Raw genomic sequence first — 72089 nt, 5'->3', positions numbered from 1 at the left:
CTCGTCTGTATATCCGAACCTGCACGCATTAAATGCAGCGCCCCAAGATAGGGACGTCAGTACAAAATAATGTACCGAGTATGTAAGGCAACATACTGAAGCTGAAACTGAAATGATAATATAATAACTGAAAACAACTGGGAGTCAAAGAAAATCTGAAGATATGCTCATCTGCTGATACTGACTCAATTCTCCCAATATAGTGAGTAAAATAGTTGTCCCGTCTATATATATATATATATATATATATATATATATATATATATATATATATATATATATATATATATATATATATATATATATATATATATATATATATATATATATATATATATATATATATATATATATATATATATATATATCTCGGCCATACTAGTCTCTTTATCTCGACCAGCAGGGCTCGCTCATAGGCGCTCGGCTACAGTAGGCTCAGTATATAACTTACCATCTGATCAGAGGTTGTCCAATAGAGGCTTGCCCACCGATTATAGCTCGATGGTAATGAAAATACTTTTAATACTCTATATATGTAAACTCTTTGCTCTTTTGACCAGAAGAAGGAAATACTCAACTGAATATGCAGTCTCGATAAGAAGAATATGGTAACTTACAAAACTAGAAATATATAAGTAATTTGCTAGACTAGCAAAATATAGGTAAATTTCGGGATACGAATTTTTCTTTATGCCTCGATCGCAAACTTGTGTAATTACGATATCATGCTAAAATGAAGGAAATGCATAGCCTTAACATACTTGGAGTAGGGAAAACTCCGTATAATATTTCGTTGGAAAACCTTCGTTGATTAAACGAAATTTGCCTCTGCTTCTTAAGGATTCACGGACGAAATTTGTTTCTGGTTCTTAAAATTTTGGAACAAAATCAGTGTTCCCTTGAAATTTTTGAGAGAAAACGTTTCTGTTCTAGCAATTTGGAAAGAACTTGTTCCAGCTTAAAATCAACGATTTCTTTTGGTTGGAAATTTTAAAAAGGAAAATGTTCTGATTCTTGAAGTCTTGAATGAAACTTTTGAAAATGTTTGCAGATGCCTAACGTTCTTGAAACCTTTTTAATTGATAAAGCTCACAAAAAAAGTCTTGATAAGACTTTGAAATTTAAACTTTTAACACATGTAAAGCTCAATCAATGACTCACCTTATACCAAAGGGGGGCTGCCACGTTACTCATTGGGGGTGATTTTGTTAATTTATCCACTTATTAGTTAACTGGGTAATATTTCGTTGCCTGATAATTAATCGATTACCCGCATAATTTAAAAATTATCACAAATTAATTAAAATTCTATTTATTTTCAAAATATTTCATATATACTTTATATATTATACCACCGTGGTTATATGGTACCTTACATGGTACTAGTTTATAATTATCAGGTATTATTACTTGATCCGTATTTTATCCCAAATTGGCCATTTTCAACGAAACTCGTTTTCTCTAATTCGTGCATCCTTTATCCTTCATGACACTTACTTATCGCTTGTTCTAAATAGCATAGAAACATTAACGTCAAGATGATCTTATCCCCGAGTCTACGCCAATTAACTGGAGACGAAATTTATAACGTACGAAAAATGCGAGATATAACACCGTTAGTGCCAATGAATTGAAAAGATGTGAAAGATGTACGAAATGAGATGATTGATAGAAAGGGATAATGTCTCGGGTGAGACGGCCTAGCCGGTCGGGTCGTGATCAGATGCCATGATGCACACATGGTGGTGACTGTGCTGGAAATTATAATTGAAATTTTGATTGTGGTTGATGTCTCTGTTTACCGCGAAAATGGTAATAACTATTAATTTTGATTTAGTGGTTCTAAAAATACGTGATCTATTTTTATGCTAGTTGTTAGGCAGTTGATGCTGTGTGAAAGACTTAGAATCAAGAAAAGAACTTAGAAACGAGATGTTAACCAAACCGAATCGGTGTCAATTGGGGCCTCGAGCTTGCCTACTCGAGGGCCTCGGGGTCGAGTCTGAAGCTCGGCTGGGAGCTATCGAGGGTGGTCGATGGAGACTAACAGTTATAAATAAATCAATGACGGCTCTTTATGGCCAATAATATGTAATATATGAGGAACTTTAAGCAGAAACAATAAATACGAGCAATAAATGAAGTAATGAGATCAAGAGAATATGTTAGAGAGCAAAGAGAATGTTCTTGTGTCTTTAGTATAGAGCAACAGGTATTTACATAATGACAAGGATCCCCTTTATATTAGAGAGGGAATCCTAACATAGTACAAGTGCATTTATTACAAAGATGTGGAGATGGGATAGCTAGTTAATGCCATGATACGGGCTCAGACTAGCCTGACAGACTTTGTCGGCTCTAGCTTCACGCCTTGGGAACTCCCCGCTTTCTTTCCATAACCGTCGGTCTCATACTGCACCGAGGTCGAGCGTTGATGGCCCCCGAGGGATGAAACTCAATCGTGGTCTCGAGCCTTCGAGACGTGCCTACGAGGCATCGTAACGATGGAAAATCGGACCCTCCGATTTTACCGTATAAAGATAGTCCATGCGTTTCTTAGAGTAGAATGATAAGAAATGACCTTGATAACCATCTTTCCGAATTTCCTGCGATAATGTTACATTGATGATGTCATACTTATGACATAGGCCTTTATGGAAACCGAGGCATCCTGCTGACTCATCTTTTCAATGACTTTCAATGCACTGCCGATTCTCATCCTCCTAAGTAATAATATCGCCACCGATTCAATTCTAAAAATGCATTAATTGCGTTGCCGATATGTCTTTCAAGGACATTGATGGCGTCGTCGGTTGCATTTTTCAAAGAGTATTAATTGTGCCAGCCGGTTACTTTGCCCTTTCTGTCACGACCCCGGTTCGCCCTCCGTGAACCATCGTGATGGAACCTAGTCTCTACAAATAGGTAAGCCTAATAATGCGGAAAGTAAACCAAATTTGTGGAAGAAATAATAAAAACAAAATAGCGAAACAAAATAGTGTTTAAAAGTGCCGCTCGACATACACAATAACAACTCTCGAAATCTGAATACATTTCCCAAAACCCGAAATCTCATGATCACAAGCCTTTGAATGTCTACAAGTATCTAACTCCAGAGTATCTAACAAGGAAAGGAAAAATACAGAATGGCTAATTCTAAAAAGGGGGAGTAGAAAGGGACTCTTCGGTCTGCGGACACGGCAGATATACCTCTGAGTCTCTACAAGCGCCTCGTCTCAAGCGTGATGAGTCTGAGTGGAGGTACCTTGATCTGCATATGAAAAACATGCACAGAAAGGGCATGAGTACACCACAGCGGTACTCAGTAAGTGCCAAGCCTAACCTCGATCAGGTAGTGACGAGGAAGGTGAGGGCCCTACTGAGATTAAATGAAATATAAGGTGCGACAGTATAAGATAAAGTAGTACAGTTGGAAGATAACAATAAGAATCAATACAGGATAATAAGGATAACTACAACTGGAAAAAAAACAGAAACAATCACAATGAATACCACTCTTCTCAAAGATAATAACTGGGGATCTCTCAGTATCCCGAGGATCTCTTAGTACCTTCAATACATACTAGGGATCTCTTGGTATCCTCAATATATGTTAGGGATCTCTTAGTATCCTGAGGATCTCTTGGTATCCTCAATATACGTGCTAGGGATCTCTCGGTATCCCACACCTCAACTCAAATCATAAATATGTACAGGGGATCTCCCGGGATGTCGTCCCGTAGTTACAAAGTAAAACACAGGGCAACAACACAAGGAATAATCAAGATAAATTTCGTACCAATTAAAACAGGTAATTCTAACCTAACATGATTCACATAATACAATTACGGTAGTATAAACAATAAAGTGATTAAGTAAACTAAACATGCTTTTCTAAGCTAACAGCAGGTTTAAATTTCAAGTAGAGTAAGCATGAAAGGAAAACACAATTAAAGCTACTTTAGTGAAAATAGGATTTTCAACAATTATCACAAGTACGCACTCGTCACCTCACGTACAAGGCATTTCAATTACCACAATACCAAATCCTAAGGGGAATATCCCCCACACAAGGTTAGGCAAGCCACTTACCTCGAACCGGCTCAAAAGTCAACCCGAAACCACGTTCTTGCCATGAGTACTCGACTCCAAATGACCCAAATCTATTCAATTCAATTGCATAATATAAATAACAATTCAAGCAACTAATTCTATAAAGAAATTCTAAGCTAATACACGAAATTAGGTAAAATAACCAAAACGCCCCTCGAGCCCACGTCTCGAAATTGGGTGAAATTTACATTTTCAAATATCTCGTACTCTCACAAGTCTATACATAATAAGAACACTGAAATCGGAGTTCAATTGACCCCTCAAATACCCATGTTAAGGTCTCTTAATCTCAAGCCCTAATTACCAATTTTTCACCACTAATTAGGTCTTTAATCGCATATAAACGAGTTATGAAGTCAAAAATATTACCTCTAAGTGATTCCCCTTTGGTTTCCTCAAAAATCACCCTCAAAAGCTTCAATCCCGTTCAAAAATGGTGGGAAATGAAGAAGAGTCGCGGATAGGCTATTTAAATACTTCCCAAAACTCCCTTCTTCACGAACGTGGAAGGCCCCTCGCGTTCGCGAAGCACAAATTCGCTTGGGTCCAGATTGCTTCATCGCGAATGCGATGACCAGGTCGTGAACGCGATGCAAAACTTCCTCCTCCTACGCGAACGCGGGAACACCATCGCGAACACGTAGGTATAAAACCTCTCAGCTTCGCAAACGCGGGAAACTCTTCGCGAACGCGAAGCACAAAGACTCTCCCAGCTCCAGCTCCTCTTCGCGATCGCGAGACCCTTCTCGGGAACGCTAAGAAGGAAACCAGAACTGGGCTGCTGCAGTTTTTCTGCAATTCCAACAAGTTCCAAAATACCCCTTTGAGCATCTGAAACACACCCGAGGCCCACGGGACCTCAACCAAACATGCCAACCAATCCTAAAACATCATTCAAACTTGTTACAATCTTTGAAATGCTCAAAACAATATCAAACACCAATTTAGCATCACATTCAAGCTTAAGAACTTCAAAAACTCTTAAAATATGCTTTCGATCAAAACGTCTATCAAACCTCGTCCGAATGACCTGAAATTTTGCACACACGTCACATTCAACACTATGGAGCTACTCCAACTTCCAGAATTCCATTCCGACCCTCGGATCAAAATGTCACTATCGAACTGGAAACTTTAAAAATTTAACTTTTGGCATTTCAATCCTAAATTAGCTACAAACCTCTAAAACACCATCCGAACACACTCCTAAACCCGAAATCACCCAACGGAGCTAACGGAACCATCGGAATTCCATTTCGAGGCTGTCTTCACACTGTTCTGACTACGGTCAAATTTCCAAAACTTATTTAGGGACTGAGTATCCCAAAAATCTCTGAAACTCCCAATAATTCCCCCGACAACTCACAACAGCAGAAACAAACACGAGAAAAGCAGTTAATAGGGGATCGGGGCATAAATTCTTAAAACGACCGACCGGGTCGTTACATCCTCCCACACTTAAACATTCATTCGTCCTCGAACAAGCATAGAGACATACCTGAAGTAGTGAAAAGATGAGGGTAACGGCCATGTATATCTTGCTCGGTCTCCCAGGTCGCCTCCTCGACCGGCTAACCTCGCCATTGAACCTTCACTAATGCAATATTTTTTGATCTCAACTTTTTAACTTGCCTATCCAATATTGCCACTGGCTCCTCAACATAAGATAGATCCTTTTCCAAATGGACCGAACTGAAATATAACACGTGCGACGGATCCCTGTGATACCTCCGGAGCATAGAAACATGAAATACCGGAGGAACACCTGCCAAGCTAGGAGGTAAGGCAAGATCATAAGCAACATCCCCAACATGCCTCAATAGCTCAAAAGGGCCAATAAACCTCAGACTCAACTTCCCCTTATTTCTAAATCTCATAACACCCTTCATAGGCGAAACTCGAAGCAGAACCCGCTCTCCAACCATATAGGAAACATCACAAACCTTCCAAACCGCGTAGCTCTTCTATCTAGACTGAGCTGTACGGAGTCTATCCTAAATTACCTCAACCTTCTCCAAAGCATCCTGAACCAAGTCTATGCCCAATAATCTGGCTTCACCTGGCTCAAACCAACCCATCGGGGATGTACACTGCCTACCATATAAAGCCTCATATGGTGCCATCTGAATGATGGACTGATAGTTGTTGTTGTAGGCAAACTCTGCCAATGGCAAGAACTGATCCCAAGACCCTCCAAACTCAATCACATATGCACGGAGCATATCCTCAAGAATCTGAATAGCGCGCTCGAACTGTCCGTCCGGCTGAGGGTGAAATGCTGTATTCAACTCCACTCGAGTATCCAACTCATGCTGAACGGCCCTCCAGAATCGTGATGTGAACTGAGTACCCCTATCGGAAATGATGGAAACTGGAATACCATGCAGACGAACAATCTCTCGGATATAAATCTCTGCCAATCACTCTGAAGAATTAGTAGTACACATATGGACTTGGTCAGCCGATCCACAATCACCCAAATAACATCGAACTTTCTCAAAGTCCGTGGGAGCCCAACTACAAAGTCCATGGTGATCCGCTCCGACTTCCACTCTGGAATCTCTATCTGCTGAAGCAACCCTCTCGGTCTTTGGTGCTCATACTTCACCTGCTGACAATTGAGGCACCGAGCTACAAATCCAACTATGTCTTTCTTCATCTGCCTCCACCAATAGTTCTGCCTCAAATCCTGATACATCTTCGCGACACCCAGATGAATGGAATACCGCAAACTATTGGCCTCCTTTAGAATCAACTCATGAAGCCCATCACATTGGGTACACAAATCCGACCATGCATCGCCAATACCCCGTCATCACCAATGGTCACATCTCTCGCATCACCATACTGAACCTTATCCTTGAGGACAAGCAAATGAGGGTCATCATACTAACGCTCCCTGATACGATAAAATAAGGAAGACCGAGAAACCACGCAAGCTAGAACCCGACTAGGCTCCGAAAGATCCAATCTCACAAACTGGCTAGCTAAGGCCTGAACATCCATCGCCATAGGCCTCTCCGATGTTGGTAAATAAGCCAAACTTCCCAAACTCTCTACCCGGCGACTCAAGGCATCGGCCACCACATTGGCCTTGCCTGGGTGGTACAAAATAATGATATCATAGTCCTTCAGCAACTCTAACCACCTTCTTTGGCGCAAATTAAAGATCCTTTTGCTTAAATAGGTGATGCAAGCTCAGATGATCAGTATAAATATCACAAGGCACACCGTACAAATAATGACGCCAGATCTTCAGTGCGTGAACAATGGCAGCTAACTCAAGGTCGTGGACCGGATAATTCTTCTCATGAACCTTCAACTATCTAGACGCGTAGGCAATCACCCTACCGCCCTACATCAAAACCGCTCCAAGGCCAATCCTCGAGGCATCACAATAAATAGTGTAAGACCCCAAACCTATAGGTAATATCAAAATCTGGGCTATAGTCAAAGCTGTCTTAAGCTTGTGAAAGCTCGCCTCACACTCTTTCGTCCACTGGAATGGAGCACCCTTCTGGGTCAACCTGGTCATAAGGGTTGTGATCGATGAAAACCTCTTAACAAAATGATAGTAACAACCCGCCAAGCCAAGAAAACTGCTGATCTTTGTAGCTGAGGACTGTATGGGCCAACTCTGCACTGTCTCTACTTTCCTCGGATCCACCTGAATACCTCACTCGACACTACGTGGCCTAAGAATACCACGGAATCCAACCAAAACTCACATTTCGAGAACTTAGCATATAACTTCTTTTCTATCAAGGTCTGAAGCACTGTCCTCAGGTGTTGCTCATGATCTTCCTGACTCCGTGTCACAACCCAAACTGATAGGCCGCGACGGGCACCCGGTATCTTACTCAACTGAGTACCAACATAATGTATCTTTCTTACTACATCATCATATACATGTGACATACGGGCCTAATAGGCCAACATAATCATTTATAAACTCAAAATATAGGCCGACAAGTCCGTACAATCTTTCACGTACATGACATATGTCTACAAGCCTCTAAGAGTACATAAATATCATGAAGGTCAGGACCGAGTGTTATACCCCATTTTAACACGGGTCAAATCAGAGTATAACATATTGGTAATTTTGAGGTTTAATTAATTAAAGAGAGTCTCCACCTAATTATTTTAACGGTGAATTAGGACACCAATTTTAGCTAAATAGTGTTTAAAGTTAACTCTGTTCTATGGTCTACTTAACCTTCAAGACTACGGGTAAGGGTTCTAATTGATCTTATAGAGAAGGTATTAAGCACTCTATATGACCCATTAAATATGGTTAACCGGCCAAAATTAGGTTAATTGATAAAAAATATTACGCCAAAATATCAATGTATAGCTAACTATATAACTCGATAGAAAACAAGAAAGTATTCGATTTCAGCATTGGCTAACTTCTATGGAACTTAACTATTTATATCTTAAGGAAAATGTTTAAGTCCCTTAAGAAAGCTGACGATTTGAGGAAAATATTTTATAGATCAGTTTTAACATGATGAAAGCAATAATTTAAAATAATTCTCAAAGGAAGAACGCTTGGAGACAAGTCCTCCTACTTGCTAAAGAAAAGCAATTTTCATTAGAACTTTTAGAAAACACTCAGCATATTAATTATATAAAATCTCAACTTGATGATGTTAGAAAGGATGTTAATGAGATCTTTTGAAAAACTTCATTTTAATAACTTGTGAAAGTGTCAAATTACTATTTTTGAAGTTTAGAAGTCTAGGTAAACACTATATGATAAAATAGGTACCCTGTTTGCTAGCTAAAGAAGAGATAATTAAATAGACTCAATCTTCAAACCCATGTTAAGCGTGAGATAAATACAAATACAAAATAAACCAGGTTACATCAAGAAATTAAATAAAACAATCGTAAAATAAAGAGAAGATAAGAAAGACGACATAGGCGCCCCCAAGCATTTCGCTTGTTTTCTTGCTATCGGGTGCACTCTAAGGAAGATGCCATGTGATGACTCCATGATCGAGAATGGGGGAGTCTTGCATTAAGACTCCATATTTTACTCCAAATACATATGCAAAAGAAATAAACAAGCCAAGAATTAGGAAGAAGAAAAAATCTGTTTTTTCTTTAGTGCTAAAGAGCAGAGGTTAATAATAAGTAGAATCACTTCAAGTAATATTGATATTCAAATTATCTAAATAAGTTATTAGCACACTCATAGCTTATCATCTCATATTACTACCGTCATTCATGCTATCATGAAACTAATATTACCCATATATAATAGATAATACTAAAATGCATGGGCAACTATGTGACTCAAAAATTATTTTAAAGTTTCAAGTATAAACCCTTTTAATTCTTAAGTTAAGCAACGGCGTCAGTAATTATAAAAGGATCTATAATCGTATACCAACATTTCACAATAACATGCGTTTCCGTTAGCTAAAGTCTATATCATTGTGAGAAATTCTAAATTCTATGGACATAGCTTCTAATTAACCAATTTATACAGTAAGATTAAGCTAATATCCATAAATTCCCAAATGGTAATATAAACACTTATTTCACAAAAGAAATACTCTACGGAAGCAAACACTATCCAGATCATATAGTATCAATTATTAACGTAAATATAACTCATACTTACTAGAAGACAACCATGAAGAGGGCAACTAATGCACTAATATATTCATATGACCATCGACACTTTATTTTACTTAATTAAGAGATAATTAAAAATAATAGTCTTGCATGATTTCATACATGAACGAATTTACGATGGAAAATAAACTGGAGACAAGATTTTTAAAACAAATAAACAAATATTTCAGATCTTCGAATACAGGAAAGCCGAGAAGAAAGATTTCGAAGTTACTTACCTTTTTGTGGGCAGTGAATGGGGCATCGTCAAGAGGATCTCCGGCTTTGGCTCAACTCTTTCGTAAGATCATCAAATGCGTACACAAAAAAAAATAAAAGCTTTGACAATGCTATGGACTAAATAGAGGTCAAAAAGCAGAGAAAACTTAAAGCTGGATTTTAAGAGAGCAAGGAAGAAGATAAGCTTTGAATAGTTAGCCACTGAGGGTGAAGGGAGATAGAAGGGGGGGTGGCCAACCATTAGTTTTTCTAGTAAAATGGTGGCTGAAGCTTAAACTTATAGGGGATAGAGGAACGGCCAGAGCTTAAAGGTTAAAGGAGGGGGTTCAAGCTTGTGGGTTTAAAGAGAGGTGTAACTGCTCTCAAAAGCTCTGCCCCAATATATTCCAAATGCAAGTATTTATAGGTGAAGAAGTAGGGTTCATGTTCCTGATTTTGAAATTCAAAATCCCATGGCAGAAAAGGATCACGGGTATTTTGATTCAAAAGAGCCGTTTGAGGCAGCTGATTTTCAACGGGCAAAGTGTAGGTGTGGCAGCAGAGATTTTACAAAAAATTTCTAATCTCCTTCTGGCATTGGAAAAATATAGAAGAAAATGTATATAGAATGGAAAGACTTTTTGAAGAGAGAGAGAGAGATATTTTAGGAAAAAAGAGAAAAGTTGGGGGGAAATCAAACATTCTGAAAAGAAAAGATTTTATGGGGGAAAGGAGATTATTCACGTGAAGAGAGGACAAAATTGGTGAAACTTTTTAGATTTGGTCAAAGTTTAGTGTTGGAATTTGAAGAGAAAATTCATTATAATAGAATTCTTGAAATCCAAAAAGAGAGATATTTTGGTGGAAGAATCTTGAAAAGAATTGAGACATGAACTAATATTTTTTGGGCTGATTTATGGATTTACTTGGGCTGTCTTGTTTGGAGTGATTTGGGCCGCTAGAATTAGTAGAAAAGTATTGGGCTACTAACTATCTGAATTTCCTTTCTTCTTTCCAAATTCTTTGAGCTTCTAATAATATACAATAATAATATTACCATTAAAACAATCAAGTAACTAACTTATTTATTATACCTAATTATAATTACTAACTTTTAAATAAAATACTAATCGTAAGATGTTGCGAGATTTATTAAATATAATTTCGTAATATTTAAAAGTTATTGCGAAAGAATATTTTCACTTAGTAACAACAAATACGATTAAGGTATGAATGAGAAAGGGGATAGCAATAGCATTAATAATAATAGTAGTAGTAGTAATAGTAGTAGTAGTAATAACAACATTAATAATACTAGTAATAGTGATATTAAGTAAATAATAATAATAATTAGGTCTAGTATGTGCTAAAAATGGTAAAATAACTTTTCTTACATTATTAGTGATATTAGAAGCTTAAAGAAATAGTTTGGAAGAAAGGAGGAACAAAATTGGATGTCAACAGCTGCCTCTCTTTGACCGGAGACGATGAAAGAGTTTTCGGGCAAAGAAATTGACATAGTAGCCAATTTTGTCCTGACCATCAAGGTTGAAATGGGACAAAGGGGACGAAAAAAATGATTGCGGCCAAACTCCATTTTCGAGTTGCCTACATATCTCGGGTTTCACTAGAATTAGGTCATATGTAGTTCAAGATTTATGGTACCCTGGAGTAGGACTCACTTATTGATGCAGATCCTAAAATGCCGAATAATAGAGGCACTGGGTACCATGATTGAAAGAAAGGTGTTGGAAATAAGAATTTGATTATAAATTTTGAGTGTCGAGCTAAGCGGAGTTCGAAGTAGACCCTTGACCTTTATTGGAGAGTTTGGTATTCCTCCCCAACAAACTGCCCCAGTTCACTGCTAAGATATAGTTCCACGTTGCGCTATATTTCCTGCAAAGCTTAATGCTAAAAATATTCATTAGGAAATAAGATGCAATATGGCGTAAAAGTAATCTTATGAAATCAATAAATAATATTTAGGCGTCAATTCATAAGAAAGGATAATTTAAAACATATAAAAAATATAATTTTATGGTGGCATATTTCATGGTCGGCGATGCCATAAGAAAATTTAGATTATGAAAATAAATGCATTTGGAAATGATTTATGAACGATATATTTTGGTAATGCTTATGCAAGCGAGACCACTCGGGTCGAAATAAATTGATGTCCTTTTGAGGAAGGATTAACTTCAATATCCTATTTGAGGGCGGATTGACCCGATATATCCTATTTGAGGGTGGATGAACCCGATATATCCTATTTGAGGATGGATAGACCCGATATATCCTATTTGAGGGCGGATAGACCTGATATATCCTATTTGAGGGCGGATAAACCCGATATATCCTATTTGAGAGTGGATATATCCTATTCGAGGGCAAATAGACACGATATATCATATTCGAGGGCGAATGAACCCGATATATCATATTCGAGGGCGAATGAACCCGATAAATCCTATTTGAGGGCGGATAGACCCGATATATCCTATTTGGGGGTGGATAAACCCGACATGTCCTATTTGAAGGTGGACAAGCCTGACATGTAGTGCCTTATTTGTAATTACAAAAAATTGATATGATGCGGTGCGACGAGCTTGATATGGTACATAAAACTTGATCTGGTGCCAGAGTTATAGTAACAATATTCAGGGAGCGATGCAAAGAGCTTGGTGCAGTAGTGAATATCCTTGGTGCGAAGAGCTTGATGCAGTGCCTTTACAGAAGAAGATATTCAAGGAGCGGTGCCAATAATTTGGAAATCTGCATGCTAAAGTTTATTATTAGTAAATTCATGTACTCAGATAAAACTATGAGTTTCAAAATATAATTTGCGATAACTCGACTTGATCGTCATGGTGCACTATATTTCCTGCAAGGCAAATTCGTCAGTAGAGAAAATATTGAAATGCAATGTGCTGTAAAGTAATCTTATGAAAATGACATCTTTGGGGCGTTTACTTATACAATGCAGCCTAGTCGGCCAAAACGATTTGATAAAAATGTAGCTTTTTGCCAATGATGATTTTCAACAATAACATGCAGTTTATAAATGTGCTTTGCAATGATTTATGATAACAGTGCATTTCAGTAATGACATGACCATCTAGGTCGAAATAAATTAATGAAAAGCATGTGAATGTGTGCTAATGTGTCATGTTGAAGGCGGACAAGCCTAAATATCATATTAAAGGCAAACTTGCTTAAAAATCTAATTAAATATGGATAAGCGTAAATATTTAATGCATAGATGCCATGTTAAAAGCCGAACAAGCCTAAATATAATATTAAAGGAAAATGTGCTTAAATGTCCCATTAAAGGCGGATGAGCCTGAATGTCATAAAGGCAAGCGTGCTTGAATATTCAATTAAAGGCGGATAAACCTAAATTTTAATGCATAAATGTCCTATTGAAGGCGGACAAGCCTAAATATCATTTTAAAGGAAAGCATGCTTAAAAATTCAATTAAAGGCGGATAAGCCTAAATATTTAATGCATAAATGTCCTGTTAAAGGCGGACAAACCTAAATACCATATTAATAGGCAAACGTGCATAAAAATCCAATTAAAGGCGGATAAGCCTAAATATTTAATGCATAAATGTCATGTTAAAGGCGGACAAACCTAAATACCATATTAATAGGCAAACGTGCTTAAAAATCCAATTAAAGGTGGATAAGCCTAAATATCATAAAGGCAAGCGTGCTTAAAAATCTAATTAAAGGCGGATAAGCCTAAATATCCTATTTAAGGCGGAGGAGCTTAAATATTCAATTAAAGATAAATGTGCATAATATCCAATTAAAGGCGAATAAGCCTAAATATAATGCATAAATGTCCTATTAAACGCGAACTAGCCTAAATATTATATTAAAGGCAAACGTGCTTAAAAATCTAATTAAAGGCGGATAAGCCTAAATTTTAATTAAAGCAAAATGTGTCTAAACATCCTATTAAAGGCAGACGAGCCTAAGTGTCCTATTAAAGGCGGACAAGCCTAACTGTGATGCTTGATTTAATATTACAAGATTGTTGCAGTGCGAAGGGCCTAGTGTGATGCCTGATTCATAGAAAATTAGTGAAATGCAAAAAAGCTTGGTGTAATTCCTGATTCAAAGCAATGAATACTCATGAATCAAGTGAAGAACTTGGTGCATTGTCTTCGAGTTTTCAAGGTGTGATGAGGAGAGTATGGTGCAATGTCTTTAAAATAGCAAATTGTATGGTGTAAAGAGCTAGATGCAATGCAATAGCAAATGTTCATGGTAAAATGCCGACGCTTGTCAGATCTTCAAGCTGAAAATATCTATTATTAAATTCCTGCATTCAAAGAAAAATTGTAAGTTCCAAAATTTGATTCATGCTGGCTTGGCTTCATCCTTTTCTGAGTATTGCGATTTTGGCTTGATGCTAAGCTTTGGATCATCACGCAGATGGTCTTGATCGAGAATGGCTAGAGCTTGCCCCTTTTTTACTCAAAGGAAATTCATTAGTATAAAATAAAGTGGTTGCCTTGCATTGAACGTCAAAGTTTTGGCTTTGAATCTACAACTTGCTGCTATGGCATTCTGGAAATTTGTTGTTGCGCTTGTAACAAATATGTAGCTCAAAATTTCACTTTATGCTTTGCCAAATGGTGAGTATCCTTTTAGCAAAATCTGCCCCGGTTTTGGCTTTTGGGGTAAATAGAATTTTATTATGATGAGACCGAACTCATAGGGTTGCCTACGTATCCCCTCTTAAACGGGAATTAGGTCAAAACGTAGTTCATACAAAAGTTTAACAAAAAGTACATGAAACAGAGTAAATCATGAAAGGGCGGACAAATAGTAGTGATGAAAAACTCTAATCAATCAACTTGTTTAGCTTCACGCTTTCTCTTCAAAGGTCTTGGTGCCAACTTTGAAAGATCACCTTTAACCACGATGGTATTAGTGACTGAAGGTTCATAGTTGTTGCATGGTTGCTCTTGCTGCACAATTATCTTGTTGTTTTCAATCATGTTCTGAATCTTATGCTTAAGTGCTGGGCACTCTTCTGTGTCATGGCCTTGAATATATGAATGGTACGCACAAGTTTTAGACCAATCAAAATCTGGAGGAAGATTTTGCGGATCTATCCTTTTCTTGGTTGTAAAAGTCCTTTCGCTTTCAATCTCTCAAATATGCTTGTCAATGATTCTTTCAGAGGAATAAAAGTGTTGAATTTCAGGTTATCTGAATGACGATAGCTAGATTGTGCTTGATAAGCTTGATGTTAAATGCTTTGGTGAGTAGGTTGGAGTTGTCTATGAGTTTGTAGCAGTTGGTTGTTTTGTTGAGATTGTGGCTGATGAGCGGGAATGCAAGCATAATCTATCTTCCTCTTTTTGCCTTGTAAACTCTCGAGTGTCTCATCTTGGAAAGTGGCTTGTAATTTTGAATTGTCAATAATTTTTCCTACTCGAATGCTTGCTTCTATCAGTTTTCCAACTCTAATCAAATCCGAGAAGTCATGTAGCTGAGCGCATAGCAACTTTTCATAGTATATGCCTTTTTGCATTTCGATGAAGGTGGAAATCAACTCATTCTCGGGTAATTGAGGGCGTATTTTTGAAGCCTCCAGTCTCTAAAGCATGGCATATTCTGCAAAAGACTCGTATTGCATTCTTTCTACTTCACGCATATCACAAAGCGTTGGACTATCTCCAATATTAAACTTATATTGTTCTACAAATTTGCGAGTCATGTCCTCCCACGTGTACCATTTGCTAAAATCTTGTTGAGTGTACCAATCAAGCGCTAGCCCTGATAGACTCTGAATGAACAACTTCATTATGTCCAATCCCCACTAATCTGCTGCAGTAGTCTTTTAAATGAGAAATGGGATTTCCTTTCCTATTGAAAGTATTGAATTTTGGAATTTTGAATCCTGGCGGAAGCTCAACATTTGGATGCATGCACAAACTTTCATATCTTAAACTCTGAATATTTCTTGCACGCATTTCTTCCTCCACGGTCTTTCTTAGGTTATGGAGCTCTCTATCTAGATCATCCCAGCTAGTCGTCTTAATTTCCTTTCCTGGTTTTTTGTATGGGCATAGCGCTAGTTGATTTTGTTGGCTTTCTATTACTGATGTTGCAAGTGCAGATGATTGGGCATTGGTCATCATGATGACTGGCAATGCCTCTGGATTGATAGTAAGTTTTGGCGGTATCAGTGGAGGACTTATGTAAATAATTGCTAGATGAGGAGATATGGTCAAAGAGACATTTCGGGTTGAGCTGGAAGCAGAATTTGGGTTGGGGAGAAGGTTGAAAGTATTTCCCAGATTGACCAAAATGTTCCTCCGTATAACATTTGTCTCCTCATCATCAGTCTCAACTTGCAACAAACTTTTGCCGGTACTGAGTGCTCCAAATCGATTTGCCATTATAGTTGCGTTCTTTAATGCAGATTAGCAGCCAAAACAGTGTTCAATGCTAGGCAACCTTTAAAGAAAAATAAAACTTTTACAAACAAAATAAGGTGTTAGCATATTCATCATAATGAAATAAATGCATAAAAATAATAGAATGATTATATATATTAATCCATGTTATGGTTAAATAGGAGCCTTAAACTAGAAACAATGGCCTATGTTGCAAAATGGATGGACGAGACTGAATTGTTATCTAGAGGGCTCTAACGCTCGAGACTTTTGATATGGAAGTGGAATGATTTAAAATTTTGTGAAAGGTTGACTTATGTTCGAACATCAAAGCTTTAGCTCTAGCATAGTCAACTTCTTTGCATGCCTTTGGAATTTTCCAAATAATTGCCCCAATCTTTAGGAAGGTTCTGATGAATACTTCATGGCATGATGTCCCTTTTGAGAAAACTCAACCTGCGTGCCAAGAATCTGCCCCAGTTTTTTTCATGAAGGGAAATGAAAATTTTGCTGTAATTAGACCGAGTCTTATATAGACTGTGTTTCAAAGAGGTCAGAGACAAATAATTTTGACGTTGAAAATAATTTTTGGCTATTTGAATATCGACAAGCTCAAAATCAAGATACTTGATTAGGATATAAGAGTCTATTGGACATGAAATGTCTCTATTATTTTATTGTTTAGTGTTGGCAAATCATAAAGTTGTCGAGGCCGGGAATACAGTATTAACCGTTTTGAGACTTTATGGGATAGTACCTCGACTCACATGCCAAGACTTAGAATTAACGGGTGCGTGAAGATTAGTCTCGATGACCCGAAATAAGATGATACAAACACTTGAATTGAATAGGTAAAAATTTTAGAATAATTTGACGATGCAAACTGACCAAAATAGTGGCCTTCTATTGCTCGGTAGATTGCACAAGTTTGGACATCTACCAATTTGTAAATGAGAATTGGTACGAAGGTTGAAATAGGTAGAATAGTAAGTAGATTTTATGAAACATAGATCTACGATAAGAATCGAAGGTATGAATATTCTGTGAGGCACAAGTGGCAATATTTGAAAAATGTGTAACTATTTTAAAGAAAAAAATGCGAATAAAATTAACTCACGGATTAGATGGGAAAAATATTTTCTAATTATGAAATATTACGCCTTTTTTTAAAGAAGTAGGGATGATATCTTGCTATAGGGAGTAAGATGCTCATTGTAAAGAAAATTCTTAAGGCTAGTTTAAGGCACGAATATCGAGGAATTTCATGACAAACTGAGCTTGTTGAAGAGAATTTGCGTGCAAAACGTCCTAAATTATAAATAATAGAAGATTTCCCAAAGACTAAAACGATATCTTAATTAGACTCTAGGAAATGAAATGGGCCTAAGAAAAATTTGAGCTTAAGTAAATACCTAAATGGTGCTCAAGAGCTGTTAAAAAGCTAAGCGAGGCGATTTCAGGAAGATGATATTAAAACAAGCAGAAGAATATATATATATATATATATATATGAACAAATAAAATATATATTTAAATAAAGATACAAGTTGGATAGTTAATACTTCCTTTTTCTGAAAAACAACAAATAATATTAGTAAAAATAATAAAGTCGAGCAAGCAACACAGAGAGTAAGCAAGTAAGCAAATAGGCAAGCAAATCATGCGACACATTCCAAAGCAAATAATAGCGCATTCTAATACGTGGGGAGGCCTCTTTGTGCCAGAGGTAGGCCTAACGTATATTTGAAAGATAAATATGTCATTATGTATCATCCCATTGATGTAAATTAATTGAATAAGTCTATTTTTCAAAAGAAAATAAAGTATAATAGTATGATTGCTTAAACCCTTCTTTTGTAATAAAAGATCAAAAGAAAGTATATATTTTCATCATGTCAAAACTTCTCGCTGATTATGTCATTTGAAAATTTTACTACATATCATAGAAATAATGACCATGCTCATTTACCTAAGATTTAATTAATTAAGAGAAAATGGTCCACATAATTGACATGTTAACTCTTCAAATAATGCACATACACGTGATAAAGTGTCACTTGGGGTTGAAAACCCACTTGGACATTTAGGTAAGGTTAACTAATGGATTTAATACACCTCGGGTATTAAATCACCTAAAGTTAAAATGATGCATGCTCTTAAAAGGGTTTCGGTTTAGCTCTATCTTAGGCTGACTAAGACTGGGTTTTGCTAGACTGGTCATCTCCCAAGCGGACAACTTGAGAGTGGAAAGCCTGTGACTATCGATTGCACCGCTGATCGACTTACCCACAAACTTTCTCCTAAAAGGTGTTTTAAGTAGTGCACGGCCGCAAACCACGTAACCACTAGATGTGTGCTTTGTGTGAATTTTCCAGTAGTGGAGAAAGTGAAACGGAATGACAATTTATATAAAGCAATAAGAACAGATAAACAATTCATAAAATACAGTTTATCATATAAAGGCAATTCAAATAAGCATCATAACAATAAAAAACACACAAATTAATTTTTATTATTAACCTAAGTTTGTTATGGTTTAGAACCTAGAATCCCCAGCAGAGTCGCCATGCTGTTATACCCCATTTTAATACGGGTCAAATTAGAGTATAACATATTGGTAATTCTGAGGTTTAATTAATTAAAGAGAGTCGCCACCTAATTATTTTAACGGTGAATTAGGACACCAATTTTAGCTAAATAGTGCTTAAAGTTAACTCTATTCTATGGTCTACTTAACCTTCAAGACTACGGGTAAGGGTTCTAATTGATCTTATAGAGAAGGTATTAAGCACTCTATATGACCCATTAAATATGGTTAACCGGCCAAACTTAGGTTAATTGATAAAAAATATTACGCTAAAGTATCAATATATAGCTAACTATATAACTCGATAGAAAACAATAGAGTATTCGATTTCAGCATTGGCTAACTTCTGTGGAACTTAACAACTTATATCTTAAGGAAAATGTTTAAGTCCCTTAAGAAAGCTGACGATTTGAGAAAAATATTTTATATATCAGTTTTAACATGATGAAAGCAATAATTTAAAATAATTCTCAAAGGAAGAACGCTTGGAGACAAGTCTTTCTACTTGCTAAAGAAAAGCAATTTTCATTCGAACTTTTAGAAAACACTCAGCATATTAATTATATAAAATCTCAACTTGATGATGTTAGAAAGGATGTTAACGAGATCTTTTGAAAAACTTCATTTTAATGACTTGTGAAAGTGTCACATTACTATTTTTGAAGTTTAGAAGTCTAGGTAAACACTATATGATAAAATAGGTACCTTGTTTGCTAGCTAAAGAAGAGATAATTAAATAGACTCAATCTTCAAACCTATGTTAAGCGTGAGATAAACACAAATATCAAATAAACCAGGAGACATCAAGAAATTAAATAAAACAATCGTAAAATAAAGAGAAGATAAGAAAGACGCCATAGGCGCCCCCAAGCATTTTGCTTGTTTTCTTGCTATCGGGTGCACTCTAAGGAAGATGCCATGTAATGACTCCAGGCTCGAGAATGGGAGAGTCTTGCATTAAAACTCCATATTTTGCTCCAAATATATACGCAAAAGAAATAAACAAGCCAAGAATTAGGAAGAGGAAAAAATCTTTTTTTTCTTTAGTGCTAAAGAGCAGAGGTTAATAACAAGTAGAATCACTTCAAGTAATATTGATATTCAAATTATCTAAATAAGTTATTAGCACACTCATAGCTTATCATCTCATATTACTACCGTCATTCATGCTATCATAAAACTAATATTACCCATATATAATAGATAATACTAAAATGCATGGGCAACTATGTGACTCAAAAATTATTTTAAAGTTTCAAGTATAAACCCTTTTAATTCTTAAGTTAAGCAACGACGTCAATAATTATAAAAGGATCTATAATCGTATACCAACATTTCACAATAACATGCGTTTCCGTCAGCTAAAGTCTATATCATTGTGAGAAATTCTAAATTCTAAGGACATAGCTTCTAATTAACCAATTTATACAGTAAGATTAAGCTAATACCCATAAATTCCCAAATGGTAATATAAACACTTATTTCACAAAAGAAATACTCTACGGAAGCAAACACTATCCAGATCATATAGGATGAATTATTAACATAAATATAACTCATACTTAATAGAAGATAACCATGAAGAGGGCAACTAATTCACTAATATATTCATATGACCATCGACACTTTATTTTACTTAATTAAGAGATACTTAAAAAAATAGTCTTACATGATTTCATACATGAACAAATTTACAATGGAAAATAAACTGGAGACAAAAATTTTTTAAAAAAAACAAACAAACATTTCAGATCTTCGAATACAGGAAAGCCGAGAAGAAAGATTTCGAAGTTACTGACCTTTTTGTGGGCAGTGAATGGGGCGTCATCAAGAGGATCTCCGGCTTTGGCTCAGCTCTTTCGGAAGATCGTCAAATGCGTACACAAAAAAAATAAAAGCTTTGACAATGCTATGGACTAAATAGAGGTCAAAAAGCAGAGAAAACTTAAAGCTGGATTTTACGAGAGCAAGGAAGAAGATAAGCTTTGAATAGTTAGCCACTGAGGGTGAAGGGAGATAGAAGGGGGGCGGCCAACCATTAGTTTTTGGAGTAAAATGGTTGTTGAATCTTAAACTTAGAGGGGATAGAGGAACGGCCCAGAGCTTAAAGGTTAAAGGAGAGGGTTCAAGCTTGTGGGTTTAAAGAGAGGTGTAACGGCTCTCAAAAGCTCTGTCCCAATATATTCCAAATGCAAGTATTTATAGGTGAAGAAGTAGGGTTCATGTTCCTGATTTTGAAATTCAAAATCCCATGGCAGAGAAGGATCACGGGTATTTTGATTCAAAAGAGCCGTTTGAGGCAGCTGATTTTCAACGGGCAAAGTGTAGGTGTGGCAGCAGAGATTTTACCAAAATTTTCTAATCTCCTTTTGGCATTGAGAAAATATAGAAGAAAATGTATATAGAATGGAAAGACTTTTTGAAGAGAGACAGAGAGAGAGAGATTTTAGGAAAAAAGAAAAAAGTTGGGCGAAAAATCAAACATTCTGAAAAGCAAAATTGGTGAAAAGAGATTGTTCACGTGAAGAGAGTACAAAATTGGTGAAACTTTTTAGATTTGGTCAAAGTTTAGTGTTGGAATTTGAAAAGAAAATTCATTATAATAGAATTCTTGAAATCCAAAAAGAGAGATATTTTGGTGGAAGAATCTAGAAAAGAATTGAGACATGGGCTAATATTTTTTGGGCTGATTTAAGGATTTACTTGGGTTGTCTTGTTTGGAGTGATTTGGGCTGCTAGAATTAGTAGAAAAATATTGGGCTACTAACTAGCTGAATTTCCTTTCTTCTTTCCAAATTCTTTGAGCTTCTAATAATATACAATAATAATATTACCATTAAAACAATCAAGTAACTAACTTATTTATTATACCTAATTATAATTACTAACTTTTAAATAAAATACTAATCGTAAGATGTTGCGAGATTTATTAAATATAATTTCGTAATATTTAAAAGTTATTGCGAAAGAATATTTTCACTTAGTAACAACAAATACGATTAAGGTATGAATGAGAAAGGGGATAGCAATAGCATTAATAATAATAGTAGTAGTAGTAATAACAACATTAATAATACTAGTAATAGTGATATTAAGTAAATAATAATAATAATTAGGTCTAGTATGTGCTAAAAATGGTAAAATAACTATTCTTACATTATTAGTGATATTAGAAGCTTAAAGAAATAGTTTGGAAGAAAGGAGGGACAAAATTGGATGTCAACACCGTGTCCCGCCATACCAAACAATATACGTCTAAATTATACTAACCAAACAAGAAACTCCTAAGCAAATTGAGAGCACCAACATCTTCCGCTGAGCTGATAGCCTACTTGGAGGGCTCTCGACCTGTCTATCGGGATCTGCGGGCATGAAATGCAGCGTCCCCATGCAATAGGGACGTCATTACAAAAATGTACCGAGTATGTAAAGCACATAAATAAATACATAAAAGACATGGAAGAAATATAGAGTAATTGACTCAACCTATAAGTCTGGATAACTCTGTAAATCATAAATTACTTTTAGTGTCATGCATATACGTATGAATGTCATGTCGTGCATAGGTACATGTTTCATAACATCATCAGCCTCTGAGGGCATCCCATCATATTATATCGACCACTGTGGGCAAAATCATCAATGTATACCAGCTGATCAGGTGGTGATGCATATATAATGCCATAACCATTCTCATATCCCATATATATATATACAAACATATATACGCGTATATAATTCCATATGGTCATGGGTAAATATACATGAATGCAATGCATGAAAATTACGTTAATAAAATCTTTCGAAATGTCATAAGACCATTTTGCTTTTGAGTAATATCATAAAGTAAACTCTTTTCAACTTTCGTATTTTTCTGAGACCCATGAACAGATGATAAAATATTATGACACATGGAAATTCAAGAACATAGATATCTCAAATACTTCTATGAATAGAGTCTTTTATGGAATTTGTGCATTTGCACGTTTCGTTCGTATCGTAGGGATCATGACAAAAGAAAGAAGAGATAACCTTAACATACCTTAACCGATTCTCTTGACATTTCCTTTAACATACGTCTTTTCCGAAAATTCATAGCGGCGGATCAAAGTAAGAGAAAATCCGTATGATATTCTTGAGAAAAATTGCATCGTACTCTCTTAGAATTGCAAAATCCCATTGCTATTACGCAGTATAACTTCGTATGAATTTTTCTAAGCAAATCATGCTGCCATTCACTTCATATGATATGATATCTCTCTTTGTGAGTTTAATCAAAGTCTTGTATGACCTTTTGAAGTTTCACCTGTACAGTTAGAGGCTCAATTTGTGAATTGATAATAGGCTTCATCATATTACCTAACACCAACCCTTCATGAGGTAAGAAAGATCAAGTCTTATATTTGTGGGTTTGTGGTCCCCACTTACATTATGACTAAGCCATAAAATTCTCTCAAATTTTTCCACCTTGTTACATGAGTTATGACTCATTATTCAAGACATATTTGGATGCCACATTCCCACTTTTGTCGCGTGAATTGCCCCATAATGCTTTTCCAAGATCATTTAAATAAGTATCCACAAACTTTTTGATTAATTTGTTAACTTCCCACTCAAATCAATAAGTAACCAATTATTCACATAATTAAGAATTATCTCAAACTACTTAAAATACTACTCGCTTTTAACACACCTTATACACCTACTATCATGGCCATGGAGTGCCTTGTTGTCCAAAAATACTGGGCGTTTTAGCTCAGGCCGTATTTTATCCCAAAATGACAAACTTCGATAAAATTCATTTTCTTTGACTTGCTTCCCCTTCACCTTCACGAATTTATTCATCACTTGTGAAATAGCATAATCCTTATAATATCTAAATAATCTTTTACCTGGACTGATATCAATTACCTTACGACAAATTCAACGTACAATACTACAGTGTGCAACATTGTCATAACTTAATACTGCAAAGCATAATATCACTGTAATGTAATACTACTAGGTGCAAAACTATCGTAACTTAATACTGTAAAGCATAACATCAACGTAATGTAATACTACTGGGTGCAACACTGTCGTAACTTATTACTGCGAAGCGTAACATCATCGTAATATAATATTGTAGGACGTAACACCATCGTAATATATTACTGCAGCGGGTAACATCATTGTAATATATTACTGTAGAGCAAAATATATGTAATACTGCGGGCATAACATTATTCACCCCTTTGGAACATTCATCCTTGAATGTTGACTAATGCCTTTATCATTTTCATAACTTATATCTTTCAAATATTTTATAACTTCCCTTGCTATCTAGGCGAACGTCTTGTGAATAAGTCCAAAGTCCAGGGCATTCCACCCTTAGGCCTCCTTCTCACACCACAACTTGTAATCGGAATCCTTCCAATCTCGTAATTGTTGCTACCTTTCATCATGCAGCCTATAAGATTTTGACCTTGTAAGTGTGCCCAATCTCTAGGCTTCATATGTAGAGCTTGATAAGATGTCCCTTTGGTCATCTATGACTATAGTGAAGTTCTTCGCTCGGTACTTTGTTGAATTCACGAATATTGCTATATCATATCGCATAGGTCCCTTTAGCCATCCGTATGAATTTACTGACATAACTCTTACTTTAATTTATCGTTGCTGAGGTCTGCTACCAAATACCAACTTAATCTCGTTGCTTATTCCATATATATAAATTTAAGTCCTTTAATGCTTCCTCATTACTGCTCATCTTTAGAATGACGGCCTAATCTCATCTCATACTTTGTGACTTTTGTCCATTCATTGTTGATTCACCTCAATATTGATCTACAATATACCACTAACAACTTGAAACTTCTTATGTAATACTTTGCCACTAGGGATTATGTTACATCAAGGAATATTTGAAGTAATTTTTCTGATCCACTTAGCGGCTATACTGTACTTCAATAATCGTATTCTATAGCATCCCAACGTGATTCTCTTATGTGGGCATTTTAATCCCGTACAATTCATGAATCCCTTTTTTTCTTTTTTCTTTTTTCTTTTTTTTCAAATTATTACTCAATTGAAGGCCCAAACGTCATCCTTTATCGATTACAATTACACCCTTATTCTACTATTAGGGCAGCATTCCATCTCTTCTAAATGCTACTTATGAAGAGTAACTCCTTTGAGTCCATTCAGGCTATATTGAGCTTACTATAACATAGAGAAGTCATTAGCTCCCTTGTTTTCATGGCCCTAATTCTGAGGACTAATCCATTCTCGTCACCTTCTCACTTCCCTTTCTTATCCATATTCCTGTCTTCCTAAAACCTTGTCGCTTTACATACTTTAGCTTGCGATATATACATATCTATTTATACTACTCGTAATCTTCCTTCAACTTGCTTGTATTTCCTTATGTTATTTTAGAACATAAAGCGAGATATCACATCGTCTCTAACTGTTCTTTTACTCTCCAATTAGACCTTTCGGTACTTAGAAACCATAGGCTAGAAGGTATGCTTCTGATGACACTGCTATCATCCCCGGATACTGAATCCTAGTGTTTCTAGTCTTTTATCTGAAGTATGGACCATTCTCACCCTTCTATACTTGAGTATTTTGTATGTTGTTCATTTTTACCTTACTTACTTCAAAATATCACCTCGTATCTTCTACCTCTTTCATGACCTCCCCTCCACCTAGGTGTAATTCATGTCTATAACTTGAAGCTCTATTACAATACTCGCACCTCTGGTACATACACAATCCGGTGGGAGCTTCGTACTGACTTCTTATGAGGCTGGTACTTCTTCTAACTGGATTCCTTGTAGAGCCATTATAGATTATGGTTGTTGTGTTATTTCTCTTGAACATCTGATATTAAAAGTGATTTTGTCATGCTCTCAAGCACAACTTCTATAATTTTTCTAGGTCCAATGATCAGACTCCTGATTTACTTGGGTGATGTAATTCTTTAATTTCCTCTTCCTTCTGATCAGCCTTTATGTAGGCTTAAGCTATCTTCCGGTCTGTGGCTCATGGTATTAGTTATTACCTTAGCCTTCCATGGGTATTATGGAATATCCATGATACAATCCTTTAACAATTTAATCTTTCATTTATCACCTGGGATCAATTCTTTCTTTTAGCGTATACCAGAATCTTCTACGGTTGTATATGTTGCATGTATAAAACTCTGAACCCTTAAGTGAGTTCATAATGTAACCAACTCTTGATCATTGATCGAATAATTTCTTTTGTTACATCTTATCTTTCATCCAACATAAACTATTACTTTTCCTGGTCTTTCTGCCCCCTTGTTGCGTCCATACTAAGCTTATCTTAGTGCCCACACATGCCAGAGTTTCCGTGCAACTCATATGATCTCGAATATTACTTTTAATTTTACTTCCCGTTCATTAGCCACGGTAGGTGCATCTTTTCTTTGGAGTGCTTACAATGTTGTTATGAGACTGTTGTTACACGACCATTTCCTCTTTAGGTCGTTGTGCTTAGGTTGAAGCCTTCTTCCTTATTTCTTCAGCTGGTCTTTTGTTGTAGTACTTAGGAAGAACGCTTGACTCTCGTAAAGTTGTGAGCTTATTACGGACCTTTTGATGTCCTTCCTTGACTATAATGATTCCAGTTGCTTACCTCTGTGCCCTTATGTTTGTAGGGTTGCTTCTGAACGGATATTTTAACTGCTTTCCCAGTGACACTTTCTTTTATCCCCGTAACACTCATACGATACCTTTAACTACCCCAACTCCTATTTGAATATATCTCAAGTATTATAATGACATTACTGCGAGGCTGAATTCTCCATGTTGGGGTTTACTACATTCATCTTGCATGATCTGCTAATTTGTCCGTAACTTCTTGTCTAGTCATGACTGGGCTCTTCCTGAATCAACTACTAATTACTCGTCAGCCCATTCTCATATCCATATTATGCGTAATCTTTCTTGGGTTACTTCCTTATCTTAACTTACCTTACGTACTGGCTCCTTATATATTAATAACATCTCGCGTGGGAACCCTTACTTTTTATGTCGTGCTTACATAACGTTCTGGAAGCATAGCATATCGGTAACATTTGGATAAGTGCAACCTTATCCCTTTCTCATTTTTATCGCATTCTTCCTTTATCATTCCATATCCCCCCCCCCCCTCTTTAGGGAGGTACTATGACTTAGAGCTATGATGACCTGCCCAATAGATATTTTTCCTCTTCATCTTTGGCGTCCTTTCACATCATCCATGACCCTTAATCACTTGGCGGTAATCCTTCTGTACCAAGGATAACAAATTTCTTTACTCGCGAGGGTGACACTTAGTATAACTGGCACATAGAGTCCCTTAAGCTTAACTTTGTTCTCATTGCTTACTTTAGGGAAGCGTCTTCCTGAATGATCTTAAAAGGTTATTCTTCTGTCGTCCATTTTATTATTGCCGGAACGCAATCTGAAATTTTTATGATGCCAACCATTATCTCACTTAGTTCTTAATTCATGTTTAGTTTATCTTGTTCACCAATCCCTACTAATTTCTATTATTATGAGGTCTAACTTTTCCTTCTGGTAGTCGTGTTAGAGTCACGAACTTATTTCTCAAAGTGACGATATGACTTTATGGCCTATACTCTTTTGTTGTCTCAAGGCTTGTCACCTCTTGTATTTCCCTTCACTTGACTATACACTCTGTAATACTGTCATTTTTTTATCTACCGTTGTCATCCATGTATCACATCTTACTCATAATGCTTCATTAACTCTCTTCTTATTTTCCTGCTAACATTTCTGTCAATCACTTTATTCCGAAAACTTTGACAAGAGTTTCCTTTGCATTTTAGCTTCCATTGCTCCATCCACAGGCTCTTAGGGTTGCTTAACATTCCCTCCCTTTTAAGGACGGGAGCAATGCTAAGGTAATATTTATCCATTCTAGGCTTCCAGTGCCCATGTTGGTAGTACTCATATCCAAATGTACTATTTTAGAGTGCACCATCTAGTGTCTCATAAGGAGAATTATTATCACATTTGTAATATCCTTCGAAAATGTCCGCTACTGCTAACAATCCATCCAACATTTTGGGTTACTCTAACCCCGGCCAGGATCTTGATATCTCGCCCTTCTCTTAACCATACCTATTAGCCCCCATAGGGCATAACTGAAATGGGTTCATATCTTTGTTACTGTTGAATATAACTCAAAAAGCTTATGTTCCTCTGCCTAAATTATAAATGTTGTTAACCTTCATTAACTGGGCGCCTCATACCCTCCTTCATCTTGCTTCTTTTGCTTGTGGAAACTTGTATTTATCGTCTTAATCTATCATTATCTTTCACCATAAATATGGATAGGCATTCTTGCCTTAAGACTTCTTATCAGGAAGCTTACACCTTTCAGTACACTCATGATCTGCTAAAGACCTCACATTTACTTATCGTAGGCATCATACAAAAATTCAATTCCTCTAACTTGGCTCTTCCACAACTATCTCTCTTCCCAACCTTCTTTCTGGATATAGGTATCGTCTTATTATGAATAAAATAGAATTTCAGAATTTGAATTCTTGTAAATGTGCTCTACCACATGATCTAGAGTAAGAAGAAAGAGTGACAATCCTAAATACTCAGTAGCCTTCTGCTTATAAGTATGGTGCATGACACACCCATAAACAAGACTCTACTAGACACGGCTTGTAGACTCCCTAGGACAGAACTGCTTTGATACCACTTTTGTCACAATCCAAACCGATGGGCCACGATGGGCACCCAGTACCTTACTCAACCGAGTACCAATGTAATGTATCTTTCTTACTACATCATCATATACACGTGACATACGGGCCTAATAGGCCAACATAATCATTTATAAACTCAAAATATAGGCTGACAAGGCCATACAATCTTTCACATACACGACATATGTCAACAAGAGTCTAAGAGTACATAAATGTCATGAAGGTTGGGACCGTGTCCTGCCATACCAAACAATACATGTCTAAATCATACTAACCAAACAAGAAACTCCGAAGCAAATTAAGAGCACTAACATCTTCCGCTGAGCTGATAGCCTACTTAGAGGGCTCTCGACCTGTCTATCGGGACCTGTGGGCATGAAACGCAGCGTCCCCAGGCAAAAGGGATGTCAACACGTAAAATGTACCGAGTATGTAAGGCATATAAATAAGTACATAACAGACATGGAAGAAATATAGAGTAATTGACTCAACCTATAAGTCTGGATAACTCTGTAAATCATAAATTACTTTTAGCGTCATGCATATGTATATGAATGTCATGTCATGCATAGGTACATATTTCATAACATCATCAGCCTCTGAGGGCATCCCATCATATCATATCGGCCAGTGTGGGCAAAATCATCATCGTATACCAGCTGATCAGGTGGTGGTGCATATATAATATCATAACCTTTCCTATATCCCATATACATATATACATAGATATATACGCATATATAATGCCATCTGGTCATGGGTCAATGTACATGAATGCAATGTATGAAAATTACTTTAATAAAAGAATGTCATAAGACCATTTTGCCTTTGAGTAATATCATAAAGTAAACTCTTTTCAACTTTTTGTATTTTTCTAAGACCCATGAACAAAAGATAAAATATTATGACGCATGGAAATTCAAGAACATAGATATCTCTAATACTTCTATGAATAGAGTCATTTATAAAATTTGTGCATTTGCACGTTTCGTTCATATCGTAGGGATCATACCAAAAGAAAGAATAGATAACCTTAATATTCTCTTGACATTTCCTCTAACATACGTCTTTTGCGAAAACACATAGTGGCGGATCGAAGTAAGAAAAAATCCGTGTGTATTCTTGAGAAAAATTGCATCGTACTCTCTTAGAATCGCAAAATCCCATTGATATTATGCAGTATAACTTTGTATGAATTTTTCTAAGCAAATTACGCTTCCATTCACTCCATATGATATGATATTTCTCTTTGTGAGTTTAATCAAAGTCTTGTATGACTTATTGAAGTTTCACCCGTACAGTTGGAGGTTCAATTTGTTAATTGATAATAGGCTTCATCATATCACCTAACACCAACCCTTCATGAGGTAAGAAAGATCAAGTCTTATATTTGTGGGTTTGTGGGCCCCACTTACATTATTACTAAGCCACAAAATTCTCTCAAATTTTGCCACCTTGTTACATGAGTTATGATTCATTATTAAAGACATATTTGGATGCCACATTCCCACTTTTGTCACGTGAATTGCCCCATAATGCTTATCCAAGATCACTTAAATAATTATCCACAAACTTATTAATTAATTTGTTAACTTCCCACTCAAATCAATAATTAACCAATTATTCACATAATTAAGAATTATCTCAAACTACTTAAAATACTACTCACTTTTAAGACACCTTATACACCTACTATCATGGCCATGGAGTACCTTGTAGTCCATAAATACCGGACGTTTTAGCTCAGGCCGTATTTTATCCCAAAATGCCAAACTTCGACAAAATTTATTTTTTTTGACTTGTTTCCCTTTTCACCTTCACGAATTTATTCATCACTTGTGAAATAGCATAATCCTTATAATCTCCAAATAATCTTTTACCTGGACTGATGTCAATTACCTTACGACAAATTCAACGTACAATACTACAGTGTGCAACATCGTTGTAACTTAATACTGCAAAGTATAACATCACCGTAATGTAAGCAGCACTGTCGTAACTTAATACTGCGAAGCATAACATAACCGTAATATAATACTGCAGGACGTAATATCATTGTAATATATTACTACAATGGGTAACATCATTGTAATATATTACTGCAGAGCATAACATCGACGTAATACTATAAGGCATAACTCTCCGGGAATACACCAGAATATCATCAATAATGACAATGACGAAGGAGTCAAGATACGACCGTAACATACTATGCATCAAATGCATAAAGGTTGATGGGGCATTGGTCAGCCCAAATAACATAACAAGGAACTTGTAATGACCATACCGAGTCCTAAAAGCAATCTTCGGGATATCTGGCTCCCAAATCTTCAACTCATGGTAACCTGAGAGCAAGTCAATCTTAGAAAACACCCGTGCACCCTGAAGCTGGTCAAACAGATCATCAATATGAGGCAAAGGATAACAGTTCTTCACTATAACTTTGTTCAATTGGCGATAATCGATACACATACGCATAGAACCATCCTTTTTCTTCACAAACAAGACAGGAGCACCCCAAGGTGATACACTGGACCTAATAAAACCCTTATCAAGCAATTCCAGTAACTAATCCTTCAACTCTTTTATCTCAGGAGGAGCCATACGATACAGGGGAATAGAAATGGGCTGAGTGCCCGGCAATAGATCAATGCCAAAATGAATATCTCTATCAGGCAGCATGCCCGGAAGTCAGCTGGAAACACATCAGGAAAATCCCATACTATTAGGACTGAATCAGCTGAAGGGGTATCAATACTGACATCTCTCACATAAGCTAAATACGCGTTGCCCCTTCTCAACCATTCGCTGAGCCTTATGGAAAGAAATAACTCTACTGGGAGTGTGATCTAAAGTACCCCTCCACTCAACATGCAGTACACCTAGCATAACAAGCATCACGGTTTTGGGGTGACAATCAAGAATAGCATAATGGGGCGACAACTAGTCCATGCCCAAGATAATATCAAAATCTACCATGTTGAGTAACAATAAATCGGCTCTGGTTTCAAAACCACTAAGAGCAACCAAGCACAACCGATAAACGCGGTCCACAATAAGAGAATCTCCCACAGTACTAGAAACATAAACAGGGAACTCAAAGAATCCCGAGATACACCCAAATGCGGAGCAAAATAAGAAGACACATAAGAGTAAGTGGAGCCTAGATCGAATAGAACCGATGCATCTCTGTGACAAACCAGTATAATACCTGTGATGACAGAATCGGAGGCAACAGCCTTGGTACGGGCAGGAAGGGCATAGTATTGGGCCTTGTCTCCCCCTCTAGGGTAACCTCTACCTTCCCGACCTCCACCTCTAGCTGGCTGAGTAGGTGGGGTAGCAACTAGAGCTGTAACTATAGCCTGAGAACTCTACGGGGCACGCTATGGCTGAGAAGTCTATGGAGGCGCACTCCTCCCAAGTCTAGGGCAATCCCTCACCACATGGTGTGTGTCACCACACTCAAAACAAGCTCTGGGAGGACGTGGCAGTTGTGACTGGCTGAGGCTAGGTCTGTAGGACTGACCTCTAAAAGCACCTCGCGTAGGAGGCGTGCTAGATACCAGAAGTGCATAATAAGGCTCCTGAGGCCTAGGAGGAACTGGAATACCACTAGTTGCTGGAAGAGCTAATGAATAGGGCGACTCATATAACCCTTACCATGATGACCTGCAGCTGGGGCACGGGCACCAGAATAATGGCCCGACTCTCGAGACCTCTTGGCCTCCCTCTCCTCCTCTCCTTAGCATGCATACCCTCAATCCTCTTAGTAGTGCTCACCACCTACTGATAAGAAATATCCATCTCCAACTCACGATCCATGCTAGACCTGATGCTGGGAATAAGCCCCTCAATTAACCGGTGACCCCTCTCGCGAACAGTAGAAACCAAGGTTGGGGCATGTCTAGCCAAACTGGTATAACGGACAGCATACTCCGAGATAGTCATAGCACCCTAGCGCAAATGCTCAAACTCTGCGCGCCATGCGTTCCTAAGGCTTTGAAGAACCAACTCCCTCAGGAACATATCTGAAAATCGAGTCCAAGTCAATGAAGCTGCCTCATCCAGACTGTCTAACTCATAGGTGTGCCACCACTCATAGGCAGCTCCTCGAAGCTAGAAGGTAGTGAAAGACGCCCCACTCGATCTTGATATACACATAGTGTGGAGGATACGGTGACATTCCTACAGAAATCCCAGGGCATCATCTGAGGCTAACCCACTAAATATAGAAGGATCGTACTTCTTGAACCTCTCAAGCCTCCGTTGCTCATCCTCTAAAACCGCTGCCCTGTCTTCAGGCTGACCTAGGACTGCAGGCGGTATAGGAATAACCTCGGGAACGTGATCCACATACATTCACTGCTCAGGAGTGCGGGCGGCGGGAGTCTATGCTCCTCCCCCGGCCTGAGATGTAATTGCAGCAAGGGGAAGCAGCCATGCCTAAGCCAAAGTGGTGTACATGATCATGAACTGTACCAGAGTCTCCTGAAGTGCTAGAGTAGTAGTGGCAAGTTGGCGTGTCAGGTGCCTGAACTCCGGCTGGAACTGCTGGTGGTACCTCGGTGGCAGCTCGTGCAGGTTCTCTAGCTGCACCACGTGTACATCCTTGGCCACTACCCCGAGTCTGGCCTCTGACGGCTAGAGTAGGGGGAATGAGTGCCTGATCATCTCGGGTAACACGTGTCCTTACCATCTTTGAGAGAATAAAAGACAGAAGTTTAGAATTGTGATACGAAAATCTCGCACGACAAGGAAATCAAATGAAGTGAAAATTTCCTAACAATTACATAGCCTCTCGTTGATAAGTATAGAAGTCTCCGTACCGATCAGCGAGATTCTAATAAACCAGCTTGTGATTCATGACTCCTATGAACCTAGAGCTCTGATACCAACTTGTCATGACCCCGGTTCGCCCTCCGTGAACCATCGTGATGACACCTAGTCTCTATGACTAGGTAAGCCTAACAATGTGGAAGGTAAACCAAATTTGTAGAAGAAATAATAAAAACGAGATAGTGAAACAAAACAGTGTTTAAAAGTGTCGCTCAGCATACACAATAACAACTCCCGAAATCTGAATACATTTCCCAAAACCCAGAATCTCATGATCACAAGCCTTTGAATGTCTACAAGTATCTAACTCCAGAGTATCTAACAAGGAAAGGAAAAATACAGAATGGCTAATACTAAAAAGGGGGAGTAGAAAGGGACTCTTCGGTCTCAAGCGTGATGAGTCTTAGTGGAGGTACCTGGATATGCACATGAAAAACATGCACAGAAAGGGCATGAGTACACCACAGCGGTACTCAGTATGTGCCAAGCCTAACCTCGGTAGGGTAATGACGAGGAAAGTTAGGGCCCAACTGAGATTAAATGAAATATAAGGTGCGACAGTATAAGATAAAGCAGTACAGTTGGAAGATAACAATAAGAATCAATATAGGATAGTAAGAATAACTACAACTGGAAAAAAAAAGAAACAAAAACAATCAACAGGAATACCACTCTTCTCAAAGATAATAATCGGGTATCTTTCAGTATCCCGAGGATCTCTTAGTACCCTCAACACATGCCAGGAATCTCTTGGTATCCCGAGAATCTCTTGGTATCCTCAATATATGCTAGGGATCTCTTGGTATCCAGAGGATCTCTTGGTATCCTCAATATACATGCTAGGGATATCTCACACCTCAACTTAAATCATAAATACGTACAAGGGATCTCCAGGGATGTCGTCACGTAGTTCCAAAGTAAAACACACAGCAACAACACAAGGAATACTCAATTAAGATAAATTTCATACCAGTTAAAATAGGTAATTCTAACCTAACATGATTCACATAATACAATTACAACAGTTTAAACAATAAAGTAATTAAGTAAACTAAACATGTTTTTCTAAGCAAACAACAGGTTTAAATTTCAAGTAGAGTAAGCAGGAAAGGAAAACACAATTAAAGCTACTTTAGTGAAAATAGGATTTTCAACAATTAGCACAAGTACGCACTCGTCACCTCACGTACAAGGCATTTCAATTACCGCGATACCAAATCCTAAGGGAAATATCCCACACACAAGGGTAGGCAAGCCACTTACCTCGAACCGGCTCAAAAGTCAACCCGAAACCACGTTCTTGCCACGAGTACTCGACTCCAAATGGCCCAAATCTATTCAATTAAATTGCATAATTTAAATAACACTACAAGTAACTAATTCTACAAATAAATTCTAAGCTAATACGCGAAATTAGGTAAAATGACCAAAACGCCCCTCGGGCCCATATCTCGGAATCGGGTGAAATTTATATTTTAGAAACCTCATACTCTCACGAGTCTATACATAACAAGAAAACTGAAATCGGAGTTCAGGTGACCCCTCAAATACCCATGTTAAGGTCTCTTAATCTCAAGCCTTAATTACCCATTATTTTACCACTAATTAGGTCTTTAATCAAATATAAACGAGTTATAAAGTCAAAAATATTACCTCCAAGTGATTCCCCTTTGGTTTCCTAAAAAATCACCCTCAAAAGCTTCAGTCCCATTCAAAAATGGTGGAAAAAATAAAGAAGGGTCGCGGATGGGCTATTTAAATACTGCCCAGAAATCTCTTCTTCGCGAATGCAGAAGGCCCCTCGCGTTCGCGAAGCAAAAATTCACTTGGTTCGAGATTCCTTCATCGCGAACGCAATGACTAGGTCGCGAACGCGATGCAAAACTTCCTACTCCTACGCGAATGCGGGAACACCATCGCGAACGCGTAGGTATAAAACCTCCCAATTTCGCGAATGTGGGAGACTCTTCGCGAATGCGAAGCACAAAAACTCCCCCAACCCCAGCTCCTCTTCGCGAATGCGAGACCCTTCTCATGAACGCGAAGAAGGAAACCAGAACTAGGCTGTTGCAATTTTTCTGTAATTCCAACAAGTTCCAAAATGCCCCGTTGAGCATCTGAAACACACCCGAGGCCCCCGGGACCTCAACCAAACATGCCAACCAATCCTAAAACATCATTCAAACTTGTTCCAATCTTCAGAATGCTCAAAACAACATCAAAACACCAATTTAGCATCGGATTCAAGCCTAAGAACTTCAAAAACTCTCAAAATACGCTTTCCATCAAAAAGTCTATCATACCTCGTCCGAATGACTTGAAACTTTGCACACGTCACATTCAACACTATGGAGCTACTCCAACTTCCGGAATTCCATTTCGACCCTCGGATCAAAATCACACTATCGAACCGGAAACTTCAAAAATTCAACTTTCGGCATTTCAAGCCTAAATTAGCTACGGACCTCTAAAACACCATCCGAACACGCTCCTAAACCCGAAATCACCCAACGAAGCTAACAGAACCATCGGAATTCCATTTTGAGGCCGTCTTCACACTGTTCTGACTATGGTCAAATTTCTAAAACTTAAGCTCTCATTTAGGGACTAAGTGTCCTAAAACTCTCTAAAACTCCCAATAATTCCCCCCGGCAACTCACAACAGCAGAAACAAACACGGGGAAAGCAGTTAATAGGGATTGGGGCATAAATTATTAAAACGACCGGCCAGGTCGTTACACTTTCTCTATAAATGGGAGCTTTCTGAAACCAATTCTACATTCAAGTGTTCTCAGATTAGCCTTTCGCCCTTCTCTTCTCCTCATCCCCGTTTGTCATTATCCCTTAAGCTGAACCTGGGTTGGATCGATAAACTTGGATCGTCGGGGACCCCTGACTCCAAGTTGAATAAAAGTAAGGCTTCGGACTCTCGGAACGAAACTTAGCTCTTTTAAATCCAACGATACCCCTCGAGGGGGAGTTTGCTCGAGTGTCTAAGAATAGAGATAGCTTGATCTGAAGACAAAAGATAGCCTAAGGCTTTATCGGTATCTTTTGAGTGGAAGTTGACTCAAGCTTAGGTAGTTCGAGATCTAGAGAGTCGGGTAGAAGATTCGTACTCGCAAAAGCTAAAATTCTCGGAGTAGGATGCCACTCCGAGGTTAAGCTCATATACGAGCGGCTCCTTTTTAGAGCTCAATTTCTTCCTAAGAGAGGTCTTCGGGATAGGGTACCATCTCGGGACTTGCAATGGTGGCAATGTCTTTCTGGAGCCTATTTTTCTTTGGATGGAGGTCCTTGAGATCGGGTACCATCTCAGGACTTGTAGTGATATTAATGGCTTCTTAGAGCCTGTCTTCTTTTTGGTGGAGGTCCTCGAGATCGGGTACCATCTCGGGATTTGCAATGATGTCAATGGCTTCCTCGAGCCTATCTTCTTTTTGATAGAGGTCCTCGAGATCGGGTACCATCTCGGGACTTGGTTGGTGCGGGGGTCTCCGACCCTAAAACATCACATAGCATCGTCAAATATATGACATGACTACAAAGTGATCGAGGTGATCCCGCCGGCACATCTTGCCGAAGTGATATCGGCCAGCATCTATGACCTTGTAGTTGATGAGGTGACACCGATACCAGTATCTATGACCTTGGAAAAATTGAACACCAAAGATAAGTAGGCTGCTAAATAGCAATCACTGCCCCCAGCCTCGACCGAATTGGAGAAACAGGTAATCGAAGAAGAAGAGGATTTCCTTACTCCTCAAACTTTTGTTATTCTTGAAGAGTCAACGCAACCAAGTCAACAGTCGAAGAGCTAGAACAGGTCATACTAATCAAGTATATTCCCGAGAAAAAGGTATACCTGGGAACGAGGTTAACCCCAGAACTCAGGAAAAAACTCATTCAATTTCTTATCGATAACATAGATTGTTTTGCTTGGTCCCATTTAGTCATGACAGGGATCCCACTAGAAATAACAACACACCGGCTAAGCATCGACCCCAGATTCAAACAGGTGAAGCAAAAGAGAAGGCCCCACTCTGAGGTGAAGCATGCATTCATAAAGGATGAGCTAACTAAACTTCTTAAAATAGGATCCATTCGGGAGGTAAAATACCCCGAGTGGTTAGCAAATGTAGTTGTAGTCCCTAAAAAGGGAACAAACTTAGAATGTGCGTAGATTACAAGGATTTAAACAAGGCATGCCCTAAAGACTCTTTTCTACTACCTAACATCGATCGCATGATCGATGCCACGGCTGGCCACGAGATCCTTACCTTTGTAGATGCCTACTCCGGGTACAATCACATTCAGATGAACCCGAGGGACCAGGAGAAGACCTCTTTTATCACTAATCTTGGAACATACTGCCGTAATGTAATGCCCTTCGGGCTAAAAAACTGCTGGAGCTGCATACCAATGCTTAGTTAACAAAATGTTCGAGCAACAGATAGGTAAATCAACGGAAGTTTACATTGACGATATGTTGGTTAAGTCCCTGCACGCATATGACCATTTAACTCATTTACAGGAAACATTCAAAATCTTGAGGAAGTACAACATATAAGCTTAACCTAGAATAATGTGCCTTCGGGGTTGGTTCGGGCAAGTTCCTAGGCTTCATGGTATCAAATCGAGGGATCGAAATCAACCCCGACAAGATCAAGGCCATCAAAGATATCACTATTGTAGATAGTGTGAAAGCCATACAAAGGTTAATAGGACGGATAATCGCCTTGGGTTGATTTATTTTGAGGTCTTCGGATCGAAGCCACAGGTTCTTTTCCTTGCTCAAAAAGAAAAAGGATTTCACATGGACCCCGGAATGCTAGCAACGATTGGAGGAATTGAAGCGATATTATCGAGCCCACCTCTACTTCACATTCTGAAGGTGGATGAAAAGCTTTACTTATATTTGGTAGTGTTAGAGATAGCGGTAAGTGGGGTACTCGTTCGAGAAGAGCAAGGTATGCAATTCCCTGTTTATTATGTAAGTCGGACTTTAGGAGATGCTGAAACTAGATACCCACACTTAGAAAAATTAGCACTCTCATTAATAAGCGCATCTAGAAAACTAAAGCCATATTTCTAGTGTCATCCCAATATGTGTGTTAACCATTTATCCTCTCCGAAATGTTTTGCATAAGCTCGAGCTATCAGGTCGATTGGACAAATGGGTAGTCGAACTTCACGGGTACGATATAGAATATCAACCCCGAACGGCCATCAAGTCTCAAATCTTAGCTGACTTCGCGGCTGATTTTACATCAACCCTCGTACCCGAAGTGGAAAAAGAACTTCTGCTAAAATTGGGTATACATCATCGGGGGTATGGACCCTCTTCACGGACGATGCCTCGAATGTGAAAGGTTCCGGGCTTGGAATCGTTTTGAAGCCACCTACAGGTAATGTTATTAGACAATCTATTAAAACTTCGAGGTTGACTAATAATGAGGCCGAGTATGAGGCCATGATTGCAGGTCTCGAGCTAGCTAAAAGCTTGTCATTCAAGCCAAGTGCGATTCTCTGTTGGTGGTAAACCAAGTAAATAAAAACTTTGAAGTTCAAGAGGATAGGATGCAATGATATTTGTACAAGCTACAGGTAACCTTGTACCGCTTCAAGGAATGGACTCTAGATCACGTGCCTCGAGAACAAAATAGTGAGGCTGATGCACTTGCCAACTTGGGGTCATAGGTTGAAGAAGATGATATTATCCTGGGGACTGTCATCCAATTATCGAGGTTTATGGTCGAAGAGGGTCATGCTGAGATAAATTCTACAAGTTTGACTTGGTATTAGAGGAATAAGTATATCGAATATTTGAAAAATGGAAAGCTCCCATCGGATCATAAAGAGTCAAGGACTCTTCAAACCAAGGCTGCTAGGTTCACATTCGATGAGAATGGAACATTGTAAAGGAGGACGTTCGATGGACCACTGGCGGTATGTTTAGGGTCGGGGAACACTGATTATGTTCTACGAGAAATCCATGAAGGCACTTGTGGGAATCACTCCGGTGCCGAGTCCTTGATTTGCAAAATTATTATAGGAGGGTATTACTGGGATAGCATGGAAAAAGACACTAAGGAGTTTGTTAAAAAGTGTGATAAATGTCAAAGGTTTGCACCGATGATTCATCAGCCTGGAGAGCAACTCCTCTCAGTCCTGTCCCCATGGCCTTTCACAAAATGGGGAATGGACATCATCGGCCCTCTACCAGCGGCCCCAGGTAAAGCTAAATTCATTTTGTTTACGTCTAACTACTTTTCTAAATGGGTAGAAGCATAGACCTTCGAGAAGGTCCGAGAAAAAGAAGTTATTGACTTCATCTAGGACCACATCGTGTGTTGATTCAGGATACCTGCCGAAATTGTATGTGACAACGGGAAGCAATTCATCGGCAACAAAGTAATGGAGTTCCTCGAAGCACATAAAATAAAGAGGATCTGATCGACACCGTACCACCCGAGCGGGAACGGACAAGCTAAATCAACAAAAAAACTATCATTCAAAACTTAAAGAAAAGGTTGAACGACGCAAAACAAAAATGGAGAGAAGTTCTACCTGAGGTTCTTTGGGCATATCGAACGACATCAAAGTCCAGCACTGGGGCAACCTTGTTCTCTTTAGTATACAGCTTCGAGGCCTTGATTCCAGTCAAGGTCGGGGAACCCAGCGCCAGATTTCGATATGCATCGAGGAAATAAAATCGCGAGGCTATGAATACTAGCCTCGAGCTATTAGATGAAAAATGAGAAGCTACACTTGTTCGGATGGCTGCGTAGAAACAAAGAATCGAGAGATATTATAATAAAAGGGCTAACCTTCGACACTTTAGAATCATGGACTTAGTTCTGCCAAAAGTCATCCTCAATACTCGAGACCCGAATGAAGGGAAACTAGGCCCGAATTGGGAAGGACCTTATCGAGTCATCGGAGTTGTCGGTAAAGGATCTTACAAACTTGGCATGATGGAAGGCGAACAATTGCCGAACAATTGGAATGTATCAATACTCAAACGATATTTACTGCTAAGGTATGACCTTCTCCTTTTTTCCATTTGAATTTAAAACTAACTCATTGCAGGTGTTCGATCGATGATGTCGAGGGCACCTTTCTACACGAAGACCTTAGGTTTTAAAGCACGTGTTGCACTCTTTTTCCCTTAGATCAGATTTTATCCCAAATGGATTTTTCTAGCAAGGATATTAACGAGGCAATAAGTATGTGCTACCTGAGGAGAATTCAACAGTAACCAAGGCTTCTTTTCAATCAACCTCGAATAATGGGGGCATCACCCTCGGAGGTTATATTTTTGAGAAAAATACTTCATGCCAAAGAGGGCCTCGAGAGGAGAACTTTGTAATGGACCAAACAGTCAGATGAACCGTGTCCATATAGAATAGTCGAGCCCCGATGGCAAAATATGTACGCATGTATCAATTATTCAAAGAAGCATTCTTTCTATATCAAAACATTTTGTGTCTAAAAGAAATTTGCTACTATACGAACTCCATACTTGTGATTTTGTGAGGAACGACTCAAGGGCCAAAACACAAATACACCTCGAATACTAGGGGACTTTCATCGATAGTCAACATATTCGAATATCTAAACTCGAATTTATAAGACCTCAAAGATGCATCCCCTGACACAAAGGCCAAGGCCATCATACTCAGGGACTAACCTTTCGGACAAGTTCGAACGGGTATCGAGAAACAAGTCCAAGAGACACACTCGAAGGTTACGGCCATATTAAACGCTACGGTCATATAAAAAGGCTACGGCCGAAATAATACGGCTTGGAGACACCCGACTTTTGCCATAAGTTAAAAGCCTTCTAATACTTTGAAAAACCGGTTAAATAAGGCTACCCTCGGCAAAGCAAATAAAAAAGGCTTCGATAAAATCAGCCCTCGAATAATTTAAAGGCTTCGATAATATCATCCTTCAAAAAAGTCTCAAGAGGTATTAAATTATCTTAACACAAACGGATTACAAATGAGGTTCCGATTGATTGAACCCTCAAAAAACCAACGAGTACAAAAAATACATGCTAAGGCATAAAGAAATTTTTACTAAGTCTTTTAGCCGAAAAGAGGGAAAAATTATAGCCGATTTAGAGACCGAATTGGCCCAATTTAAAGAGCCAACCTAAAAAGAGCCTAAGGGTCGATATAAAAGAGCCTAAGGGCCGATATAAATAAGGGCCGATTTGGTAAGCCTAAATGGTCAATACAATTAGAGCTCGACATGGTAAGCCTAAAAGGTCTATGCCCAAAAGCTCGAACTTATTCGAGCTCGACATGGCAATTTCGAAGAAAACATCTGAGATAAAATCTCTAACACACAGTTAAAGAGAATGAAGTCATTGTAAGAATTTTACAAGGCAGGAAATATCGAGAAAACATTCAAGAAAATTCTTCTATTTATATATTTTGAAAAAGGAATATACAAGGGACCGATAAAAGATATTACAAAAAAGAACGATACAAGAAGAAAGAAAAATCTTACATATGCCCAAGGCTGGTCTCTCCTTCGGGAGAAGCTTTCTCTTTAGGTCTAGCTTCATTATTGGACCCGCTCTGGCTGCCTTCATCATCGTCATCGTCGTCAGAGGAGACAAGGAACTTGGCATCAACCTCAAATGCTTTTGCTTGGCTATCTCCTCGGTGAGGTCGAAACCTCGGGCATGGATTTCTTCGAGGGTCTCCCTCCGGGATTGGGACTTGGCCAGATCACTGATCTGTTTCTCCCGATTTGAGGCTTCCCTTAGTTCCATTTGAGCAACCTTGGCATCTTTTAGGTACATATCAACGGTCTTGTTAATAGTGGCCTTCGTCCTCTCGACCTTGACCCTGGCTTCAGCAACCTCAACCCCGGTTAAGGCAAGTTTGACCTCGAGCTCATCGATCTTCTTGGCCTGGGCCAAATTTTTTTACTTTGACTCCCCGGAGCTAGGTCTCAGCCGAGGTCAGATTGGCTAAGGCAACCTCTTTCTCACCAGCAAGCCGATCTATGTTTTCCTTCCACTGGTTTCAGTTGGCCTTAACTTGATCGACCTCCCTTCGAAGCTGCCAGATCATGTCCAATTTCTACTGCAGCTTAGACACTAAAGTGTTAGCCTCCACAGTTGGTCAACTAGACCATACTTTTACAAAAACGAGGGTTACCTGCTTGTCTAGCTCGACCTCTTTTCGACGAGCTTTGGCCAGATCTGCTAGTAAGTCCTTGAGCTCCTCCTCCTTTTGGCTACAAAGGAGCCTCAGAGCCTTCCCTTCATCTGAGGATATCTTGAGCTCGGCCTCACATTGGCTCAGCTCGTTTCTATACTTTGTAATGGCCTATACAGAAAAAAGAGATATCAGTTAATACAGAAGAAGAAGAAGAAGAAGAAGAAAGAATTTGCAACAATAAGAGCTAATGCTTACCCAAGAGAAGAGACGATGAGCCTCTTAAAAGAGGGTAGATGAATCATTAAGGTCGGCAGCATCATCGACCCCAGTAAAGCAATCCCGGAAAGGATCTTCTTCACCGAGGACTCTACTCGGATCGGACATTTGCAAAACTTGGGCTTCCTTTATTGCCTCCTCAGAATAAGATGGTAGATGAGGGGAGTGACCTATTGTCATGGCCCCGAGCAAGTCACTCGGGGCGCTCTGTCCAGACTCGGGGGTCTCGGTACTTGCCCCTTTTGGAGTACTTGTTCAAGGCAGGGGAATGATTTTGATCTCAGGTGATTCGGGGGCTTTTCCCGCATTTTTCTTTAGAGCCTCCTCTTCACGAGGCAAGGTTTCAGGTTCGAAGGACTTGACAGCCTCGATTGGCGTCCTGGTCCAGGTCACCAACGTCGATTCTTCGCCCTCATCCATTTCTTCGTCATTCAGTTGGTGGATTGAGTCTAAGTCCACTTGAATGAGTTTCCTCCTTTGCCATCGAGCAGGGGATCTCTTATCCTGGGGGTCTTCAGGTTTCGAAGCCCTTTTCCTCTAGTTATCTTTCCCCGATTTTGGAACCAGGGACTCGGTCTCTTCTCCGAACGAGGCTGGCCTCATTTTGGAGGCATCTCCAATACCTACATGAATGAAGAACAAACATGATGAGTAAAGTGACATATTCACTGAAGCAATAAAAACTTGGGGGAAGGACTTACCATGGTGTTTGGCCTTCCATTTGACTTTCGACAAATCACACCATTTGCGCTCATTATACGTGGAGGTCGCGGCTAACTTTCGGCCCAATCTTCAAGGTCATGGATTGCATGGGGCATCCAAGAAACTGCTGCAAAAATGGTAAAGACATCACGCAATGCAAAACAGAATATAAAAAGACACTAGGAAAGGACATCACTTAGGATTGGGGTTAAATTTATTCGGGAATGGCATTTTACTCTCCGGAATGACGTCCGAGGTCCTCACTCGCATGAGCCGGCTCATCCATCCCCGGTCCTTATCATCATCATTGCTAGCAAATAAGGCCTTGCTCAATCAGCATTGGAGCTTGATCAGCCCTTAGAAAATCTGAGGCCGATACAGTCTGATGAGGTGGTTGAGGGTGAATTCTAGCCCTTCGGCCTTGGCAGTGTGAAGGGGTAAGTGTAAACACTTAGGAACCCCTCCACATGAGTGGTAATGCTCTCTTCAGGGTCAGGGATCTGTACCACGACCTCGTCCCCCCAACCACATTCTTTTTTCATGGCCTTGATATGATTTTCCATTAGCAAGCAAACATACCTCGATACACGCTCGCATCGACCAAGAATAGCGGGGGAATTTTCAACTCTGAAGTCCTTCTTTATAATGCAAGGGCCAGGAATGATCTCGTGAAGGGCCGATGCTTTATCACCGGTCGGCCGGGAAGAGGAGGATGAATCTTTCTCTCTTTGAGGAATGGTTTTAGAAGTTTTTGCCATTGATTCAAAACAAAGGAAGTGGAAATAGGCGGAGTTTTATATTTTCTGGCACTAAAAGAACAAAGGTAATGAGTAATAAGAGATGAAGCGAGAGAGATATAAAAGGAATTCAGAGGTGGAATTCAGATTGAAGTAAATTATTTCAAAATTGAACCTTGTATTTATAGGCAAGCGGCGACGATTCGATGGCGCTAATGGCCGGCCACCACTAGTCAAGCATTTAATATTTTGGAGAAGCGAACCGGCAGGACATTTCGGTCACCCCGAGCGCCTACGTATGACGTTAAGGACTTCAGAGAAATCGAGGCCCAAGTCATTTCTTATCATTTATTCTAAGAAACGTTGGGACTATCTGTATACAGTCAAAATCATATACCCCCGATTTTATAGGCTCGAGAGGTCGCATCGAGAATAGGTTCAATATAGACCGAGCTCGAGCTCGAAGGCAGAATACGAGGCTCGAAGATCTAAGTGCTCGAGGAACATCGGAGCCAAGTATGACAAACCCCGAGATGATGTCGTTATGGATTTGTAACAAAAAGATCAAGATTCCCTCCACGTCCCCAAGATCATGGCATAAATTTCGGAATAGATTTGTACGAGTTAGTACGAATCCGTACTAGGCGGTTAGACAGCTATCCCAATAAGATTACTTAGTGTAAATAAAAATGTACCTTATTTAGGGTTCCCCTATTATATAAAGGGGATCCCTATCATTTGTAACCATGATCAATCACTGGCAAAGAATATACTCTCTTACTTTCTTGCTCATATTTCATTAGAATTATCTCTTAACTTCATTGTCTTTATTTTATTGTTCTTGTTGACCTACCTCGAGGCCATCACAACTCGAGGTCGAGGCTTGCTTAAACATTGGTTTGATTCAACTTATCTCCCTAACTTATACGTTTGATTTCTTGTTTATTAATTTGTATTGAACTAAACCACATATCTTTAAAACCACAAACAAGTTAGTTGTTACTCGTATTTTTGAGGTAAACAGTTTGGCGCCCACCGTGGGGCTAAAGATAATAGTGTTTATTTCAGTACTGATTCTGATAACACACGTTATTTTCACACTTGTTCTTGTCAAGAATTTTCGTTCTCAGGTTAAAACATGTCAAACTCGCAAAACGCACCCATACACAATGATGATGGTCTTGGATTTCTTGGGGGAAACAACAATGCAGGGTGTATACTCATAAGTTTTGCCCATGAAGGGTGTGATGAGGTTCAGAGTGTATACTCATACTACGCTTCTGCACATTTATGTGCAAATTCAAGTATTGGTTGTAGCGAACCCCGGGAGTGAGAGTTAGCTTGTTCGCGAGGATTCAAGATAGAGCTGCATACTATCGCAGTCCCTTAAGTGTATAAAAATATTAGTTGCATTTCAGAGCTATTTGACTGAAGTGTAATTTTTTCACTTCAGACCTATTTGGCATAAGTGTATGAAAACATTCGTTGTACTTCAGACCTATTTGGCCTTAAGTGCATTAAGTCCAAAACTTTAGACTTAATTGGTCTGAAGTACATTACACTTCAGACTAATTTTTTTTTTTCAACTTCAAATCTGATAGGTCCGAAGTTTAACTTAAAAGTTCGTAAGCTTGTAAATTTTTGTTCAAAGAGGGTATAACTTTAATTTTGTGATCTCAATTGGCTATAGATGCAAATGCCCCATTTTTACTCCACGAATCATATTGTCTTATTACTTATGTGAGTTATGATTATTTCGAAATAAGGGAATTTGTACCATTACCAAATTTGGCAAATGGATTAAAGTCTTCAAACAAAAAGATGAACCTAAATTGGAATATCCAATGAAACCCCCGATATTCTGAATCACAACTCACAACCAAAAGCCATGGGAGCATGCAATGTAACTGATGCCATTTTTGAAGGGCTCCCCAATCATAGGCAGCATGTCCTTCTCAGCTTTTCCTACTTTTCGGGCCCTATACATTTTATGCCATTATTATTCACACAATTTCGAGGCTAATAAAATTGTTCATCAGTTTAAAGAAAGAAGAAAAAGAATTGATCTTCAGGGCAATTGATCGGTAATGCAAATGCAATGAAATGAAAAGGTACCCATTATTCAATTCAATGTGTTCTTCAATCCCCATAATTTCATCCAGCATTACAACTCCTCATCCATGCCATTCATACCTGAAGTCTTTCTGATTTGTCTCAGCTTAGCTTTCTAGGGTTTTGAGGAAAAAAAGAGATAAATTTAAAGTTCATACCTTTTTGCACACACACACACACATATATGTGTGTGTGTGTGTGTATGTGTGTTTGTCTTTTCATTTTTTTCATTCATGCATGTAACTATGTAAAAGGACTCATTTGCGTTTGTTTCTTTTTGGCATATGGATTGGCTTTACCAGGTTGGTCTCTCAAAGAAAAAGGAAAAAGTAAGAGGATTATATTAAGAAAATCTGATCTAATGTGTGATGGTTCTCTCTGGTTCTCCTGTTAAAACTTGAATCTTGGGGGCGACGTTTGCAGGGGCTGAAACCCCTGATTTTCTAGGGGGAGAAAAAAGGGAAGGTAATAGTGTTTCATATATAAAACACAGATAAAAACATATATGCGTATTTTAGGTTGAAATGTTGGCGTTGGTGGGGAGAAGGAGTAGCTGACGATGGAGCAAGAATTAAATTCAAAGCTTAGGATTCAGAACAATTCACCAAATGCTCAAAGGTCTAAGAGCTTCGCATTTAGAGCACCTCAGGTGAATTTCACAATCCAAGATTTTGAATTGGGAAAGATCTATGGAGTTGGTTCTTATTCCAAGGTCAGATTTTTAATCCTTTTTACCCAGTTCCTCTCTTTATTTGGTGTTTGGAAGCAGTCTAGTTTTAGATTCCTCTTCCATTTTTTTCTTTTTTGTGCTTAGTTTATGTTTATGTTTTCTCGCTTTTATTATTTTGCTTTATTTTCCTGCTCATTTTGTCTTAGTGATATGTTAGTTAACATGCTTCGTCTCTTTTACCTTCCATGTCAACTGGCTCCTCTTTTTGAGGGGTGCAGAGAGTGGTTTGGTGTTAGTATCATGAATTTTCTTTTTGAAGCTTCAATTTGTTATTTCATTAGCTTACTCGGAATGTAATGAATTATCTGCCAAATGCTCCGCACAAAAGGAAAAAAGAGAAAATTAGAATATTGCAGTAGTCTTCTTTTAGACCAGAGAGAAAATCTTTTTAGCGAGTTCATCTTTGGAATGTGGTTTGAATTATCTAGTATCAGAATAAAAAGCGATGCTTGGTAGCATTAATTGTTGATCACACTCCTAAAGCAGAGCTCCCTTTAGGGGCTACCAAGCCCCATTTTCAGTTGAGGGGTCGTCTTATTAGCCTATATTGGTAACTAACAAAATTCTTCTCATGTGTGGTCCTTCTCCCTTCACCCCTTTTGCTTTTTCTCGGGGGTAAATCATGAATGTTAATTGATGTTTTGGATGCAAATTGTGGAAACTACCAGGTTGTCAGAGCAAAAAAGAAAGATACAGGGAATGTTTATGCCTTGAAGATCATGGACAAAAAGTTCATCACTAAAGAAAATAAGACTGCTTATGTGAAATTAGAGAGAATTGTGCTTGATCAACTGGATCATCCTGGCATTGTACCACTATTTTTTACCTTCCAAGACACTTTTTCACTATGTAAGTATTCTACACATTTGTTGATATGTTAGTATTTTACACATTCTTTTTAAGGATCTTTTTCCACTCTTTATATCTGGCATTTCTTGTTGAATATTGATTTTTCTCCTTCTAATTTCATGTAATCCTATTGGGAAGACATGGGCCTGGAGTCCTGCGAAGGTGGGGAGCTTTTTGATCAAATTACCCGGGTGAGTAAATGAAGAATTTTTCCGATCAAAAAAAGTAAATGAAGAATCAAAAGTCACAACACAAAAGGTAAAATAAAATCTTGTCACTAGTGAAACTCTTACGTAGTATTACGACTTCTCTCGAAAGCGTATTTTCTTATTGAAGTTTGCATTGTGATTGACTTCCTGATTCTGAAATAGTCTGATGTTACCTTCCAGAAAGACCAATCATCTTATGAATATCCCTATCCAGCTATTCTGATGTCATTGCCAGTGAAGGATTTCCCATTTCTGAAGCGTGTTAACAATTCCACAATTTGCATCCATTGCTTTTTGACTTGTAAAGCACTTAAATCGTCTCCTATTGAACTTTTACTTTGGTGCATGCAGAAAGGCCGTTTGTCTGAGGAGGAGGCTCGTTTTTATGCAGCTGAAGTAGCAGATGCTCTTGAATATATACACAGCATGGGATTGATTCATCGAGATATTAAGGTACTTTTATTATGTGGTCTATTGTGTCAACAGAATATGCTAGGACAATTTTGATTTTTTATTTATGGCAGCCCGAGAACCTGCTACTTACTGCAGATGGACATATTAAAGTTGCCGACTTTGGCAGTGTAAAGCCCATGCAAGATAGCAGAATAACAGTCCTTCCAAATGCAGCATCAGGTATATCTTGCTTGCTGTAAGGTCACTTCCGTGGAAATCATGAGAATCACGTAAGCACAAAATAGGTGTTTTGATGCCATTGCCATTACTGAATCACTGGTCTTTATTTTCTTTAGATGACAAGGCTTGTACTTTTGTGGGGACAGCTGCATATGTGCCTCCTGAAGTTTTAAATTCCTCTCCTGCAACTTTTGGGTATGGACTTTATCCTTGGTAAAGACAAATCTTTTGCTTCTTCGTTTTGTATTAATAGTAGGTTGTACGGTAATCCACATACAAAGGGCATAATATTGAGTTCTGAAGAAGGAATCTAAATCTCCGGAAACTATATCAATCAACTATGCCTTGGTCCCAAATATAATTGCTATTAGTTTCTACACTTCATTGATGTTGTCTGAATTATGCATATTTAACTGGAAGCATAATTATTCCGTTTGGACATGATATACCAGAAATGATCTCTGGGCACTTGGCTGCACCTTGTATCAAATGCTTTCAGGAACTTCTCCCTTTAAAGATGCCAGCGAATGGCTCATCTTTCAAAGAATCATTGCAAGAGATATCAGGTTCCCAAATCATTTTTCAGATGAAGCCAGAGATCTCATTGATAGGTTACTGGTAAGCTATTTTTCCTGTTTAATCTTACCTGCATTTCCCTGTGGTTCCTCTTCTCCTTTCCTCCCTACTTTTTCTTTGTTGTCTTTTTTTTTTTTTTTTCTCATATGAATCTCAACTTGAGTTAGTCTCACCCATAAATTTCTATCGGCGAATATCTTAACAATTTATCTGAGTTTTTGCTTTTGATTTGCTTCATCAGTTTAACCTAGTCTCTAGATAATTATATTTGTTAGCAATAAACAGAATCTCATCTCTACTGTTGGGTGCCGCGAAACTTTGTCCCACATCAACCAAATACTAGTCCTTCTGCACATAGATGGCATCGTCGTATGGGAACAACTGGCCATGTGCATTTTCTCAAGCTCCTCTCCTAATAGGTTTCGCTGTAGAATGTAGTTCTGCATCGACCAAAGATGAGGCCTTGGGCATATTATAAGGTCCCTACTCTCTCACAACCTACAAGGTGCATTTTCAGGACAAGATCCTCCATACCACGTATGGAGGTGGGAAATACTGTGTGGTGATTAGTCAACCATTTTGATCATCAACATCTACTTTAGTTGCAATTTCTGTATGAGTTGACGAATGAGTGACCATTTTGAGCATCAACATCTATTTGGTTGTGCTGGAATTCCTCTTATTGTCAACCTCTTCTTCTGTCAGCTGAATTGGGACTAATCCAAGAAAGACATACGACTAATGTACTTTCAAGGTTTTGCACCTCTCAAGTACAAAGAAGAGAGAAAAACAAAAGCACCCCGCTATAGTTTTTCACAAAACTAGCGAAAACGTTCTTCAAACTCACGTGAGAAGAATGTAAGATGAAAAGAACCTTACCCACTCGTTCTTCAATCCCGCAAGGTTGCAAAAGCGTTGAATAAAGGAAGAACAATGAAATAAAAGAGTTAATCACGTTTAGGAAGCTAATGCTCAAAGAAACTAATCACCCCACTTTATTTTCGGTATATTCAGTCCTTTAAATAGGCTTTACAATGAGTAAAATTGATAAGGTTAAGAAAAATTAATCCTAATTAAAGTAGAATAAAAATAAGGCTAAGAAAACCTATCCTAACTAAAATAGGAAAAAAAAATTCAAGTAGGAGTGGAATACCAACTAACAATCCTAGTTTGACTAGAACTACAAATATAATCCTGCGAAAACAAGAATTAAATTACTAGAAAGCAAGAATATGAAATCTTAATCTTTAAGGAAAAGAAATCCTAATCTTGAATGGATTCTTGGACTTCTTGAATTTCTTGGATTTTTAGTTTTCTTGATCTTGCATCATTCTTCCCTGGTTGAAAAAGACTCGTCCTTGAGTCTAACCAGTGTTGTGAAGAGCGTGTTGCGAGGAAAAGCGACAACCCCCATTTCTCTTAAAGCGAGAAGCGAAGCGCTCGCTTTTTAATTTTAATTTTTTTTTAAAAAATAAATACTGCATAGACAACACATGTAACTGTAAGCAAATGTTCAATACTTCAATGTAAAAACTAAAGAGTAGCATCAATTAAAGCACAAAATGAACATCCTATTCTTCTACAAGATTGTCAAATTCTTGTATTCTACTATTATTATTATATTGCTCGTTATCTTCTTCAACTTCTTCTTCTTCATCAACTAGGGACAAAGTAGCTGCTTCTTTTCCCTTCCGCTGTGAACTTGAAGTTGAGGTACTCCCCCTCAAACCATCAATCCTCTCCCCAATTCCACGCGCCTCCGCAACATCACCCCAAGTGAAATCAGAAGTTTCCTCAAATACTTCTTCATCTGCATGATCTTCTGGGACTCCAGTTAGCCATTCATTAGCATCATCGATGTTGTCCAAACTAATTGGATCAATTACATTGCAAGCGTTATAACAACGCCTCATTGTTTTATTGTACTTAATGAAGACTAGATCATTGAGACACTTCAAGGTTAGTTTGTTCTTCTTTTATGTATGAATCTGCAAATAATAAGTAATTATTAAGATTAGGACAATTGAGATATAATGTAATTATCTTAATATACTAAATCTTTCTTGTTAGTTCTTACCTGTTCAAACTTCAAACACGCTCCAATTCCTTTCACACCCGGATGAGCTACATGTTAGACTTAGAACCTTGATGGCAAACTTTTGTAATTCTGGAGAGGAATGGTCATATTTCTTCCACCATTCAACTGTAGAAGTAGAACAAATATTCAAACATAATATTGATAAAGAGATAACTTATTTACTATAAAGCAACATATAAGCACTCGCTCACCTGGTGACTTCATCTTTCTTTGTCTAATCATCATGTTTTTTCCAAAAAGTTGCTCAGCATTCCTATAAGTACTAAACTGCTCCGTTATTTTATCTTGCACGGATAAATCAGGTATCAACTTCTCAATAAATTCAATGCATCCCTTCCACAATTCTTCATCTCCTAGAATCCTCTCTTCATTGTCATAAAACAGTTCCGGGTTCAAAACAAGTCCAGTTGCATGCAAAGGGCGATGAATCTGACCGTCCCACCTTTTATCTATGATCTCAACTCTTTTGTATTTTCTTTGATAATTAAACGAGTCTTGAATAGCCTCCTGCACCCTATACATTGCTTCGTAAAGGTAGTCCACTGGTTGTCTTTGCTCCCCATCCACTAAACGAAGCACTTTAACTAAAGGACCACCAATCTTCAATGCATAAACCACATTGTTCTAGAATGAAGTAGAAAGTATAATGTCTGCAGATTCTCTCCCTCGAGCTTCCCTTTTATAGGCATTGTTAGTTTACTCATCTGAAACAAACAACTTCTTCAAATTGCTTTGGTAAAGAATAGGTACCCAATGCTCACTAGGTTTCAAATTACATATTGCTAGCTTATCATAAAGCTTCTTCACGTTGTAAGAAAACTTAGCATGTGGTTGTACTAAATCCCACTTTCTAAGTTTCAACTTTCTACCATGCCTTCTCCATGTAATCTTTCTATATTGACTATCAAACTTCAATTGACGATATGAAGTAATTGGTGTTAGAACTTCACGAAACTTAGCCAACTCCATGTCTAGCTTTGAATTAAGCATGGAGATCAACGCTCTTCTTGAGACTGCATCAATTACAATGCTTGTACACCAATAACCAGATGATGTTATATACGTGTATATATGTATGTATGTATATATATATATATATGTGTGTGGGGGTATATATGAGTTGAAGACATCTTGTTTCTCCAATATACTTCAAGCTCTCCATGGCAAGCTTGAAATTGAAGAATATTTAGGCAAATAACTGTAAATAGTTAGTTCATAGTTACACAAATTCAAAAAGAACTTACGGAGAGAATTAGCAATTGTGCAGGATCTAGGAAAGCTAGGAACTACGTAGTTTTGATTAGATAGGCTTTGTAATTAGATTCCCTTAAATGATTGGTTTCGTTTGTCTTTCTGAGATCTTAATATTCTGAGCAATCTTCCAAGAAGGTGGTTTGGAATCTAGATGCTCTTAGTTTGTTCCGGTAATATTCACAGTTTATTACCCAAAAAAAAAAAAAAAAACGTGAAGTGTTTCTGCCCATGTCTATGCATTGCATTCAATTATCTATTAGGTATAGCAAAAAGTAGTTTGTTCAAATATCTTGTACCAAGATACTTGGTCTTGTAATGCAAGCCCAACTTCAATAATCCTACACCTTTTCCATGACCTTTTATTTTTCCCTAAAATCATCTCCGCCCAATGACACCATGTGACAGTGAATCTAATTTTTCACCTTTTGCTTTTACTTTAAAGAAAAAAAAACCCAACAGAGGAACCTTTATGAGTCTGAGTGACGTCTACATGGTTAACTCTCAACAAGGAGCAAAAGTGATTCATTATATGGGCTAATCGCAAACTATTAATGTACGACTGAAACAATAATCTGCTTTTGCTCTCAGCTCTTCTATCTTATGAAATGGAACAAAGACTTGAGAGGAGAAGGAAGTGTTCTCATCAAATTTTGTAATTCGTTTTTTGCCTTTCTAATGGCATTCAGCTATTTTACATCTTCAGAGTGAAGTCCAGACTCCAGAGCAGAAACTGGTTATATATCTATTGGCTAGCAAGTTTGGTTAAAGTGGATGTAATTTTTGTCACATATACAACTGCTACGTTGTATAGGAAAAGTAATTTACTACGTATTGTGTGCGTAAACAAAAAGATTCTCCCTTCCCCTTCCCACCTTTTCCCTTTGGATAGAAGGAGCGGAAGTGGTTGAAGGGTAGCGGGTATTGTTAAATCATTATTGATACTATTCTCCTTCCCCCTTCCCACCTTTTCCCTTTGGATAGAAGGAACGGAAGAGGTTGAAGGGTAGGAGGTATTGTTAAATCATTATTGATACTATTGTCACTTTTTTGTTCCTACTAGTCCTGGGCATGCGTGTTGCACGTGCATCTCATGTAATTAGTATAAAATAAAATAAAAATTACATTGTTTTGTACATGGATGATAAAATGCTTTGAATCATGATTATAATATAAGAAAAGGATTGTAATCGCAACAATCGGAACATTTAAGCTAAAAAATTAGAAGGAGAAGATACAATATAAGAACTGTAAATGTTAGCTCTAAAAAATTATTATACGCATGAGAAGTTAAGAGTTTAACTTTGTAAAGTGAAGAATTTAGATAAATGTATCTTAATAAATTCTTTAACAATCCCATGGAAAATTTAACGTTACAAAACTAACTTTTGTAGCTTTCATATTTTGTTTAGTAATATTGAAAGTATTATTAATGTAACTTTTAAGGGCATAAAAATCCAATAATATTATATGGTCATTTTAGTCTTTCGTATTCAACTTTGATCTTCATGGTTATAATATTGTATGATTATGAGATTTAATTCCTGGCTCGGACATATCGATGAGCTTAAGTAAGTGTTTGGTTCATATACTTTTTTGATGTAACGACTCAGGATATTGATCCTAGCCGAAGACCGGGTGCTGGACCTGATGGTTATGCTTCACTGAAGAACCATCCTTTCTTTAGGGAGGTTGATTGGGATAGTTTAAGGTCTCAAACTCCTCCATGTCTTGCTGCAGAGCCAAAAGTATGCCATTTCCTTTCATATTTATCTCTGAAGCGTTATTTCGTTCTGCTCAAAGTGATAACCGTTCATAGAAGTATTAACAGGCTATCCCAAATCTTCAGGCCCACTCTACTCGTAGCAGTGGTGAAGATCAAGATTCTTCATGTAATCCATCACATATTGGGGATGGATCAGCTAGAACTAATGATGGAAATGGTGGTACAACATCCTCTTCTGAAGCTGGTAGCATTACCAGGCTTGCTTCAATTGACTCTTTTGATTCAAAATGGTAGGTTTAACTTCTCTGGAGTACTAGCTGCATTCTCTTGGTATAACTTTTAAAAAGGGGCAGCTTTGTTATGTCAAAATGGTCCTGCTGCTTGTTGTGGGAGCTAGAAATCTTATGTAGTGGAAAGAGATCTAGTTAATCCTACTCAGTCATGCCATTTTCCTTATTTAAATTTTTGTCTTTTCTTCGTTAAGGAAAAAAAAAACTAATAATAACTATAGAATATTGTCCTGGAATTGGTAGTCTCTGTACTTTGGTAATTGTGGTTTAACATGTGAAAAGGTATCGTGTTCTACTTGGATGCCAGATTCTTGCATATATCTGCAGCTTCTGAAACTCCTTATGTTTCCTAATTGGGAAAAGGAAAAGGAAAGTAATCTTTTCTGCATGAAGAAATTACCAACTTCTAGTGCAAGCTGATAGCCTTCAAGTAGAAGCTTCATTAAGTTTCATGTAGAAGCTTGTTTCTACTCTTCAGAGCATATGTTGGAGTGGTTACTGCTATTCTAGACTCGTAAAGAGGGAAATGACATGCCTAAATTGCACACTTCAATACAGGCAGTTTTCACTTTTTAGTGCTAGTAATCTTTGCTACACGAATTAATATACCAACTTCTGGTGCAAGCTAATAGCCTTCAAGTATGTGGATGAATGCTTACATTATAGAAATTTTTTTTCTGTTCTTCCCGAGTATACATTGTATAGGTTACTACTCTACTAGAATTGTCAAGAGGGAAATGACAACCCTATCTTGGACATCAAATTCTCTTTTTCATTAGCTCTTTCCATCTCTCATTCTTTATGGATCAGTAATTTCATGTCAACGTGTTTCATCAACAGGAAACAATTTTTGGAGCCTGGTGAATCCGTTCTTATGATCTCCATGGTGAAAAAGATGCAGAAGCTTACAAGCAAGAAAGTTAAGCTTATCCTGACAAATAAGCCAAAGTTGATCTATGTAGACCCCTCAAAGTTGGTGGTCAAAGGGAACATTATATGGTCCGACAATTCTAACGATCTTAGTATTCAAGTCACAAGTCCTTCACAGTTTAAGGTTTGCACAGTTAAGTATAATTGGCTAATTCTGGTTGATGAGTTTTTATTATTATGTTTTTCCCAAGTAATCATAGTCTTAACTCAATCTCTGTATGTCTATGCAACTTGTGGTCGATCATACAGCCAAAGAAAGTATTGTCTTTCGAGGATGCTAAGCAACGAGCAATGCAGTGGAAAAAGGCAATTGAAGCTCTCCAAAACCGGTGATTTTTATGTTTCATTTCGACCATATATTCTTTGCAATAGAAATAAAACAGTTGGGGCCACAGGGGATCAAGTAACTGTTGGTTCCTCCCATGGAATTCTTATCAATACAACTTAATTTACAGGTCTAGTCATTTTCACCAGAGTTTTTTCTTTTTTTTCTTGGATGAAGCTTTCACCACATTTGTAAGGTACAATCTTTTAAAGGCAGAAACTCTTTAACTGAGAGTTCTCACTTCTCAGCTTTTTCTAGAAACCAAAATTTTGATTCTGAAACAAGACTTATTGTTTTCCGAAAACAAACAGCTCTCTTTCTTTTTCCTATTAAACCATTTTTGGGGGCATTCAACAGTTTTTTTTCTTTTCTTTTTCTGAACGAATAAATTGAAGCTCACACCTTGTTATCCAAGCATCACACCTAAATTAATTGTTTTCTTATACTTCTAGGATGGAGTAGGGGTCAAAAGAGAAATAAAAAATGGTTAATCAAAAAGATAAGAGTAGTTTATGCACCAAACTGCAAAATAGTTATGATTGTGGTTTAAAGGTCCCAATGCAACGATTGTGGTCCTGAATGTACTTGTTTGAGTTAAATTGATCACTTGGGAAAAAATCATCTTGTATTGATCTCAGCTTTTAATTACTCATGTATAGCTTGTCAATCTACCTATAAAATTAGTTTAATATTTCTTCTAAAACCACACATTTGATCCACGTTTTTTCCGCACACAAATTCAACCATGTATCAAACTCTTAATCTCTAAATTATCGAAAAACGTCGCCTAGTTTAAGCAAAGTTTACTAAATTTAATAACAAAATGAACTCAATTATTCATTGCTAAACTTCTCCAATCTTCTGAGAAAATTGAACCGTTGTGTCTCTGTTTTCCATTGTCCGAATAAAATTGTTTCAAGTGTTCGAAGCCTAAAATGGAATGAATATCTAATATTGTCATTTATATGACATTGTCTTTTTTCTTAGAAAAGTTCTTGAGCATAATGATCAGGAAAGAATTTATGCATCGAGTACCACATGCAACAGAATAAAATTGCTGGACCCAGATGACAAGTGGGAGATGGTAATTTACCATATGTAACGCATATACGTTAATAACAAATAAAAATTCTTGAACAAATACAATGAAGAAATGCAGAAGGTGTACTGGAATCTTTATCGAGCAATGGTAAAAGTGTACATGTTAATCGTGTTGTAATGATTTAGCAGAAAAATACGAGATTTTACATAACATGTGCAAATCATATATGAGCCATGGCCGATCATTCATCTGTAGAGAGGTTGACGAACTAGAAAATGGCAAGGCTCCACCAAAATATTCTTAATAAACCACTCTTAATGGACGTACTTGATAAACCTTCCACGTTTGTCTCTTCTTTACGAATTGTTTCATTGATATTAGAAGAATTAACCTAATAGCCGTCCACGCTTAAACTAAAAATAGCTGGCAAATGTATAATATTATATATAATTTATGCATGTGTAATATGTGTATAACAATTTATAATCAATGTATAGCCTATATATAACAGCTAAAAAAAGTAAAAGTGGATTCTACCGGCTTAATACTAATTGACAATCCATCAGTAGATGAGATATGAGTTAGGCGACCGATCATTTCCTTAAAAAGAAAGTGATCATCGTTACATAGTTGAAGAGAACCGTCTTGAATGACAATTTCGAAGAAACTACTTGGCCTTCTCGAGGGCTATATATATATATATATATATATATATATATATATATATATATATATATATATATATATATATATCAGCAGCAGAAGATAATTAAGAAGAAAAGTACACAACAGCACATAAATCAGAAGAAATTACAGTACAAGCCGTATAAGCCATTGACTCATCATCGATTTTAGGTTTCACATAGAGAGGATGAGGGTGAATTAGATGTGAGTGTAGTTAGTGATTGGCCAGGCATGATGGTATCCGTTAACTTAGAAAAGAAATATGACAAAGTACCAAAGGAGGTTTTATAGAGATGCTTGGAGTCTAGAGGTGTACATGTGCCATACATTAGAGCGATTAAGGACATATAAAATGGAGTCAAAATTCGAGTCAAAACAGTAGGACGAGACATGGAACACTTCCCAGTCGAGATGGGATTGTACCAGGGATCACCTCTTAGCCCATTTTTATTTACCTTGGTGATGGATGAATTGACAAGACATATCCAAGGGGAGGTACCATACTGCATGTATTTGACGATGGCATAGTATTGATTGACGAGACATGCAGCAGCGTTAATAATAGACTAGAGGTTTCGAGACAGATTCTAGAGTCTAAAGATTTTAGGTTGAGCATGACTAAAATAAAATATATGGAGTGCAAGTTCAGTGACACATACCATGAGAGGGATGTAAAAGTGAGAATTGATACACATGTCAACCCCAAGAGAGGAAGCTTCAAGTATCTTGAGTTAATAATCCAAGGAAATAGGGAGATTGACGATGATGTCAGATATCATATTGGAGTGGGGTAGAAGAATTGGAGTCTCGCATTCGGTATCCTATGTGATAAGAATGTGCAACCGAGACATAAAGGTAATAGAGCGATTGTTAGACCAACTATGTTGTATAAGCACAGTGTTGGCCAATCAAGAATTTACACGGTCAAAAGATAACTGTAGCAAAATTTGGCTGTTTAGATTGGTGTGGGAATACTAGGAGAGATAAGATTAGGAAAATAGATATACGAGACAAGGTGGGAATAGCATCAGTGGTGGACAAAATGCGAGAAGCGAGGCTAAGAGGCTTTTGACATATAAAGAGGAAGAGAACAGATGCCACATTGAGGAGGTACAGGAGCTTGGCAGTGATAAGTCTAAGGAGAGTCAAAGGTAGACCGGGAAAGAATTGCGGAGAGGTGATTAGATATTACATGACATATCTCCAGCTCATAGAGGACATGACCCTGGATAGAAAAGCAAGAGGGTCGAGGATTATGATAGAGGGCTAGTAAGTAGTCGAGCGATTTTTTTTTCATCATCATATCTTGAATAATGTTTATTTTACTTGGATTATCTTTATTATTTTTGTTGTCATTACTTTCTTTTGTACCATGTTCTCACATAGTTTTTTACTCATCCATTTGTCAAATCTGGTTTGGAAATACTTTGCTTGAGCCGAGGGTCTATCAATAATAATCTCTCTATCTCCATAAAAGTAGGAATAAGGGTCTGCGTACATCTTATCCTCTTCAGATCCACCTGTGCGAGCACACTTGGTATGTTGTTATTGCTATAGTTAGTGATTAGGAGTAAAGAGAAGGCAAGTTTAAATTTTAATCAAATTAAAAGATGACTTTTAAAATGAACAAAATGATCCTTCATGTATGGAGGTTAGACTATCTTGGTCCTTCATATATAACATTTGACAACAATAATCCTTATTGTATGCAAAAACATAACACTTTTTATTCCTAACCCTAAAACTACCGTTTTCCCTTTAAGAAGCTGTTATAATTTACAAAGGTCGTTAACTACTTTTTGTTGCTACAGAACATGAATGAACATCCATGCATTCCCGTAGTCGGAGATATACCATGGGGGAAAGCTCCTCCATTACTGACTCCTTCCATTTCTCCGATGACTCTCGCCAGAATCCTCTCCTAGCCCTTCTCTTCCTTTCTATTTTCAAACTAAACGAAAAGAAAAAACAATGTCACTACAAAAAGTCATTGGATGAGAATTTAGTGAGATCGAGGTTGAACTCAAATACTTGAGTCCACCTTCAATAGTGGCAATGTTAAATTCACCTATATTGCCGGTCAAGGTCTCGATGTTGTCAGTTACAAATTCAGATGAACCGTTGTGGTGCCTGCAGTGATAATGGAGTTAAAGGAGAATATGGTGGCAATGCAATTCAGTTTGACACTGGTGGTAATTTTCCCCTAATTGCCAATTTCTAAGTTCCCTATCAAGGGCCAATTAAAATCTCTCCATCCATGTTCTTCTTCTTCTTCTTCTTTTGGCCAGAGCTTGAATCAAGAATAAGGATGGAGAACTTTTGACGAAAAACCCGCTTCTACTCCATCAAAGAAATTAAGGCTAAAGGGTTTGATGGTGTATTTTATATATAAAATTGAGATGAAATCTGATTAAAAGCATAGAGGGGACCTGATGCATTTGCATAATTGAGCCTTGAGAAGAAGCTGAGTTGGTAGAGTTAGTTAGTACCGGTAGAAGTTAGTTACAGTTTGTTATAAGAATTTAGCGAAAGTGAGTGGTAGTTAGCAGTATAAATTCCTTCATTCAATTGAAGTATAAGTATCACAACAATTGTATTGTATAAATTCATTCAGATATAATAACATCTCTCTTCTCTCTATGCTTTTTCTCTTACGAGTTAGCTAAATATCTCGGATCAGTCCCTGAATTAGCCTCATCTTCCTCGAGTTGCAGCTCTTGGATTAGTTCTTTTCATCTTAATTCTTCTTGTTGCATCAATTGGTATCAGAGCTGCTCGATTCTTGGCATCGACATGGGTCGGGATAAAAATCAAGACAAACCTATTGACGGAATGGATGGTAAAATTTCAGAAATTCAAGAACAATTGCAGAAATTAATGGAGGGTATAACTAGCTTGACTAATCGAAATACACAAACTGATAAGGAGTTGTTTGAGATCAAGGAGGCCATTGGGTTCATTAAACAGAAGGGTAAGGAAACAGAGCAATTGGTAATTGAATCTCCATTTGACGGTGACTGTTCGATGGGCCAGAGTCGTCTGAATCGACCTCGAGAATTTCAAGCAGGCTCTACTCCAACTGGTGATTTCTTAACCCGATTTTCCAGATTAGATTTTCCTCGATTTTCTGGGTATGATTTGAGGTCTTGGTTGTATAAGGTGGATCAGGTTTTTTCTATGGAAGAAATCACTTTTGAGGAGAAAGTGAAGGTGGCTTCAATTCATTTTGATGGGGAAGCCATTGCTTGGCATAGATCTTATATGGGGTCACTGAATACAAGTGTGTTCCCTACTTGGACTGAATACGTGTTAGCTTTGAATGAAAGATTTGGAGAAGATTTTGAAGACACTATGGAGGTAATTAAGAATTTAAGGCAAACTGGAGGTGTAAAGGAGTATCAAGCTGAGTTTAATAGACTTTCGACTGAGGTCAATATATCAAATCAGAATGCTATTAGTTGTTTCTTAAGGGGTTTGAAACCAGAATTGAATAAATCTGGTAAGATTCAGTTGCCAAGGACCTTGATGCAAGCATACATGAATGCTAGATTACAGGAGGATGTTTTCGAAGCACAAGCTCAGTCTTGGGGAGTTAAACCTTCTTTCAAACCACAGAACTCTATATTACCTACCCCTTCCTACTCTAAACATCATAATCACCAAAAACCTCCCATATCAAATCCCACATTTAAGAAACCTTTCAAACCAAATTCTAGTAAACCTAACAGATTGCATGGTAGAAGGCTAACTGCTGCAGAAATGGATGAAAAACGGGCCAAGGGGTTGTGTTTCTTTTGCGACGAAAAATATGAACCAGGCGATGTTTGCAAGGCAAAAAAATAGATATTCATAGTAGATGTGAATGATGAATATGAAGTTACTAGTGAAGATGAATTGGAGCAAGGTTTAGAGATCAATATAGAATCGGATGAACTAATGACAATCTCTCTGCAGGCATTTACTGGAGTAACAGGTTATCAGACCATAAGGGTCACTGGTTAACATGAAAAGAGACCTTTACAAGTGTTGATTGATACATGAAGCACCCACAATTTTATTGATGAAGAGGTGGCCAGGAAATTAGGGTGCAAGCCTAGTCCCATAGCTAGCAATCCATAAGTGTAGCTGATGGAAGACGAGTGCAAATTGCGTCAGTATGCAGAAACTTGCAATGGCTGCTACAGGGCACTACATTCTTTTCAGACTTTTTACTCCTGCCCTTGGGTAATGTTGATATAGTATTGGGAGTACAATGGCTGAGTAATCTTGGCAGAATCTTATTTGATTTCAAAAATAGAGCAACCAAATTTGTCTATCAAGGAAAGAAATATGTGCTGAGAGGGGCTAGCAGCAAGCTGAAATCAACTAAAACCAGCACTCTGAATAAAAAGCCTGTGGACGATGCTCAATTTTTTATGATGTCCTTAATCACAAATGCGGCAGAGGGTATTCATTGTAATAGCATACAAGCTTCTCAAGTTAATGAGATATCTCCTGTTTTGTCTACCTTATTGGAGCAATATGCTAGAATTTTTTAAATTCCTACTGTATTGCCTCCCTATAGAAGTTCCTTCGCTCACAAAATTCCTCTCATAGACAAAACAATACCTATTAGTAAGAGGCCTTATAGATATCCTGGAATAAAGAAGGATGTCATCGAGAAGCTTGTGCAGGAAATGTTGGATCAGGGAGTGATACAACATAGTACCAGTCCTTATGATTCTCTTGTTGTTTTAGTGGGGAAAAAAGATGGTAGCTGGAGGCTTTGTGTTGATTACAGAGATCTAAATCAGCTGACTGTTAAGGATAAATTTCCTATACCAATTATTGAAGATTTATTAGATGAATTGGGGGGTGCTGTGGTTTTTTCTAAAATTGATCTTAGAGCTGGTTATCACCAATTAAGGATGGCTGCTAATGATGTTCATAAGACTGCTTTCAAAACTCATGAAGGGCACTATGAATTCTTAGTTATGCCATTTGGCTTAACTAATGCTCCATCATCCTTCCAAAGTCTTATGAATTCTGTCTTTAAACCCTTTCTCAGGAAGTCAGTCTTGGTCTTCTTCGATGACATATTAATTTACAGTAAAAGTATGTATGATCATATTATGTATCTAAAGGCTGTGTTTGAGTTAATGGTGCGACATCAGTTGTATGCTAAGCCATCCAAATGTGCTTTTGGGGTACATGAAGTGTAATACTTAGGGCATTTTATTAGTGCAAAAGGAGTGGCTACATACCCTAAAAAGATTTCAGTTATTAAACAATGACTTGTTCCCACTACTGTGAAACAACTGAGAGGATTTTTAGGATTAGCAGGTTATTACAGGAGATTCATCCGAGGTTTTAGTGAAATTTGTAAACCTCTAAACGAACTGCTCAGAAAAGACAACTTCAACTGGACAGATGAAGCTACAACAGCCTTTGAAAAACTGAAGAGTGCCCTGGTGACTGCACCTGTTCTAGCCATGCCCGATTATACAAAGCCTTTCATTATTGAGACTGATGCAAGTGGAATAGGCGTTGGTGCTGTCTTGATGCAGCAGGAGCATCCAATTGCCTATATTAGTAAGTCACTGGCTCCTAAACATCAATCTATGTGTGTTTATGATAGGGAGTTATTAGCTCTCATCTTTGCTGTCATGAAGTGGTCACACTATCTCCTAGGAAGGCACTTTATTGTCAAAACTGACCAGAAGGCCTTGAAATATCTGCTGGAGCAAAACATAGATACAGAGTCCAAGAAGCTGGAATCTCTAAGCTCATGGCTTTTGACTTTTCTATTGAGTATAAGAAGGGAAATGAGAATAAGGCCGCTGATGCTTTATCTAGAATTGAGGAAGCTTAACTTCTAGCCATTTCATTGTTGTCCCCTAATGATCCCTTATATGTTCAGATTAAAGAAACTTGGTCTTCAGATGCTGCATTACAGGAGCTAATTACAAAATTACAAGTTTAACCTTTCAGATCTTATACTTGGATTAATTCTCAGTTGAGGTGGAAAGGCAGATTGGTTGTAGGTGTAGACCATCAACTCAGGAAATCTATTATTAGGTTGTGGCACTCTACTCCCAAGGGAGGTCATTCAGGCATGGATGCAACAATCAAGAGGCTGAAGTCTCTATTTTTCTGGAAAACTCTTTCCCAGGATACTAGAGAATTCATTAACAAATGTGACATTTGTCAAAGACATAAGTATGATGCATCGGCTTATCTTGGACTGCTACAACCTCTTCCAATCCCTGAAGGTGTTTGGACTGATATTTGCCTTGATTTTATAGAAGGTCTTCCTAAAGAGGTGATTCTTGTTGTTGTAGACAGGTTGAGCAAGTATGGGCATTTTATGAGTTTGCAGCATCCTTATACTGCTCAGTCAGTGGCCCAATGTTTCATAGATAATGTTTACAAGCTTCATGGCATGCCTATTACAATGACAAGTGATCGGGACCCTATATTCCTCAGTTCATTTTGGCAAGAAACTTTTGCTCTACAGGGTGTCCAGCTACAAAGATCCACTGCTTATCACCCTCAGACTGACGGTCAAACAGAGGTTTTGAACAGAACCTTGGATACTTATCTTAGGTGTTTTTGCTCTGACAGTTCTCGCGATTGGTCAGTTCATTTAACACTAGCTGAATGGTGGTATAACACTATATATCATACTGCAATCAAATGCACTCCTTATGAAGTTTTGTATGGTCAGAAACCTCCAATACATCTTCCCTATTTGGTTGGTGAAGTTGTTACTGATATGGTTGATCGATCATTAGCTGCTAGAAAAGCCATAATACAGCTGCTAAAATTCCATCTGACCAGAGCTCAGCAGAGGATGAAGGACATGGCTAACAAGCATAGGTCTGATAGGAGCTTTGTGGTAGGAGATTCGTTTTTATCTGAAATTACAACCCTATAGACGAATCTTAGTTGCTTCCAGGCCATTCAATAAGCTGGCAGCAAAATATTTTGGTCCTTATCCTATTACTGCCAAGGTTGGAGCTGTTGCTTATCGGTTACTACTACCTGCAGATGTTTTGATTCACCCAACATTCCACGTGTTTCAACTTAAGAAGTGCCATGAAGTTCCTGCTACCATTTCTCATCCACATGTGCTGCATTTATCCAGTCCTTACTCTCCTGAGCCTGAATGCATCTTGAGCAGGAGGTTGGTCAAGAAAGGAAACAAGGCTGCATGTCAACTCTTGGTTAAATGGTCAGGTGTTGATGCTGCTCAAGCTACTTGGGAGTACCTCACTGACTTACAATATAGATTTCCTTCCTTCACCCTTGAGGGAAAGGGTGCTCTTGATTAGGGGGTATTGATGCAATTGCAGAATTGAGCCTTGAGAAGAAGCTGAGTTGGCAGAGTTTGTTAGTACCGGTAGAAGTTAGTTACAGTTTGTTATAAGAATTTAGCGGAAGTGAGTGGTAGTTAGCAGTATAGATTCCTTCATTCAGCTGAAGTATAAGTATCACGACAATTGTATTGTACATATTCATTCAAATATAATAACATCTCTCTTCTCTCTATACTCTTTCTCTTACGAGTTAGCTAAATATCTCAGATCAGTCCCTGAATTAGCCTCATCTTCCTCGAGCTGCAGCTCCTGGATTAGTTCTTTTCATCTTAATTCTTCTTGTTGCATCAGGACCGGAGAAACATTAGTTTGATATTTTGAGTGAATTTAATGTTGTTTTATACGGATTTTGATGTTGCACTGGTGAATCAACGTATTTGGCCCTGTTTTGAGGGAGCTTGGCAGTGAGATATGGATGAAAATATGTAAGGAGATATAATGGTTGAACAGTGGAGAAGAAGGGAAAACCAAGGGGTGCGGTGGACTTACGATGGTCTAGAGGTATTAATGGCATCTTCTCATTTCCGGTCAAATGGGTCATATGCAGCAAAGTTAAATTTAACAGTTTTTAAGGAAAAATGTTAGTTTTAGGGTTAGAAACTAAAAATGTTATGTTTTTTCATATACTAAGGACTATTTCTATTAAGTGTTATATATGAAGGACCAAAATAGTCCAACCCCCATACATTTAGGACCATTTTGATCATTTTCTCTTATGTTTATTAGCAGTAGTTGTATCTATTAAGAATAATTATCTTACAGATGCTTAAAGGTATTATCAATGTCAGTCGTTTGCCGTAAAAACGTACAAATAACACAACAATTATCAGATTTGCCTTTACAATTACTTCTCTTCTTCCTCTCAAATTATTCGCACTGTGTTTTCGTGGAAAAGTTGAATTTATTATTGAAATTTGAATTTTGTTGGCTTTAAAATTATGCTAAAAACCCATACAAAGACACAATGGAGGCTTAAATTCCTTCGGAATAAAAATTACTCTATCAAAAAGGCCCATATCTGTTTTCCCCCCACAATCTTTAATGAAATTTAAAGAACTATCTTAGATGACTGATAGAGAAAAATTCAAAGTGATTATTTGATGCGTAAAGAATGAATAAGCTTAATAGCCTATTATTTTCCTAGACAAAAACTGCATGTTTAATGTTTCAAAATCCAGATACATTATCAAAACTACATGTTCAATGTTTCAAAATCACGACACATTGTTGGCAAGATTTTCTCAAGAAAGCATCATTTACAATCTTGCTTGGAAACATCAATTCCCGAGCAACATAATCTGAACCTCACAAGGCGTCTGCTACCACATCAACCTTCCTCAGATGATACAAGATAGTGATATCATAATCCTTTAAGAATTCCAACCACCTCCGCTACCTCAAATTCAAATTCTTTTACTTGAAATAAATACTGAAGACTCTGATGAGCAGTATAAACCTCACAATACACGCGTTATAAATAATGACTCCAAATCTTGAGCGCATGCACAATAGCTGCTAACTCCAAATCATGAACCGTATAATTCTTCTCACGAGGCTTCAACTAACGTGGCACATAGGTAATCACCCTACCTTCTTGCATCAATACACAACCAAGGGCGATGTTTGACTCAAAAGATTTTAAACTCTTTTTGAGCAAATCAATCAAAGATGAAGGGGTAAATCGTAGTTGAAGATAATAAACTCTAGGATCACAATAGCAGAGAGAGGATAATAGTAGGGAGATAATAACAATAGAGAGAGAGAGAGATGATAATAGTGGAGAGAGAGATAGTTGTTGTTTCCTTAAAATCCCGTGTCTTCATTACAAGGCTCAAACCCCTCTTATATACTGAGGGATTTCCCCTAATCGTGGGGACGGTGAATTAATAAAATGTCTAATAAGTATTCCCTAGGTCCCTTAACATGCCAAATCTAATGCCGATATGGTGGCGTCTCTCCCTCTGCCACAGGGTCGTACCCTTCTATCGACTCGTAGGTTTTTGGTCATTCGTCATTCTCGCTATAGGCTATGGTTGATCAAATTCATACCCATACAGTTAGTCCCTTCGCTCGTCAAGGTCGCAACGGGATGCGTCCTTGGTGAACTGACTTGATGCCTCTTCTTAGGAGGAATTTGACTTGTCGAGATATGACAATGTGACCAGTGAGAGGTGGTAGCCATGTTCGGCGGGATATCTAAGAGTACACATCACCCTGGGTGACGTCAGCTTTCGTATGCGTCATCATTACGCGGATTTTTGAGGTAGAGACTAACGGTTTGGCGCTTGGTTTCCTGCGCTGAGTTGAAACCTGTCGCCTCGATTCAGGCACCGCCCAACCCTATAAATAAGTAAAGGGTTCGATTCTTTTGAAAAACTTTGGCCATTCTTGATAAGTCTCCGGTCTTCTTCTCTTGCTTTCATATTTCTTCGTTTCCATTTCTGGCCAGAAGTTCTTTTCTCTTTCACTCCACTTGTGTAGATTACTTCCTTTGAACAAAATCATGCCGCAATATCGTCGCACTAGTGAAGAGGTTCCTGAAGCCGCTCCATCGAATGCGGCACCTCTTTCTGACAACAGATAGGTGAAGGTAGAAGAGGGTGACAACCCTCTCATGGTGGAGGCGTTACTACCGAGGCATCCTCTGTCTCGGAATGATTTCCTCAAGGACCCGCCTCCTACTCCAAACCCTGTGCTTTCAGAGACGAATCAGACTCACCTCGATACCCTCCATATAAAATATGGTATTCCTGCCTACGTAGAGATGACTCGGGCGGAGGGAGATCACGTTGACATTCACAGGCCTGGGTATTGTGCCTTCTACGAATATCCTTTCGTGATCGGCTACACCCTTCATCTCTTCCCTCTAGCGGACGAATTCTGCAGGTTTTATCATGTTTGCCTATCTCAGCTCACGCCATACACACTCAAGGTTCTTCTGTTATTGGCCAAGTACGCAGAATTAGCAGAGTGCGATGTCTCCGTTCATCATCTTTTGCACTTATTTTCACTTGGTTTCCTTAGGGGAACCATGGTGCACCTGAGACTTCGTGGTACAAAAGGGCTGGTGGTCGAGACGGATGACCGAGCGAGCTGTAAGTTTTAGCACAAGTACTTTTTCATCAAGACCTAGCATGTCATCTCTAACCCCGCCGGATTTCCAGAGCGGTGGAACAGAGCTCGTAAGTATCGTAGTTTATTAGGTTCCCCCGTCTTCCGCAATTATTGTAACTCATGGTCACTTGTGTTGAAGCTATGGGTCGTCCGCCCTAGCCCATTACAGGTCTTAGGAATTGGGTCACTGGCCTACTGTCCCATGCGGAGGAGACTCGAACTTGGTCTGCCTTCGTACAACGTTATGGCCCCAAAGTTTCCTCAGGTAATTTCCTGCCTTACTACCATTCCAGTCGTGCGACCCCGCTTAATCGTATGATTCTCTATGACGACAGGTCGGGGAGCTTCCAGGCAGAGGGCACCAATCCTTGCTTTCAGGTGGTCCGCTGCTATCGCGGACACTCGATACATTTTGTGCGAGTCTGGTCGGGAAGGTCATCCTTTACTTCTTCAGTAGGGGGACGCATCTAGAACTGCGGCCATGAGAGAAACGGCCTTGTTGGCACCGACCCCGCATCCTGTCGACGAGTCTTCTAATGGTGACGAGCCGTTAGGGAGAAAAAGGAGAAGGTTGGAACTGGGAAAGGGTGTGGCCACTGAGGCTGATGGAAGTGGAGCATCTCAGACGGCTCCGGTGCCCGTGTTTATGGCTGACGCCATTTTGTCGGGGAGGTCACCCCGAGTGGAGAGAGTTGGCCTGGGAGCCTGTTCCGTACGTTCTGCTGAAGGGGGCGCGTCATCCAATATTGGAGGGCCTCGTATGGAGGAGGATGGATCGGGTTCTGACATCGCCCTGGAGGACGTTGATGAGTTTTTGGGTCGCCATACCCGTGTAGAGGTAAGGACTGATGGGTCCGACCGCCATATGATAATTTCGGGGAGTTACAACTTGTTGCTGAATAGCGAGTAGGTTGCGTCGGCCCTTGCCCCTTTATGTGCTGATCCTGAGAGCGAGACGCTTGGAATGATGAGCGACGCAGAGTTATCTCGAAAGGTTGTCGGTATGGCCTTGCAGGTAGGTTCCTTTTTTCTTTATTTATGCGTTGGGTTGGTGTGGTAATGGCGTATTTTTCTAACTATGCTTTTTCTTTTGTTAGACCCTCGTCCTGGAGGTGGAGAGAGATAGCCGTGACCGAAGAAGGACGAGCCTCTACAAGAAGATGTCGTCGAAATATCATCAGTACCGTGCTAAGCACCGGGCGATGTCTGACATCTATCATCAGGATCCCGAGTTCCAGGTATTTCGTGAGGGACTTAAGCAATGGGAGGACCAATTGGAGCGTAGGATAGAGTAGCTGAAGGAGAGAGACGAGTATCTTGTGAGGGCTATTGCCCGTAACAGCGAATTGGAGGCCCTTCTTAAGGCGAAGGAAGACGAGCTTGAGCTGAGTCAAGGGGTAACTGCGGAGAATGCCGACCTCTAGCTGAAGGAAGTCGGCTTGAACGCCAAACTGAATGCTAAGGCAGTGGAGGTCGACAGATTTAAGGTCGAGTTAAATGCCAATGCCGACAAGTTGGCCGCTGCCATTTCCAGGATGGTTTCTTTGGAGAATGCCCTCCGCATATCCAGGTCGGAACTTGCGAGGGAAAGGGAAACCTCCGATCGTCGAATCGCAGGGTTTGAAAGGCGTGTTAGGGAGTTAGAGGCGGAGTTGGCCGCATTGCAAGGGAAAATGGCTCCGTTGAGGGCAGAGGAGGCAAATCGTCGTTCTCGACCCTCCACATCTCATTCTTCGGCCGGCCAAGGTTTGCCTCGTTGCTTGTACGAGCTGTGGGTCTATGTGGAGGCTCGACTCGATGTATATAGAGCTTTTCATGCCGAGGGCCGGGCGATGGAGGCGGAGGTTCAGACAGTGCATGTTGAAGCACGTGCAGCTCGTGAATCATGCGGGTACGACCCTCTCACTCCTAATGGTGAGGGTGTCACTTCTGATGACGTGAATCGCCTTGACTCGGATTCGTGGTATGAAGATGCCTACCATGCTGGGGATGATGTGTAGTTTTACTTTGTACATTCATTTTTTGCTTGGGAATTTCTGGTCGTGGGTCATGCTAGGGCCTGTCCGCAGGGAAGAATGTAAAAAATATTTTAGTTGTAATATAAACTTTACTTTTGTCAATTTGTCTATTCGTCGTTTTTCCTTTTTTGTTTATTGCATGACACTTACTCTCTGTCGGGATATCGTTTTGGTTATTGTTAAAATGATATCTCGTCGTGATTCCAATGAGGTCGAACCAATTTGCTTTTGTCAATTTGTCTGTTCATCGTTTCCCCTTTTGTTTATTGCGTGACGCTTGTGTCTCTGTTGGGATATTTTGACTATTGTTGAAATGATATCCTGTCGCGATTCGAATGAGGTCAAACTAATGTCGATGGCCTTGGCCATTAGGATGTTGCTTTGACTATCGTCGAAGTAGTATCCCGTCGTGGTTCGAATGAGGTCGAACTAATGTCGATAGCCTTGTCTATTAGGATGTTGCTTCGATTGTCGTCGAAGTGGTATCCCGTCATGGTTCGAACGAGGTCGAACTAATGTCGATGGCCTTGGCCATTTGGATGTTGCTTCGACTGTCGTCGAAGTAGTATCCCATTGTGGTTCGAACGAGGTCGAACTAATGTCGATGGCCTTGGCCATTAGGATGTTGCTTCGACTGTCGTCGAAGTAATATCCCGTCATTGTTCGAACGAGGTCGAACTAATGTCAATGGCCTTGGCCATTAGGATGTTGCTTCGATTGTCATCGAAGTGGTATCCCATCGTGGATCGAACAAGGTCGAACTAATGTCGATGGCCTTGGCCATTAGGATGTTGTTTCGACTATCGTCGAAGTAGTATCACGTCGTGGTTCAAACGAGGTCGAACTAATGTTGATGGCCTTGGCCATTAGGATGTTGCTTCGACTGTCGTCGAAGTAGTATCCCGTCGTGGTTCGAACGAGGTCAAACTAATGTCGATGGCCTTGGCCATTAGGATGTTTCTTCGACTGTCGTCGAAGTGGTATCCCGTCATGGTTCGAACGAGGTCGAACTAATGTCGATGGCCTTGGCCATTAGGATGTTGCTTCCACTGTCGTCGTAGTATCCCGTCGTGGTTCGAACGAGGTCGAACTAATGTCGATGGCCTTGGACATTAGGATGTTGCTTCGACAGTCGTCGAAGTAGTATCCCGTCGTGGTTCGAACGAGGTCGAACTAATGTCGATGGCCTTGGCCATTAGGAGATTTGCATTTCATACAATGGAGACTGAATTCTGTTCATACAAAGGAGACTGTATTCTGTTCATACAACGGAGACTGAATTCTGTACATACAATTGAGACTGAATTATCTTTGTAGTCCCGTCATTACTTCGACCTGGAGATTGTATCGACGGGCCAAGGTGATGAACAACGTTCTGATCCACAGGGCATCCCCTTCGCCGCCTCGTTAAAAACCTCTCCGGGAAAACACCAATTGGGACCAAACCCGGGTGAGGGAAAAAGAGTACGACTTAGGTGATGCCTTTTAGAAATGAAAGTACTTGAGGTGGATGATGTTCCAGTTATTTTGGAGTGGTTTTCCCTCCATTGTTTCTAGTTGGAATGCTCCTTTGTTTGCTACTGCTATGATTTTATATAGTCCGTCCTAGTTTGTTCCTAATTTTCCCTTATTTGGATCTTTTGATGCCTGTGTTTTGGCCTTGAGGACGTAGTCGCCGACTTTGAATAACCGTACCTTGTCTC

The 72089-nt window shown here is 38.6% G+C and overlaps 1 protein-coding gene and 1 long non-coding RNA gene across 4 annotated transcripts; one reads left to right on the top strand and one right to left on the bottom strand.

Moving 5' to 3' along the window:
- Positions 1 to 13868: 13868 nt before the first annotated feature.
- On the bottom strand, positions 13869 to 21523 carry LOC107817188 (uncharacterized). Its single transcript, XR_012696659.1, has 2 exons — positions 20769 to 21523; positions 13869 to 16461 (listed from the first exon to the last, which is right to left on the bottom strand). It is a non-coding gene; the product is annotated as an uncharacterized LOC107817188 (long non-coding RNA).
- Positions 21524 to 46374: 24851 nt separating this feature from the next.
- On the top strand, positions 46375 to 56303 carry LOC107817187 (3-phosphoinositide-dependent protein kinase 2-like). 3 transcript variants are annotated; one of them, XM_016642964.2, is made up of 12 exons: positions 46375 to 46552; positions 46856 to 47265; positions 47952 to 48132; positions 48271 to 48323; positions 48693 to 48794; positions 48866 to 48974; positions 49091 to 49169; positions 49427 to 49592; positions 54513 to 54647; positions 54749 to 54915; positions 55756 to 55978; positions 56095 to 56303. In XM_016642964.2, exons 2-12 carry the CDS (start codon positions 47113 to 47115, stop codon positions 56176 to 56178), a joined length of 1452 nt encoding a protein of 483 aa, XP_016498450.1. In that variant the 5' UTR covers positions 46375 to 46552; positions 46856 to 47112; the 3' UTR covers positions 56179 to 56303. The 3 variants fall into 3 exon arrangements, with proteins under 3 accessions (XP_016498450.1, XP_016498448.1, XP_016498449.1); XM_016642962.2 differs by having other exon boundaries at positions 54731 to 54915; XM_016642963.2 differs by having other exon boundaries at positions 46417 to 46552; positions 47072 to 47265; positions 54731 to 54915.
- Positions 56304 to 72089: the final 15786 nt, after the last annotated feature.

Source organism: Nicotiana tabacum, chromosome 11 (assembly GCF_000715075.1).
Source record: "Nicotiana tabacum cultivar K326 chromosome 11, ASM71507v2, whole genome shotgun sequence".
Taxonomy (NCBI): domain Eukaryota; kingdom Viridiplantae; phylum Streptophyta; class Magnoliopsida; order Solanales; family Solanaceae; genus Nicotiana; species Nicotiana tabacum.
Note: the sequence above shows the minus strand (reverse complement) of the source record. Positions and strands in the feature narration are given on the sequence as shown.

Bases quoted from the DNA above. Each gene is read 5' to 3' on its own strand.
- LOC107817187 (XM_016642962.2), top strand. From the start codon at position 47,113: ATGGAGCAAGAATTAAATTCAAAGCTTAGGATTCAGAACAATTCACCA. The intron at 48,324-48,692 runs GTGAGTAAATGA...TGGTGCATGCAG, and splicing joins TTTTTGATCAAATTACCCGG to AAAGGCCGTTTGTCTGAGGA. The intron at 49,170-49,426 runs GTATGGACTTTA...ATGATATACCAG, and splicing joins TCCTCTCCTGCAACTTTTGG to AAATGATCTCTGGGCACTTG.